Source organism: Carassius gibelio, chromosome A12 (assembly GCF_023724105.1).
Source record: "Carassius gibelio isolate Cgi1373 ecotype wild population from Czech Republic chromosome A12, carGib1.2-hapl.c, whole genome shotgun sequence".
NCBI classification, from domain to species: Eukaryota; Metazoa; Chordata; class Actinopteri; order Cypriniformes; family Cyprinidae; genus Carassius; species Carassius gibelio.
In genome coordinates, this window is record NC_068382.1 from 1,023,547 (window position 1) to 1,095,635 (window position 72,089).

General features: G+C 36.4%; 2 long non-coding RNA genes and 1 other non-coding gene across 10 annotated transcripts; 2 read left to right on the plus strand and 1 right to left on the minus strand.

Annotated features, from left to right (window-relative positions):
- Positions 1-28,233: 28,233 nt before the first annotated feature.
- Positions 28,234-28,343, plus strand: LOC128025787 (U6 spliceosomal RNA). Its single transcript, XR_008186226.1, has one exon. It is a non-coding gene; the product is annotated as a U6 spliceosomal RNA (small nuclear RNA).
- Positions 28,344-29,683: 1,340 nt separating this feature from the next.
- LOC128024894 (uncharacterized) lies at positions 29,684-33,718 on the plus strand. 5 transcript variants are annotated; one of them, XR_008186054.1, is made up of 8 exons: positions 29,684-29,876; positions 31,175-31,376; positions 31,502-31,585; positions 32,251-32,355; positions 32,442-32,538; positions 32,672-32,736; positions 32,839-33,051; positions 33,149-33,718. It is a non-coding gene; the product is annotated as an uncharacterized LOC128024894 (long non-coding RNA). The 5 variants fall into 5 exon arrangements; XR_008186055.1 differs by having other exon boundaries at positions 32,255-32,355; XR_008186053.1 differs by lacking the exon at positions 32,251-32,355 and having other exon boundaries at positions 29,695-29,886.
- Positions 33,719-35,896: 2,178 nt separating this feature from the next.
- Positions 35,897-39,056, minus strand: LOC128024892 (uncharacterized). Of its 4 annotated transcripts, none has more exons than XR_008186046.1 (4): positions 38,872-39,056; positions 37,449-37,648; positions 37,240-37,323; positions 35,897-36,595 (listed from the first exon to the last, which is right to left on the minus strand). It is a non-coding gene; the product is annotated as an uncharacterized LOC128024892 (long non-coding RNA). The 4 variants fall into 4 exon arrangements; XR_008186047.1 differs by having other exon boundaries at positions 38,862-39,056; XR_008186048.1 differs by having other exon boundaries at positions 37,449-37,545; positions 38,872-38,918.
- Positions 39,057-72,089: the final 33,033 nt, after the last annotated feature.

Consider the following 72,089-nt stretch of genomic DNA (forward strand, 5'->3'; position numbering starts at 1 on the left):
AATCACATTCACAGAACAATATATATAACTTTAGAAACACATTTTTCAATCTGAGTTAAACCTTTTTTTGGGCTTATTTTATCAGTAAAGGAAAAAATGCCTAATAATTCTTCACACCTGAATATAAGGAGTTTTGTTTTTCTCTTCCAGGCTTCATGGTCAACTACATATGTATCACACTCGTTGCTTTCTATAGTGCAGCTCAACCAATTCTCATCCCATTCGTCCATATTTGTGAAATCACAAATCCCGGACAATATTTGTTGTAGTCCAAACAATTTGTTCATTATAATTTTTAAAAAGTGTTTTTTGTTAAATAAAATATCTCCTTTTGAATTGGACTTTCAGCTTAGTAACTTTGCAGAACTTTTTTTTATGCTGAAACAACAACATTACAGTATAACTAAATTTGAAAAATAATAATAGCACTCCTTTAATAGGCATTATTAAACAGTTCATAAATACAGCTATAAATGTTTTGTTCTTAAGCTATAAAGTTCAATCATTGTATTTTCATACTTTAAGTATTATAACATTATTCTAGTTGTCAGCAGGGGCGCTGCACAAGATCCCGGGCCCTATGCATAGGGTGTCCTAATGGTGACAGTCCTTTGTGAGCTCATCTAAAGCAAAGACTATTTATACATTTAAATCATTCACAAATGAGATTTAAAGGAACATTCATCTACCAAACTAAAAAGTCAAACACAACACAGAGGGATACAGAACACAGAAACATTTTTTCAAGATGGATAAAAAGAAACTGTACAGCTGTACACTTGATAAATATATATATATATATATATATATATATATATATATATATATATATATATATATATATATATATATATATATATTTTATCAAGTATATATATATATATATATATATATATATATATATATATATATATATTTTTTTTTTTTTTTTTTTAATCAAGTATATATATATATATATATATATATATATATACATGTGTCTGTGTGTGTGTATTGGCTTTCCAATGCCGTTGATAATAGGGGTTAGCAAGTTTAAAACACGTACAGAGTCCATGCAGACGGATGTAGATGCATAACAAATGTCTTTCTTTATTACTTGAACTCCATTAAAAATGATCTCAAACGTCTTGTGTCCTCTCCTTGTTCACATGTACACACAAAGCCATACCTTATGGACTGCATGCAACCAGAATCCACCTGGAGAGCAAGTCTACAGTGCACTAAAAAACTGTGCTTCCCACATACCAACACACACATATATATATATATATATATATATATATATATATATATATATATATATATATATATATATATATATATATATAATTCAAGTGTACAGTTTCCTTTTATTGCATATTGAAATAAATATTTCTGTATCAATCTGTGTTGTGTTTGTTTATTTTTCTTTTTCTTAGGAAGATAACTGACCTTTTACTCTCCTTTTTAAAATATGTCCTTATAAACCAAGAAAAAGTTATTTATAGATGTATTTATAAGCTGCTTACTAATGACTATTAATGTTGGGACAAGACTTTATAAAGCACGAACTGACTATTTACTAATGAGTGCAGTTATTATAAAGTGTTACCAATGCATTTACTAATGTTAGCAAATAAGACATTATTTTACAGTGTTATCAAATCCTTAAATGATTTATAAGTGTTCTGCTTGCATTACAGCTTAGTCTTCATCTGTGAGCTGAACAGATTTACTGTTACATCCATGACATTATGTAAATTCAAATAAATAGCATGTCAGAGGATGTCATAGGTCAGTATCAAATGAGTTTGAAATTATTATTTGCAGCACAAATAAGGTTTTTTAGGATTTTTTAAAATCCCTAAAACTGTCAGAAAAGGATAAGGCCTAAGATATTTCTATGTGAGTGGCTAAATTTATTTTTGTTTTTATAATTGTAATACATAAACTATGAAATTATACAAAATGTATAAAAAAGTAAATAAATAAATACGCTACATTAAAAAAGCAGCCAAGACAAATGAGTCTCCTTTTTTATATATATAGATTAAAATTGAAGACAGAAGCAGCTGGTATATGCGGTCACTTAATATTCAAATCCAGTAGATCCACTTCAGATTTATTTCTCAACAGTTCATGTTCACGTGGCTGTTTTCGTTTATATTCGCCAAGCTATTATGTATTTTGAAATAATCTTGTCCGTTATGTGTTCGTTCGTATGACGAAAGGCAGAATCCTGCAGCTCGAGAGATATATGTTATTGTGCCAGTCGCGCTTTCAAATAGTCTTGCACACTTAAACGGGTCACAAACACCTGTATTTAGCTCTTGTTGTGTTATAATGTGTGTATTGTGTGCATTTATGGCAATATTTTATTTTAAAAAGCTCTTAAACAAGAATAAATTTGTTAGTTTTGAACTTGTGGCACTGTGCGCGCTGATCGGAGCGGTGATTTCAGATAGGCAGCCACAAATATTTAATTTCCACACAAACAGTTCAAAAACATCTTAATTTAGCTCTTGGTGTGTTCTAATTTGTGAATTGTGTGATATCGCTGCAATACTTTATTCTTAATAGCTATGAAACAAGAATAAACTCGTTTTTTCTGAGCTCGTCATTCCACACGCTCCTGCTCAGAGCGGTGATTAATCTCTCCTGTTTCTCACGTATCACTGACCACACATCAATTATTAATGAGCCCTGACCCGGTAATAATCATATATGTTGGTTTAGCTTGTCAGTGTGAATTAAATCTAAGTATTTATTTGTATTTTAACCGATTTAAAAGAGAAACTAAAACTCCGGTAATTGCACCTGTAGGGGCGCAATTTCTCTCAGACAATGGAAGTCTAATCACATACACTCAAACAGAGGGACAGAAGTGAGATGAGATGTCTGACAGTTTTTTAATTTTCTGTTACCCATACAGTGTTGTAAAGTCGTGAAACTATCCATATTTACTCAGAATGACTTTTTGTCTGTATGAAAAAAGGTTTTGAAGTGTTTGGAATTAAAAAATGCAGGAAAATTAATAATTCTATTTTTAATGTCATTTAAAAAAAATCACAGAGACAAAACCATTCAAGCTATCCAAAATCTATTGGCAATTTAAGTTGTTTAAAATGTTTTGGCATCATGTAGACAAAATTTGGTGTGTATAGTGTTACTCTCCTCTGAGCAGTATGCATTAATTCACAGCTAAATGTAAAAAAAAAAATCCACATTCAAATCAAAATAGCTGACTTCCTGTTGATCGTAGCTGATGACTGTGAATTAGAAAGTTGTCCGTCTTGATGAGAACAATTTTTGTACCGAGTTTGGTGTCTGTAGCTAAAACTAACCCCCCCACTTTTGACAAAAGGTGGCGCTATAGAGTGCCTCTTCCACGCCCTCTTATGAACTTTTGCCAGTGTCTAGTTATCATAAATACTGATATGTGTTCTGAGTTTGATGAAATTCTAAGCATGTTATATGCCTCAAAATCACCTGAGAAGTATTCCAGTTTAACATGTTGCCACGGCAACAATATTTTTAGATATCAATATCCCCCCAGCAGATTTATATAGGCTGTGTTTTAACATTATTCTGATGAAGTTTGAAGCAAATTGAGTAATAATAAGATGCTGAATTCAAAGCATTTTGAAAATGACACACTTCCTGCTGCCAGTTGGTGGCGCTATAACTTTGACTCCTAATAGTCACATATATGCGATCGACATCATACAAAGAATAATCTAATGAAGTTTGATTAAAATCAGGAAATGTATGTGGATGGTATTAGACACTTCCTGTTTCTCATTTCTCGCCATAATTTCAACACCTCGCCACGAGCAAACCGTTAGAGATATCAAAAATCCCCTGGCAATTTTTCATCCCCAATGTCTTGAGATCATGTTGACCGAATTTGGTGGCAATCTGCAAAAAAACCTATGACAAGTATTTCAAATTCCAGAGCATGCGCTTTTTACATAACTCTAAATAGCTGACTTCCTGTTGGGCGGAGCCTATGACATGCAATACGAAAGTTGTTCGGCACGATGAGATCTATATGTGTACTGAGTTTCATATGCATATGTGTGAGCTATACATCAACATTTCTGACTGTGATCCAGGGGGCGCCGTAGAGCCCTTGTGCCACGCCCGGGTCCCAGCCTCTGCAGGCTCCTAAAGGCCATAGATTCCAAAGTGTGCGCAAATTTTCAAGAGTTTTTGAGTATGTTAAGGACCCCAAAAGCCCCCACAACTTTGACGAAAAATATGAATACTAAACCCTAAATAACCAACTTCCTGTTGGGCGGAGCCTTTGACATGCAGTACGAAAGTTGTTTGGTTTGATGAGGTCTACATGTGTACCGAGTTTCATGTGTCTACATGCAAGTATGTATGATATATGGCCCTCAGTATTCCAGGGGGCGCTGTAGAGCCCCTGTGCCACGCCCGTATATCTGTCTCTGCCCAGCCCTAATGGCCGCAGGTTCCAAGGTGTGTGCCAAATTTCAAGAGTTTTCGAGCATGTTAAGGACCCCAAAAGCCCCCGTAACGTTGGAAAAAAAAAAAATAATAATAAAAAATAATCCTAAGGAAAACAATAGGGCTCTCGCCCTCCAGGCTTGAGCCCTAATAATAATAAAAAATAATCCTAAGGAAAACAATAGGCCTCTCGCCCTTTGGGCTTGAGCCCTAATTAAAGCTGCAAGCAGCGATGAACGGGCCCTCGCACCCGGGCTCACCGCCATCGTGTGGCTTTAGTAAAAAGGTGAACGTTGAGAAATATGCATTTAAACTCATAAACATAAGTGCAATATATCAAAGTTTATTCCATAAGTGTGCCAATCTTCCTGTTGCCAGCAGGTGGCGCTATCGTTATAATGGAATATTGGCCTTCAGATGTGTTATAACATCTTTTATTCCCATGGCGAGACATCGAACTTCGTCATGGCGCCATGGACACACCTTTTAACAAAAACTCAAGATCTTCACAACTAAACATCACACAGGTCTTTAGATTAGACTGACCACAAAAAAGACATTAATGTCATAAAATTTCTAGGAGTAGTTTGTCACAGTGTAAAATATGTCACTTCCTGTTGCCAATAGGTGGCGCTATGACTATAACTGAATATTGGCATGTAGATCTGTTCAGGTCAAGAGTCTTATCAAACATGTGAAGTTTGGGGCAGATTGGACATTGTATGTCTGAGTTATGGCACCATCATTTTTCATGGCAAATCATCGAAATTTGTCAGGCCGCCATGGACACGCCCTTTAACGAAACCTCAATTCCTTCGCAATTTAACATCGCAAAGGGCTTTAGATTACACTGACCAAGTTTGGTGTTGATCTGAATAAATCTCTAGGAGGAGTTCGTTAAAATACAACCCCTGAAAATGACAAAAACAACACCAATTTTGCAGGGAAAATTAAAAATAACCGACTTCCTGTTGGGATTCGGATTTCGTACCAAGAGACTTTTTTGTAGCTATTGGTGTGTTACATATGTTTACCGATTTTCGTACATGTACATGACATGTAGCTCGAGGCGCACTCCATTGAAAAGGTATAGGTGGCGCTATCGAGCCATTTTGCCACACCCAATGGAATATTAGCCTCCAGATGTGTGCAGGTCAGTACTCTTATCACACATGTGAAGTTTGGGCAAGATCTGATATTTTATGCCTGAGTTACAACAACTTCTACTCCCATGGCGAGACATCGAACTTTGACATGACGCCATGGACACGCCCTTTAACGAAAACTCAAGATCTTCACAATTTAACATCGTACAGGCCTTTAGATTAGACTGAACACAAAAAAGACATTGATGTCATAAAATTTCTAGGAGTAGTTCTTCGCAGCGTAAAATATGACACTTCCTGTTGCCAATAGGTGGCGCTATGAATATAACTAAATATGGGCATGTCAATCTATTCAGTTTCAGAGTCTTATCAACCATGTGAAGTTTGGGGCAGTTTGGACATTGTATGTCTGAGTTATAGCAACTTCATTTTTCATGGCGAATCATCGAAATTCGCCAGGCCGCCACTGACACGCCCTTCGACGAAAACTCAAAATCTTCGCAATTTAACATCGCAAAGGCCTTTAGATTAGGCATACCAAACTTGGTGTTGATCTGAATAAGTCTGTAGGAGGAGTTCGTTAAAATACAACGCATGGAAATGGCAAAAATGACACAAAATTTGCTCATAATATTAAAAATAACCAACTTCCTGTTGGGTTTAGAATTTTGTTCTAAGAGACTTTTTTGTAGGTGCTGGAGAGTTACACATGTGTACCGATTTTCATACATGTACGTGAAACATAGCTCGAGGCGCACACCGTTGAACGTGTATAGGTGGCGCTGTCGAGCCATTTTGCCACACCCACTTCTGAAACCCATATCAGATGTAAATTTTCGCCAGTTCTGAGGTGTGTGCAAAGTTTCATGACTTTTTGAGTATGTTTAGGCCCTCAAAAATGCGATTCATTTTGGAGAAGTATAATAATAATAATAATTAAAGCTGCAAGCAGCGATGAACGGGCCCTCGCACCCGGGCTCACCGGCAGCGAGTGGCTTTAGTTAATAGGTGAACGGTGAGAAATATGCGTTTAAACTCATAAATATAAGTAGAATATATCAATGTTTATTCCATATATGTGCCAATCTTCCTGTTGCCAGCAGGTGGCGCTATCATTATAATGGAATATTGGCCTTCAGATGTGTTCAGGGCAGGACTTTTATCGAACATGTGAGGTTTGGGGAGGATTGGACACTTTATGCCTGAGTTACAACAACATCCTATTTCATGGCGAAACAATGAAATTTGTCAGGCCGCCATGGACACGCCCTTTAACGAAACCTCAAGATCTTCGCAATTTAAGATCGCAAAAGGCTTTAGATTACACTGACCAAGTTTGGTGTTGATCTGAATAAATATCTAGGAGGAGTTCGTTAAAGTACAACCCCTGAAAATGGCCAAAACAACACTAATTTTGCAGAGAAAATTCCAAATAACTGACTTCCTGTTGGGATTCGGACTTCGTACCAAGAGACTTTTTCGTAGATATTGGTGTGTTACATGTGTGTACCGATTCTTGTACATGTACGTGAAACATAGCTCAAGGCGCACTCCGTTTAAAGTGTATACGCACTCCGTTGAAAGTGTATAGGTGGCGCTATTGAGCCATTTTGCCACACTCGATGGAATATTGGCCTTCAGATCTGTTCAGGCCAGGACCCTTATCACACAAGTGAAGTTTGGGCAAGATCGGACATTTTATGCCTGAGTTATAACATCTTTTATTCCCATGGCGAGACATCGAACTTCATCACGGTGCCATGGACACACCTTTTAACAAAAACTCAAGATATTCACAACTAAACATCACACAGGTCTTTAGATTAGACTGACCACAAAAAAGACATTGATGTCATAAAATTTCTAGGAGTAGTTTGTCGCAGTGTAAAATATGTAACTTCCTGTTGCCAATAGGTGGCGCTATGACTATAACTGAATATTGGCATGTAGATCTGTTCAGGTCAAGAGTCTTATCCAACATGTGAAGTTTGGGGCAGATTGGACATTGTATGTCTGAATTACAGCAACTTCCTTTTTCATGGCGAAACATCGAAATTTTTCAGGCCGCCATGGACCCGCCCTTTAACGAAACCTCAAGTCCTTCGCAATTTATTATCGCAAAGGGCTTTAGATTACACTGACCAAGTTTGATGTTGATCTGAATAAATCTCTAGGAGGAGTTCGTTAAAGTACAACCCCTGAAAATGGCAAAAACAACAGCAATTTTGAAGGGAAAATTCAAAATAACCGACTTCCTGTTGGGATCCGGATTTCGTACCAAGAGACTTTTTTGTAGGTATTGGAGTGTTACATGTGTGTACCAATTTTTGTACATGTACGTGAAACATAGCTCGAGGCGCACTCCGTTGAAAGTGTATAGGTGGCGCTATAGAGCCATTCTGCCACACCCGGTGGAATATTGGCCTGCAGATCTGTTCAGGCCAGGACTCTTATCACACATGTGAAGTTTGGGGAAGATCGGACATTTTATGCCTGAGTTATAACATCTTTTATTCGCATGGCGAGACATCGAACTTCGTCGCGGCGCCATGAACAAGCCTTTTAACGAAAACTCAAGATCTTCACAACTGAACATCGCACAGGCCTTTAGATTAGACTGACCACAAAAAAGACATTGATGTCATAAAATTTCTAGGAGTAGTTTGTCGCAGCATAAAATATGTCACTTCCTGTTGCCAATAGGTGGCGCTATGACTATAACTGAATATGGGCATGTCAATCTGTTCAGGTTCGGAGTCTCATCAAACATGTGAAGTTTGGGGCAGATTGGTCATTGTATGTGTGAGTTATAGCAACTTCATTTTTCATGGCGAATCATCGAAATTCGCCAGGCCGCCACGGACACGCCCTTCAACGAAAAGTCAGGATCTTCGCAATTTAACATCGCAAAGGCCTTTAGATTAGGCATACCAAATTTGGTGTTGATTTGAAGAACTCTCTAGGAGGAGTTCGTTAAAATACAACACATGGAAATGACCAAAATTACACAAAATATGCTCATAATATTAAAAATAACCGACTTCCTGTTGGGTTTAGAATTTCGCTCCAAGAGTCTTTTTTGTAGGTATTGGTGTGTTACATATGTGTGCCAATTTTCGTGCATGTACGTGAAACATAGCTGGAAGGCTGTTGATTTTCTTGGTATAGGTGGCGCTGTCGAGCCATTTTGCCACACCCTCTTCTGAATCCTATATCAGACGAAAATTTTCACCAGGTTTGACGAGTGTGCAAAGTTTCATGACTTTTTGAGCATGTTAAAGCCCTCAAAAATGCGATTCATTCGGGAGAAGAAGAAGAAGAAGAAGAAGAATAATAATAATTAAAGCTGCAAGCAGCGATGAACGGGCCCTCGCACCCGGGCTCCCCGCCAGCGAGTGGCATTAGTAAAAAGGTTAACGGTGAGAAATATGCATTTAAAGTCATAAATATGATTGGAATATATCAAAGTATATTCTGTATATGTTCCAATCTTCCTGTTGCCAGCAGGTGGCGCTATCATTATTACGGAAAATTGGCCTTCAGATGTGTTCAGACCAGGACTCGAACATGTGAAGTCTGGGGAAGATCGAACAATTTATGCCTGAGTTATAACAACTTCTCTTGCTGTGGCGAGACATCAAACTTGTCATGGCACCATGGACACGCCCTTTAACAAAAACTCAAGATCTTCAAAAGTTAACATTGCACAGGCCTTTAGATTAGACTGACCACAAAATATATATTAATCTAAAAAAAAATTCTAGGAGTAGTTTGTCGCAGTGTAAAATATGTAACTTCCTGTTGCCAATAGGTGGCGCTATGACTATAACTGAATATTGGCATGTAGATCTGTTCAGATCAAGAGTCTTATCCAACATGTGAAGTTTGGGGCAGATTGGACATTGTATGTCTGAGTTACAGCAACTTCCTTTTTCATGGCGAAACATCGAAATTTGTCAGGCCGCCATGGACCCGCCCTTTAACGAAACCTCAAGTCCTTCGCAATTTAACATCGCAAATGGCTTTAGATTACACTGACCAAGTTTGGTGTTGATCTGAATAAATCTCTAGGAGGAGTTCGTTAAAATACAACCCCTGAAAATGACAAAAACAACACCAATTTTGCAGGGAAAATTAAAAATAACCGACTTCCTGTTGGGATTCGGATTTCGTACCAAGAGACTTTTTTGTAGCTATTGGTGTGTTACATATGTTTACCGATTTTCGTACATGTATATGACATGTAGCTCGAGGTGCACTCCATTGAAAATGTATAGGTGGCGCTATCGAGCCATTTTTCCACACCCAATGGAATATTAGCCTCCAGATGTGTTCAGGTCAGTACTCTTATCAAACATTTGAAGTTTGGGCAAGATCTGATATTTTATGACTGAGTTACAGCAACTTCTACTCCCATGGCGAGACATCGAACTTTGACATGGCGCCATGGACACGCCCTTTAACGAAAACTCAAGATCTTCTCAATTTAACATCGTACAGGCCTTTAGATTAGACTGACGACAAAAAAGACATTGATGTCAAAAATTTCTAGGAGTAGTTTGTCGCAGCGTAAAATATGTCACTTCCTGTTGCCAATAGGTGGCGCTATGACTATAACTGAATATGGTCGTGTCAAACTGTTCAGGACATGAGTCTCATCCAACATGTGAAGTTTGGGGCAGATTGGTCATTGTATGTCTGAGTTATAGCAACTTCCTGTTTCATGGCGAATCATCGAAATTCGCCAGGCCGCCACACACAGGCCCTTCAACGAAAACTCAAAAGCTTCGCAATTTAACATCGCAAAGGCCTTTAGATTAGGCATACCAAATTTGGTGTTGATCTGAATTAATCTCTAGGAGGAGTTCGTTAAAATACAACGCATGGAAATGACAAAAAAGACACAAAATTTGCTCATAATATTAGAAATAACCGACTTCCTGTTGGGTTTCGGATTTTGCTCCAAGAGACTTTTTTGTAGGTATTGGAGAGTTACATGTGTATACCGATTTTCATACATGTACATGAAACGTAGCTCGAGGCGCACACCGTTGAACGTGTATAGGTGGCGCTGTTGAGCCATTTTGGCACACCCATTTCTGAAACCCATATCAGACGTAAATTTTCGCCAGTTCTGAGGTGTGTGCAAAGTTTCATGACTTTTCGAGCATGTTTAGGCCCTCAAAAATGCGATTCATCTTAGAGAAGAAGAATAATAATAATAATAATAATAATAAACGGAGCAATTCCAAGAGGGTCCTCACACCATCGGTGCTCGGGCCCTAATAAAAAACAAAGCAGATACAAGAGGGTCCTCGCACCTCGGTGCTCGGGCCCTAATTAAAGCTGCAAGCAGCGATGAACGGGCCCTCGCACCCGGGCTCACCGCCATCGTGTTGCTTTAGTAAAAAGGTGAACGTTGAGAAATATGCATTTAATGTCCTTAATATAAGTGGAATATATCAAAGTATATCCCACATATGTGCCAATCTTACCGTTGCCAGCAGGTGGCGCTATCATTATAATGGAATATTGGCCTTCAGATGTGTTCAGGCCAGGACTCTTATCAAACATTTGAAGTTTGGGGAAGATTGAACATTTTATGCTTGAGTTACAACAACTTCTCTTGCTGTGGCAAGACATCAAATTTTGTCATGGCGCCATGGAAACGCCCTTTAACAAAAACTCAAGATCTCCAAAAGTTAACATTGCACAGGCCTTTAGATTAGATTGACCACAAAATATATGTTAATCTCAAAAAAATTATAGGAGTAGTTTTTCGCAGCGTAAAACATGTCACTTCCTGTTGCCAATAGGTGGCGCTATGACTATAACTGAATGTGGGCATGTAGATCTGTCAAGGGCAGACGTTTTATCTAACATGTGAAGTTTGGGGCAGATTGGACATTGTATGTCTGAGTTAAAGCAACTTCCTTTTTCATGGCGAAACATCGAAATTTGTCAGGCCACCATGGACACGCCCTTTAACGAAATCTAAAGATCTTCGCAATTTAACATCGCAAAGGGCTTAAGATTACACTGACCAGGTTTGGTGTTGATCTGAATAAATCTCTAGGAGGAGTTCGTTAAAGTACAACCCCTGAAAATGGCAAAAACAACGCCAAAAATTTTTGCAGAGAAAATTCTAAATAACCGACTTCCTGTTGGGATTCGGATTTCGTACCAAGAGACTTTTTTGTAGGTATTGGTGTGTTACATGTGTATACCGATTTTTGTACATGTACGTGAAACATAGCTCGAGGCGCACTCTGTTGAAAGTGTATAGGTGGCGCTATCGAGCCATTTTGCCACTACTGATGGAATTTTGGCCTTCAGATGTGTTCAGGCCAGGACTCTTATCACACATGTGAAGTTTGGGGAAGATCAGACATTTTATGCCTGAGTTATAACATCTTTTATTCCCAAGGCGAGACATCGAACTTCGTGACGGCGCCATGGACACGCCTTTTAATGAAAACTCAAGATCTTCACAATTTAACATCGCACAGGCCTTTAGATTAGACTGACCACAAAAAAAATTTGATTTCATAAAATTTTTAGGAGTAGTTCATCGCAGTGTAAAATATGTCACTTCCTGTTGCCAATAGGTGGCGCTATGACTATAACTGAATATGGGCATGTCAATCTGTTCATGTTAGGAGACTCATCAAACATGTGAAGTTTGGGGCAGATTGGTCATTGTATGTCTGAGTTATAGCAACTTCCTGTTTCATGGCGAATCATCGAAATTCGCCAGGCCGCCACGGACACACCCATTAACGAAAACTCAAAAGCTTCGCAATTTAACATCGCAAAGGCCTTCAGATTAGGCATACCAAATTTGGTGTTGATCTGAATGAATCTCTAGGAGGAGTTCGTTAAAATACAACGCATGGAAATGACAAAAATGACACAAAATTTGCTCATAATATTAGTAATAACCGACTTCCTGTTGGGTTTCGGATTTTGCTCCAAGAGACTTTTTTGTAGGTATTGGAGAGTTACATGTGTATACCGATTTTCATACATGTACATGAAACGTAGCTCGAGGCGCACACCGTTGAACGTGTATAGGTGGCGCTGTTGAGCCATTTTGCCACACCCACTTCTGAAACCCATATCAGACGTAAATTTTCGCCAGTTCTGAGGTGTGTGCAAAGTTTCATGACTTTTCGAGCATGTTTAGGCCCTCAAAAATGCGATTCATTTTGGAGAAGAAGAATAATAATAATAATAATAATAATAATAATAATAATAATAATAATAATAAACGGAGCAATTCCAAGAGGGTCCTCACACCATCGGTGCTCGGGCCCTAATAATAATAAACGAAGCAATTCCAAGAGGGTCCTCACACCATCGGTGCTCGGGCCCTAATAATAATTAAAGCTGCAAGCAGCGATGAACGGGCCCTCGCACCCGGGCTCCCCGCCAGCGAGTGGCATTAGTAAAAAGGTGAACGGCAAGAAATATGCATTTAAAGTCATAAATATAATTGGAATATATCAAATTATATTCCATATATGTTCCAATCTTCCTGTTGCCAGCAGGTGGTGCTATCATTTTAATGGAATATTGGCCTTCAGATGTGTTTAGGGAAGGACTCTTATCGAACATGTGAAGTATGGGGAAGATCGAACATTTTATGCCTGAGTTACAACAACTTCTCTTGCTGTGGCGAGACATCAAATTTTGCCAAGGCGTTATGGACACGCCCTTTAACAAAAACTCAAGATCTCCATAATTTAACATTGCACAGGCCTTTAGATTAGACTGACCACAAAAAAATTACATTTCTGTCAAAAGATTTCTAGGAGTAGCTTGTGGCAGCATAAAACATGTCACTTCCTGTTGCCAGCAGGTGGCGCTATGACTATAACTGAATATGGGCGTGTAGATCTGTTAAGGGCAGAAGTCTTATCTAACATGTGAAGTTTGGGGCAGATTGGACATTGCATGTCTGAGTTACAGCAACTTCCTTTTTCATGGTGAAACATCGTAATTTGTCAGGCCGCCATGGACACGCCCTTTATCGAAACCTCAAGATCTTCGCAATTTAACATTGCAAAGGTCTTTAGATTTAACTGACCAAGTTTGGTGTTGATCGGAATAAATCTCTAGGAGGAGTTCGTTAAAGTACAACCCCTGAAAATGGCAAAAAAAAACGCCAATTTTGCAGAGAAAATTCTAAATAACCGACTTCCTGTTGGGATTCGGATTTCGTACCAAGAGACTTTTTTGTAGGTATTGGTGTGTTACATGTGTGTACTGATTTTTGTAAATGCACGTGAAACATAGCTCGAGGTGCACTCCGTTGAAAATGTATAGGTGGCGCTATGGAGCCATTTCGCCACACCCAATGGAATATTGGCCTTCAGTTGTGTTCAGGCCAGGACTCTTATCAAACATGTGAAGTTTGGGGAAGATCAGACATTTTATGCCTGAGTTACAAATTTTATTCCCATGGCGAGACATCAAACTTTGTCACGTCGCCAAGGACACACCCTTTATCGAAAACTCAAGATAATCACAATTCACTATCGCAAAGGCCTTTAGATTAAACTGACCATAACACAATTTAGATTTTATTAGATTTCTAGGAGTAGTTCATTGCAGCATAAGGCATTCACTTCCTGTTGCCAGCAGGTGGCACTATGACTATAACTAAATTTGGGAATGTTGATCTGTTCAGGTCAGGAGTCTTATCAAACATGTGAAGTTTGGTGCAGATTGGACATTTTATGTCTAAGTTATAGCAACTTCATTTTTCATGGCGAAACATCGAAATTCACCAAGCCGCCACAGACACGCCCTCAAACGAAAACTCTAGATCTTCGCAATTTAACATCGCAAAGGCCTTTAGATTACACTGACAAACTTTGGTGTTGATCTGAATAAATCTCTAGGAGGAGTTCGTTAAAGTACAACCTCCGGAAATGGCAAAAATGACAAAATTTTGGATGAGAAAAAAAATAATAACTGACTTCCTGTTGGAATTTGGATTTCGTACCAAGAGACTTTTTTGTAGATATTGGTGTGTTACATGTGTGTACCGATTTTCATACAAGTACGTGAAACGTAGCTCAAGATGCACTTCGTTGAAAATTTATAGGTGGCGCTGTCGAGCCATTTTGCCACACCCACCTTAGCAAACCATTGCATACCTAATATTTTTCCAGCTCTGACGTGTGTGCCAAGTTTCATGACTTTTCGAGAAAGTTTCAGAAAAATAATAATAATAATAATAATAATAAACAACACAGAAACAAGAGGGTCCTCACACCATCGGTGCTCGGGCCCTAACACAGAAACAAGAGGGTCCTCACACCATCGGTGCTCGGGCCCTAATAATAAACGGAGCAATTCCAAGAGGGTCCTCGCACCATCGGTGCTCGGGCCCTAATTAAAGCTGCAAGCAGCGATGAACGGGCCCTCGCACCCGGGCTCACCGGCAGCGAGTGGCTTTAGTTAATAGGTGAACGGTGAGAAATATGCGTTTAAACTCATAAATGTCACGGTTTTACGCTGCCTGAAGGAATACGGAGTAGAGGATAAACAGAATAAGGCTTTTAATATATCCAACACAGGGGATATCCAACATGGAGCACAGAGGTAGACACACGTAAGTAGCAAGTTAGTCACAAGTGAGAAGACCCGACAAAACAGAACTGAAGGGACAAGGCTTATGAACAACAGATAATTGGGGAAACACAGGTGGATGGAATCATTAAATTAACAGGGACATGGAACACATGAGGAAGATAATGGACACACCTGGGAACTAATCAAACACGGAAAGACAGAAACTGGGTCACGGGCAAAAACACATTAAATGAGTCCAGGTGTGTGACAGTACTCCCCCCTCCCGGTAGGTGCGTCCTCGCACCGTAGAAACAACAGGGGGAGGCGTAGGTGGGAACTTGGGAGGAGGTTCCGGTGGAGGACGGACTTCCAGGAGGGGGCCAGCAGACAGGGACCACAGAAGGAGGAGCCAGGGAGGAGACGGAGGAAGGAGCCAGGGAGGAGACAGGAGCAGGAAGAGCCAGATGGTCCACCAGAGACCAGCCAGGACGGAGATCCAAGGTGGAGTCGACGGCGGGAGGAGCCACGGTGAAGGAAGGGTCGACGACACCAGGGGGCCGACAGGCGGAGACTGCACCGATGGGTGAGGAGCCCAAGATGAAGCAGCCCAGCCGCAGAGCCAGGGGGACGTCGAGGTTCCGGAGGGCCTAGGTGGAGCAGAAGGCTCAGGCGACCAAGGCGGAGGCAGGGTCCTGGCAGACCGCTGTGGAGCCGGAGCGACCGAGGATGGAGGTGGAACAGGAGGGAAGGAGGAGCCTGACAGAGCCGGAGGGATGGAGTGACGAGGTGGAACCAGAGGAGTGGAGTCCCGAGGCGGCGGATGGTCGACGACTGACCAAGGTGGAGCCGGAGGGACGAGGGAGCCCGGTGGAGCAGGTGGGATGACAGGCCACGGTGGAGACGAGGGAGCTAAGAGCCAAGGCAGAGCCGCTGGGTCGAAGGACCGAGGAGGAGTCCAGGGCTCGGAGGCTGGAGGCGGAGACAGGGCCTTAACACGCCAAGGCGGAGCTGGAGACTGGCAGTCCAGCGGCGAACCACCGCGCCTAGATGGCGCGGACTGAGGGTGAGCTGCGGGACTGACTGGCACCAGCAGGGATGACGAGGAACTGGCTGGTCTAGGAGGAGGAGAGAGGAGAAGGATGGGAGGAAGGACAGGAGGATCAGGACTGGACGGAACCAGCGAAAGAGTAGAGGGACCAGCAGGTTTGGGAGGAGGCGGGAGAGGGAGGCTGGGAGGGAATACAGGAGACACAGAAGATTCAGGGCTGGGCGGAACCAGCGGAGACACAGAAGACTCAGAGCTGGGCGGAACCAGCGGAGACACAGAAGATTCAGAGCTGGGCGGAACCAGCGGAGACACAGAAGATTCAGAGCTGGGCGGAACCAGCGGAGACACAGAAGATTCAGAGCTGGGCGGAACCAGCGGAGACACAGAAGATTCAGAGCTGGGCGGAACCAGCGGAGACACAGAAGATTCAGAGCTGGGCGGAACCAGCGGAGACACAGAAGATTCAGAGCTGGGCGGAACCAGCGGAGACACAGAAGATTCAGAGCTGGGCGGAACCAGCGGAGACACAGAAGATTCAAGGCTGGGCGTAACCAGCGGAGAAACAGGAAATTCAGGGCTGGGCGTAACCAGCGGAGAAACAGAAAACTCAGGGCTGGGCGTAACCAGCGGAGAAACAGAAAACTCAGGGCTGGGCGGAACCAGCGGAGAAACAGAAAACTCAGGGCTGGGCGTAACCAGCGGAGAAACAGAAAACTCAGGGCTGGGCGTAACCAGCGGAGAAACAGAAAACTTAGGGCTGGGCGTAACCAGCGGAGAAACAGAAGATCCAGGGCTGGGCGGAACCAGCAGAGAGACAGAAGATTCAGGGCTGGACGGAACCAGCGGGGAAACAGGAAAATTAGGGATTACCTCCATAGACCAGTCCATCAGATCCAGAGCTTGCTCCATATGACTTTCAGAGACTGCATATAGCTCACCCTCAGTCGCAGGAGTGTGGGCAGGGCTTTCCTCCACGCCCTCGATCTCCACGAGGACTCCCACGATGCACAGTGTTGCCGGCTCACACACCTGGTCAGTCGCGCTCTCGAGATCCGGCTCCCTGTCAGTGGATGGCTCGGACTCTGCGGCTGCGGTGGGCTCTGGCTCCGTGCGGCGTGATGGTGGCTGGCTGGTCTCTGGGTCGGGAGTGGGGCTGGCGAGGTCCTCTATGGGGCAGACGGTGAGAGGTGACCCATTTCTCGCCAGAGTCCACTCCACAAATGCGGCGAAATCCTCTCGAGGACCATCTTCGGACGACAACGCTCTGCATTTGGAGTTCAGGCTGGTGTTGTAGAAGGTGCAGAGCGCGCCGTCCGGGTAGCTGGTGGCATTAGCTAATAGGAAAAACTGTCTGGTATGGTCCTCGAGAGAACGTCCTTCCTGCTTCAGCAGGAGGATGAGGAATTCGGGACGATAGAGGGGATCCATAGACACTAAGAAAAGAAAAGACTGTGAAAAAACAAAAGCAAAACGGAGGGAAGAACACGCAGTTTTCTATTTTCTCTTTTGAGGTCGGGTCTTCTGTCACGGTTTTACGCTGCCTGAAGGAATACGGAGTCGAGGATAAACAGAATAAGGCTTTTAATATATCCAACACAGGGGATATCCAACATGGAGCACAGAGGTAGACACACGTAAGTAGCAAGTTAGTCACAAGTGAGAAGACCCGACAAAACAGAACTGAAGGGACAAGGCTTATGAACAACAGATAATTGGGGAAACACAGGTGGATGGAATCATTAAATTAACAGGGACATGGAACACATGAGGAAGATAATGGACACACCTGGGAACTAATCAAACACGGAAAGACAGAAACTGGGTCACGGGCAAAAACACATTAAATGAGTCCAGGTGTGTGACAATAAATATAAGTAGAATATATCAATGTTTATTCCATATATGTGCCAATCTTCCTGTTGCCAGCAGGTGGCACTGTCATTATAATGGAATATTGGCGTTCAGATGTGTTCAGGGCAGGACTTTTATCGAACATGTGAGGTTTGGGGAGGATTGGACATTTTATGCCTGATTTACAACAACATCCTATCTCATGGCGAAACATTGAAATTTGTCAGGCCGCCATGGACACGCCCTTTAACGAAACCTCAAGGTCTTCGCAATTTAAGATCGCAAAAGGCTTTAGATTACACTGACCAAGTGTGGTGTTGATCTGAATAAATCTCTAGGAGGAGTTCGTTAAAGTACAACCCCTGAAAATGGCCAAAACAACACTAATTTTGCAGAGAAAATTCTAAATAACTGACTTCCTGTTGGGATTTGGATTTTGTACCAAGAGACTTTTTCGTAGATATTGGTGTGTTACATGTGTGTACCGATTTTTGTACATGTACATGAAACATAGCTCGAGGCGCACTCCGTTTAAAGTGTATACGCACTCCGTTGAAAGTGTATAGGTGGCGCTATCGAGCCATTTTGCCACACTCGATGGAATATTGGCCTTCAGATCTGTTTAGGCCAGGACCCTTATCACACAAGTGAAGTTTGGGCAAGATCGGACATTTTATGCCTGAGTTATAACATCTTTTATTCCCATGGCGAGACATCGAACTTCATCACGGGGCCATAGACACACCTTTTAACAAAAACTCAAGATCTTCACAACTAAACATCACACAGGTCTTTAGATTACACTGACCACAAAATAGACATTGATGTCATAAAATTTCTAGGAGTAGTTTGTCGCAGTGTAAAATATGTAACTTCCTGTTGCCAATAGGTGGCGCTATGACTATAACTGAATATGGGCATGTAGATCTGTTCAGGTCAAGAGTCTTATCCAACATGTGAAGTTTGGGGCAGATTGGACATTGTATGTCTGAGTTACAGCAACTTCCTTTTTCATGGCGAAACATCGAAATTTGTCAGGCCGCCATGGACCCGCCCTTTAACGAAACCTCAAGTCCTTCGCAATGTATTATCGCAAAGGGCTTTAGATTATACTGACCAAGTTTGGTGTTAATCTGAATAAATCTCTAGGAGGAGTTCGTTAAAGTACAACCCCTGAAAATGACAAAACAACACCAATTTTGAAGGGAAAATTCAAAATAACCGACTTCCTGTTGGGATCCGGATTTCGTACCAAGAGACTTTTTTGTAGGTATTGAAGTGTTATATGTGTGTACCAATTTTTGTACATGTACGTGAAACATAGCTCGAGGCGCACTCCGTTGAAAGTGTATAGGTGGCGCTATAGAGCCATCCTGCCACACCCGGTGGAATATTGGCCTGCAGATCTGTTCAGGCTAGGACTCTTATCACACATGTGGAGTTTGGGGAAGATCGGACATTTTATGCCTGAGTTATAACATCTTTTATTCCCATGGCGAGACATCGAAATTCGTCGCGGCGCCATGAACAAGCCTTTTAACGAAAACTCAAGATCTTCACAACTGAACATCGCACAGGCCTTTAGATTAGACTGACCACAAAAAAGACATTGATGTCATAAAATTTCTAGGAGTAGTTCGTCGCAGCGTAAAATATGTCACTTCCTGTTGCCAATAGGTGGCTCTATGACTATAACTGAATATGGTCATGTCAAACTGTTCAGGTCAGGAGTCTCATCAAACATGTGAAGTTTGGGGCAGATTGGTGGGCAGATCGAGGCGCACACCGTTGAACGTGTATAGGTGGCGCTGTTGAGCCATTTTGCCACACCCACTTCTGAAACCCATATCAGACGTAAATTTTCGCCAGTTCTGAGGTGTGTGCAAAGTTTCATGACTTTTCGAGCATGTTTAGGCCCTCAAAAATGCGATTCATTTTGGAGAATAATAATAATAATAATAATAATAATAATAATAATAATAATAATAATAATAATAATAATAATAATAAACGGAGCAATTCCAAGAGGGTACTCGCACCATCGGTGCTCGGGCCCTAATAATAATAATAATAAACGGAGCAATTCCAAGAGGTTCCTCACACCATCGGTGCTCGGGCCCTAATTAAAGCTGCAAGCAGCAATGAACGGGCCATCGCACCCGGGCTCACCACCACCCGGTGCCCATAGGAGGAACCGTGAACATTGGGCCATATGCTTATAAAATAGTAAATATTTTTGCCACATTTCCTGCTGCCAACAGGTGGCGTTATGATTATATCGCCATGTAAATGTCTTTAGGCTAGGACTCTTACCAAACATGCTAAGTTTCAGGCAGATCAGACATCTCATGTTTAAGTTAGTATGAAATAAGTCATTCCTGTTGCCAGCAGGCGGCGCTACACTTATAATTGAATATTGGCCTTTAGTTGTGTTCAGGCCAGGAGTCTTATAAAACATGTAAAGTCTGGGTCAGATTGGGAATTGTATGCATGAGTTACAACAACTTCCTGTTTAATAGTATTAATAACATCCTTTAGCACATAGTAAGTGTTGTTAAAATGTTTGAAATAATTTCTAGCATGATTAGCACACAATGGCAAATTTTATTGTGTTGCAAATAGTGCATAAAATTTTTAAACATGACACTTCCTGTTGCCAGCAGGTGGCGCTATGACTATAACCGAATCTGGGGATGTTGATGTATTCAGGACAGGACCCTTGTCAAACGTGTGAAGTTTGGGGCAGATCGGACGTTGCTAGCCTGAGTTAAAGCAACTTCCTTATTCAGTGCCGGCAGGTAGTGCTATGACTATTACTGAATTTGTTCATGGGTGTTTGTCCGGAACAGGACACATATAGCATGTGTGAAGTTTGGGCAAGATTGGACATTGCTTGCCTGAGTTACAGCAACTTTCTTTATCACTACATTATTAGCAGGCTTTAGCACTAAGCTAAGTGTTGCTAGCATGTATTAGTATGTATCTAGTATGTTGCCAGCCTATTTAACACTTGCTTACACTTTTTAATATGTTCATAGGAGTCTGTAACAGTGTTAACCATGTCACTTCCTGTTACCAGTAGGTGGCGCTATGACTATAACTGAATTTGGTCATGGTTGTTTGTTCAGTACAGAACACCTATCACACGTATGAAGTTTGGGGAAGATCGGACATTGCTTTCCTTAGTTACAGCAAATTCCTTTTTCACTGCCTTAGTAGAATGCTTCAACACTTAGCTAAGTGTTGCTAGCATGATTTATTATGTTTCTAGCATGTTGCCAGCCTATTTAACACTTTTTGACACTTTTTAATTTATTCCTAGGAGTCCATAACATTGTTAACCTTGTCACTTCCTGTTACCAGCAGGTGGCGCTATCACTATTACTGAATTTGGTCATGGGGGTTTGTTCAGAGCACAACACCTCTCACACGTGTGCAGTTTGGGGAAGATCAGACATTGCTTGCCATAGTTACAGCAACTTTCTTTTTCACTACATTATTAGCTAATGCTTTAACACTTAGCTAATGATGCTAGCATGTATTAGTATGTATCTAGTATGTTGCCAGCCTATTTAACACTTGTTTACACGTTTTAATATGTTCCTAGGAGTCTGTAATAGTGTTAACCATGTCACTTCCTGTTACCGGCAGGTGGCGCTATAACTATAACTGAATTTGGTCATGGTTGTTTGTTCAGGACAGAACACCTATCACACGTGTAAAGTTTGGGGAAGATCGGACATTGCTTGCCTTTTTAACAGCAACTTCCTTTTTTCACTGCCTTAGTAGAATGCTTTAACACTTAGCTAAGTGTTGCTAGCATCTTTCGTTATGTTTCTAGCATGTTGCCAGCCTATTTAACACTTTTTGACACTTTTTAATTTGTTCTTAGAAGTCCATAACAGTGTTAACCTTGTCACTTCCTGTTACCAGCAGGTGGCGCTATGACTATAACTGAATTTGGTCATGATCGTGTTTGTTCAGAACAAAACACCTATCACACGTGTGAAGTTTGGGGAATATCAGACATTGCTTGCCTGAGTTACAGCAACTTCCTTTTTCACTACATTAGTAGCATACTTTAGCACTAAGCTAAGTGTTGCTAGCATGTATTAGTATGTATCTAGTATGTTGCCAGCCTATTTAACACTTGTTTACACTTTTTAATATGTTCTTAAGAGTCTGTAACAGTGTTAACCATGTCACTTCCTGTTACCAGCAGGTGGCGCTATGACTATGACTGAATTTGCTCATGGTTGTTTGTTCAGGACAGAACACCTATCACACGTGTGAAGTTTAGGGAAGATCGGACATTGCTTGCCTTTTTTACAGCAACTTCCTTTTTCACTGCCTTAGTAGAATGCTTTAACACTTAGCTAAGTGTTGCTAGCAACTTTTGTTATGTTTCTAGCATGTTGCCAGCCTATTTAACACTTGGAGGTTCCGGTGGAATGGCGAGGGAAGTGGTCGCGTTCCACTGAAGCTGCTCACCGTCCCGGATTTGTTATCATGTAAGATTGATATCTCCATTTTCTAATACCGAAACTGTAGTATACTCACCTGCGAACAAGATGAAAAATGCCAAAAACCCTCCTGCGGTCAAATCCCTCATTTCTAAACGTTCGGAAAGAGTGGCGGAGCATGACTATGCTATGCAAACGGAGCTTGCTAACTCCTCTGCTAAGCGGGGAATAGAAGACTTGACTCCAACAAATACACCAGAAAAAAAACAACAGGAAAAAAAGCCTAAAGATACACCTGAAGAAAGTGCATGTGACGATTTGAAGAAAGACATTTTGGCGGCTATTAATCAACTTGGACAACGGCTAAATGACCGCATGGACGATATAAGTTCTCAAATACGACAACATAGCGCCATGCTAGCCTCTGTTGCTAAAGCAACACAGCTTAACTCGGAAGACATAGAGGTGTGCAAAACAAAAATCAAATCTTTGGAGCAACAGGTTGGCTCTCTCCTCAAAGAGAAGGGGGACCTGAAAGAACGGCTGGTGGAACAAGAAAGGTACAAAAGAAGATGGTGTCTTCGGATTAAAGGGAAAAAAGAAGATGTAAATGAAGACATCAGAGCCGAAATCGTCAACCTGCTGTGCAAAGTGGCCCCAGACCTGGCTGATAAGATGGAGGACGCGGTGGACATCGTCCACAGGGTAGGAAGAAAGATAGAGAACAGGCACTGACAGGTAATCGTTCTCTTCTCAAAAAGAAATATACGATATGACATCTGGAAAAGAACGAAAGTATCAGCGGCGTGCAGGGAGGCGGGGCTCTGGTTTGCAGAGGATCTAACTAAGGATGACCTTCTGGCAAGGCAAGAGATGTGGCCCAAGTTTGAACAAGCGAGAAAAGAAGGGAAAACTGCAGGTTTCCGAGGTCCATATGGATACATCAATGGCAAGCGCATCGAGGTGACACCTAAAGGAGTGGGCTGAGTATGAAAAAAAAAAAAAAAGGGGACATAATGGGGAAAGACTTTTCTAAAATTGGGACGTTCACAGTTATTGCTTTTACCTCCTTAACTGATTTTTTTCTGTTCTTTTTAAGTGTTCAATGTTGCCACACCAAAGTGTCATTTCTTGTTCATCGTTTAATGCAAGGGGTTTAAAAGACTCTGTTAAAAGAAAAGCAATCTTTCTTTTTTGTAAGGGACTAAGGTCAAATATTTTCCTTTTTCAAGAAACTCATTCTGATAAGTCGGATGTCAAATTTTGGTCCCAGCAATGGGGAGACAAGATGATATTTAGTCATGGTTCTAATCGTTCAGCAGTAGTTGCTATTTGTTTTTATAAGTTTTATGGTGAAGTTGTTGCACAAAGGACAGATAGTGAGGGTCACTGGGCAGCTTGCGTTTTGAAAATAGAAAAAGTCGTTTTCATTTTGATTAATATTTATGGTCACAATAACGAATTTAGAAACAAAACTTTGCTTTACAAAATTACAAATGTTATAGAGGAGCTAAAAATGGGGATTTTAATATGGTTGTAGATGAATGGATAGACCGGTGGCCCTCAAAATATACTCGGTGTCATCCAAACCCCATTATTGGTAATTTTATGAACGAAAATTATCTTGTGGATATGTGGAAAACAAATAATCCTAACATAAGACAATTTACATGGTTAAAACCTAATGGTAACAACAAATCAAGAATTGATTACTGGTTAGTTTCTGCTCCCATAATGCATTTCAAAGTATCTACTAATATTTCTGTAAACCCACTTAGCGATCATTGTGTAATAAGCTTGACCATCTCTAATCAGACTTTTTCAAGGAGTAGGAAGGATTATTGGAAGTTTAATTCATTCCTCCTAAAGAATGAGGTTTACTGTCGGGAAATTAAAGAATTCATTTTAGACATTAACAAAGATACCATTTTATCCCGGTCACAAAAATGGGAATTTTTAAAATTTTCCATAAGAAAACGCTCTATTGCTTTTAGTAAAAGACTAGAATTAGAAAAAAGAGAGAAGGAAAACCATTTGGTGAAAAAATTGTTCGATTACTACTCTAAATTGGATTGGTCAGAAGAGGATAAAAGAGAAATTTATAACTTTTATAGTAACATTTACTCTCCTTGTTACAATGAACAGGAGTCAAAAAATTTTTTTCTAACAATAGAGGATAAGATCCCAAAAATTGATAATGACTTTAAAACGTTATGTGAAGAAGGTTTAAAATTAGGGGAATTAGATGAAGTTATTAAAAAAATAGCATCTGATCGTTCGCCTGGTCCAGATGGATTAACCGCAAATTTCTATAAATATTTTTGGGAAGACATAAAAGGATTACTATTTGATGCAATTATAGAGAGTATTGATAAAAAAAAATTGATGACAACAATGAAACAGGGATTAATTAAACTAATACCCAAACCAGAGAAAGACAAACGAATATTAAATAATTTAAGGCCTATCACTCTCCTCAATACAGACTATAAACTCCTTACCATGGCATTGGCATTTAGATTAAAAGTAGGTCTCTCGCAATCAGGATTCATGAAAGGGAGATTAATTCATAATAATATCAGATTGGTTTTAGATCTAATAGATTACAATTATTTGGTGGAAGATGATGCTTATATTTTATTTCTTGACTTTCAAAAAGCTTTTGATTCGGTTGAACATTCTTTTATTTATCACGCATTAGAATGCTTTGGATTTGGAAAATATTTTTTGGATATAATTAAAATGTTACATACAGATATTAGTAGCTGTGTTTCCCTCCCTGAGGGTACAACCACAAGATTCAACATTGGTAGAGGGATAAGACAAGGGTGCAGTTTATCTCCACTGTTGTTTATTATAGTTGCTGAGTTATTGTCCATCTGGTTAAAAAACTCTGAAATTGAAGGCATTAATATAGATGGAAAACAAATACTTATCAGTCAATTAGCGGATTACACAACACTATTTTTAAAAAATAAGGATCAAATACCTATCGTTCTTCAGAGGATGAGATTATTCTCCCAGGCTTCAGGCCTAACACTTAATCTTAATAAATGCGAACTTTTAAAGGGGGGGGTGAAATGCTATTTCATGCATACTGAGTTTTTTACTTTGTTAAAGAGTTGGTTTCCCATGCTAAACATGGACAAAGTTTCAAAAATTAAGTTGTACATTTGAAGGAGTATTTTTGTTCCAAAAAAAACTCTTCCGGTTTGTCACAGGTTTCGGAAAGTTTTTTTCGAGTATGGCTCTGTGTGACGTTAGATGGAGCGGAATTTCCTTATATGGGTCCTAAGGCACTTCTGTCGGAAGAGTGCGCGCTCCCTTATAGCAGAGCACTGATAGGCTGAGCACAGGCATTCACATTCGCAGCATTCGCGAGAGCGTCGCGAAAAGTCACAAAAGAAGTGTGTTTTTGGTTGCCAGGGCAAGACAACCCTGCACAGATTACCAAAAGAGAAACAGCATTAAGGGACCAGTGGATGGAGTTTATTTTTACAGAGCATCAGCGGAGTTGTGCAAGTGTTTTTGTTTGTTCCCTGCATTTCGAAGATGCTTGTTTTACAAACAAGGCCCAGTTTGACGCCGGATTTGCACATCGTTTATTTCTTAAGGATAATGCAGTCCCAACGAAAAAGGGTCACGATTGTGTGTTGGAACCACATGCGGTGAGTAAAACTGCTTCAAATATCTCTGTGTTGTTAACTTAGCTATCAGCGTGTAAGCACATCAAGTAAACAACATGCGATGTTGTCATCAGACTGCACTTTCCACATGTACAGCTTAAAAAAAAAAAAAGACGACATAAAGTGGAACTTAGTCATTTTCCAAAACCGCTAAGCAAATATATACAGTTTCAGTACATAACACATAGAGACGCCTTTGCTGATGCTGCTCTTGTTAAATTTCAGCCTCTGGATGTGTGTCACAGCTTCCAAACGCTCTCAACGCAAAAGCCTACTGGCGCTTGTGATTCTTTAGCTCCGCCCACACGTCACACCTCTAGGCGCTCGTGTTTGTCCGGGAAAAATCGGTACAGACTATCTTTCTCTTATAAATATAATAAAAATAAAGACTTTTTGGAGTTATGAAGGATGCAGTACTACTCTATAGGTACTCAAGATTAACAGGATATTGGGTGAAAATGAGCATTTCACCCCCCCTTAAGTATTCATGACAGTTCAGAAACTATGTTGTATAACATCCCAGTGAAAAAGGAGGTTCGTTATTTGGGTATATGGGTTTCCAAAGACTCTAGAACAAGTAACAACAAGAACATCCAGAAGCCTATTGAAAAATCCAGAAAAATATTAAATAATTGGTTGCAGAGAGACGTAACATTATTTGGAAGATCATTATTGTCAAAAACTGAACTTATCTCTAGACTAATATACCCAGCATACTCATTACCGCTTTCCATTAAAAACCTAAAAGAAATAAACACTCTCATCTTTAACTTTATTTGGAAAAATAAACACCATTATATTAGAAAAGCAGATATGATAAAAAAATATGAGGAAGGAGGAATAAATGCAATTGATTTTAAGACCATGGATGGTGTACTTAAACTAAAATGGCTCCAGTCATTTTTGAATTGTAGTGAAGACTTGTGGTTCTCTTTACCTAAGTTTGTGTTTAAAAAATTAGGCGGTATAGATTTTCTATTGACATGTGATTTTGAGGTTTCAAAGTTACCCGTGAAATTCTCTGCCTTCCACCAACAAGTGCTGCTCTATTGGAAAATGGCTTACAAGCATAACTTTAGTCCACATAACGTCCCGATTTGTAATAACGTGATTTTAAGAAGGAAGAAATCAATATTCTTGGAAGGATGGATGGAAAAACAAATTTGGTCCATTGTTCATATGATGAATGAAGAAGGTAATCTGTTAAAATGGGAGGAATTTAGTAATAAATATGAAATAATTTGTACGCTGGAGGACTACAGAAATGTAATTGATCACATTCCAATGGCTATGATTAATATAATAAGGAATAATTTGGATCAGTCCCTAAACCCGAAATTACACAAAGCACAGATCAATGGTATAAATTTTGATGACAAAAAATGCAATAACCGGTTGCTGAGAAAATTTCTAATTGATGAGATCTATCCTGGGTCCTCTAAAAGAACATATTATTTAAAAAACGTAAACAAGAAATAATATCAATTAGAACTAAGTTTTTGAAATTTCCTATTCCTCGTAAATTTAAAGAAATCCATTTTAAAATGGTAAACGAAATTTATCCTTCACAAGAATTTATTCAAAAATTATTCAAATTTGAAACGGAGAATTGTTATTTTTGTAAATCATTGTCAGAATCAACAGAACATCTTTTTTTTGAGTGTGTGATTGTACATAATTTGTGGAAGAAAATGCATAACAGGCTGATTTCTAAGTCTATTCAAATAGATTTTTTTTCCTGGAATGGGATCAAATATGGACTATTAATGAAGAATAAAAAAAGTTGAATATTTGATAAATAATATAATACTATTTGTTAAATTCTATATCCACAAATTTCGTTTCACAAAATCTCTTCCAAATGTGAATGCATTAAAAAATGACTTTTATTTATTTTGTAAATCCTTAAAGAAAATTGATACAGTCCCTGCTATTAACCTCTTCTCACTTATATCAGAATATCAGTTGATATAAACCCCTATGTTAGGACTTCAATGATCAAGATTGTCAGTTTACAGCTTTCTGAGTCCAGTAATGTTGAAATAGTGCTTCTGTTCACGGCGGCACATATACTAAAATTGGATCGATACAGAGAAGATTAGCATGGCCCCTGCGAAAGGATGACACGCAAATCCGTGAAGCGCTCCATCTTTACGGGAAGTCGTGGCCTAATGGTTAGAGGGTTGGACTCCCAATCGAAGGGTTGTGAGTTCTAGTCTCGGGCCGGACGGAATTGTGGGTGGGGGGAGTGCATGTACAGTTCTCTCTCCACCTTCAATACCATGACTTAGGTGCCCTTGAGCAAGGCATCGAACCCCCAACTGCTCCCCGGGCGCCGCAGCATAAATGGCTGCCCACTGCTCCGGGTGTGTGCTCACAGTGTGTGTGTGTGTGTGTTCACTGCTCTGTGTGTGTGCATTTCGGATGGGTTAAATGCAGAGCACAAATTCTGAGTATGGGTCACCATACTTGGCTGAATGTCACTTCACTTCACTTTTTTTTTTTATGAAGTGAAATCAAGCCCAAATCTGCTCAAAAGCTTTTCTCTCTATTAGATAAAGCTGTTTCATTCAGTATTCAGTGCAAAACTTGCCAAACTGATAGATGCTTATGCCTTATGAAGTACAATGTTTTCTGCAATGCTGTAAGACAGTTTTTAATGTGTTAGAAGTTATATGCACAAAAACTTATTTTAGGACTTCAATGATCAAGATTGTCAGTTTACAGCTTTCTGAGTCCAGTAATGTTGAAATAGTGCTTCTGTTCAAATGAAGTGAAATCTAGCCCAAATCTGCTCAAAAGCTTGTCTCTCTATTAGAGAAAGCTGTTTTCATTCAATATTCAGTGCAAATCTTGCCAAACTGAAACATGCTTATGTCTTATGAAATAAAATGTTTTCTGCAATGCTGTAAGACAGTTTTTAATGTGTTAGAAGTTATATACACAAAAACTAATGTTAGGACTTCAATGATCAAGATTGTCAGTTTACAGCTTTCTGAGTCCAGTAATGTTGAAATAGTGCTTCTGTTCAAATGAAGTGAAATCAAGCCCAAATCTGCTCAAAAGCTTGTCTCTCTATTAGATAAAGCTGTTTCATTCAGTATTCAGTGCAAATCTTGCCAAACGGATAGATGCTTATGCCTTATGAAATACAATGTTTTCTGCAAAGCTGTAAGACAGTTTTTAATGTGTTAGAAGTTATATACACAAAAACTAATGTTAGGACTTCAATGATCAAGATTGTCAGTTTACAGCTTTCTGAGTCCAGTAATGTTGAAATAGTGCTTCTGTTCAAATTAAGTGAAATCTAGCCCAAATCTGCTCAAAAGCTTGTCTCTCTATTAGAGAAAGCTGTTTTCATTCAATATTCAGTGCAAATCTTGCCAAACTGAAACATGCTTATGTCTTATGAAATAAAATGTTTTCTGCAATGCTGTAAGACAGTTTTTAATGTGTTAGAAGCAACCCGTTCTCATCAGTCTGCGTATAAATAACACGACTTTACACTTTCTATTTGCGTGGAATGCATACGCCAAATGCCATTTTTGCTTGCATATGATACGCCAATCCTTCCCATTAATTTCGGTGGAGAGCAGATGCGTCCAAATAACACGCATCATCTTCAGCGGCAGTGACGTCACTAGCGAGGCTCGTTCAGTTCACCTGATGCGCGTACACCTTCAAACAGGTAAGCAAGGGTAAATATATTTTTTTATTCTTCTTTTTGTAATGATATCACGTGGTTAAGCGTATTGTTTTAATTATTTCAGTATTTCTGCATCACGTTAGACAGGGCCGTGTTTTTAAAGGGCAGTTTATGCTCCAATTATGGGTCAGTGGGCTGCTCAGCTAGCCTACCATTGTCATTAGCCTAAGCTAACCTGTACTGTTTATAGACCTGTTGCAGTTTTAAATAAATTTATGATGTGACATATGGGTCTTCAGCTTTTAGACATGACTAATACAAGCACAACAAAGCACCCAACCCAATATCGCGTGATAATCGTGATCGTGTAAAAAGTCCACACATTTAGCATATTTTTACAATACTAGCCTAACTTTTGCTTGACCACGTCATGTGTAGCCAATTCACACACAGTAACTACAGCATATTTACCATGCTTCTCCTACTGTAACCGTAGTTTTACTCTGGACTTTGTAACGCACATAACCACGACATTTACTATGGGTTTACCATAGTAACCATAGTTTTACTCTGGTATTTGTATTTACTAACACACAATAACCACAACATTTACTATGGGTTTACCATAGTAACCATAGTTTTACTCTGGTATTTGTAGTTACTAACACACAATAACCATGACATTTACTATGGGTTTACCATAGTAACCATAGTTTTACTCTGGTATTTGTATTTACTAACACACAATAACCACGACATTTACTATGGGTTTACCATAGTAACCATAGTTTTACTCTGGTATTTGTATTTACTAACACACAATGACCACGACATTTACTATCGGTTTACCATAGTAACCATAGTTTTACTCTGGTATTTGTAGTTACTAACACACAATAACCACGAAATTTACTATGGGTTTACCATAATAACCATAGTTTTACTCTGGTATTTGTATTTACTAACACACAATAACCACAACATTTACTATGGGTTTACCATAGTAACCATAGTTTTACTCTGGTATTTGTAGTTACTAACACACAATAACCACGACATTTACTATGGGTTTACCATAGTAACCATAGTTTTACTCTGGTATTTGTAGTTACTAACACACAATAACCATGACATTTACTATGGGTTTACCATAGTAACCATAGTTTTACTCTGGTATTTGTAGTTACTAACACACAATAACCACGACACTTACCAGGATTTTACCACAGTAACTGTTTTTACTCTACACTATTTGTAAAGCACAGTAACCACTAAGTTTGCCATGCCTTTAATATCTTTTTGTGATGTAATTGTAATTCAGTGTTCTTTCTGTCTTGCAGTTACGTCGGATTACATACTCCACAACAACCTGTAATCCAGCAGATCTTTAAAGAAGCCATCTCTTGTAAAATCTCTCTCTCTCTCTCTCTCTCTCGCTCTGCTAGAATTAACAGGGAACTTCAACTCCACGCTCCCAATGCTGATATTGAAGAAGCTGTCAAGGGGGCTGAACAAGTCCTTCAAAGGATCAACCCTTCACAGGTAATGTTGAAGACTCTTAGTTATAACTGATTTGCTTTAATGAACGCATCCTTATATTATGTGTTAATCAAATATTTTGGTCACAGATCATTTTAACACACTGTCTCAACATGTTTATATTTCAGGAAGGCCTGTCATGAGATTTGAATTTGACCATCTTGTGCATTTATGAAGAAGACCAAAAGCTGCAAAGGCAAACACTTCCAATGGTACGTCAGATACATTTTTCTCAGCATTTGATGTTTCTTAAATTTTGGTTCACTTAGCCCATCAGGAAGAACACTCAACAAAGAGCATGTTGTAGTAGTAATAATTCATCCAATAATCATATTATATTGCACAAGCGTACTTGTACAAAATTCTACAACTTTTACTCCTACTGCTGTTAATGGCCATTACCACACTTCCCATCAGATTGTGCCCATTGTAAGAGTGTTTATATCATGAAGTTTAAATGAAGTCCATTGTATTCTTTATTAATCTTTACAAATTGGTGCCGCCTCTTCCTGTTTCAACAGTACATGATATCTGTCCACACCTTATAGTCTGCCTTTCTTTCTATGGTGATGTTACTGAACACATCTGTCTTAGAAGCAAGAGAATGGAAATCCTAGTTTAACTTTTCAAGTGCTACAAATCAGATCAATGAATTTGGGCAATCAGATCACTTAAAGTTGTTCACACAAAGACCAATAACTATAATGAGAAGTATTTTAGCATCCACACCAACAGACAATACTGTTCTCTTAAATCTCTTAAATGTTCCCCTCATTCTGTTAAATTTATACACAAAATTCTGCCTTTCTCTGCCTTTTTCACTTCATCTTCATGCTGTACTCCCTCACTCACACATTCTTTTATGCTCTGTTGTAAGGCAGAAACTGAGAGTTTGCATGATGGCATTTTCTCAGACGCTGAATCTGATGTGTACAGATGAACTCAGGAGCCTACTAGAGTTGGCAAGGAACTTGTGCTTGAAGTATATAATGATATCTGCTTTATTTATATTTTTAAACAACAATAATGATTAAACATGGGGTCAATAAATATTTTCTTGTTTTACAGCTGAAGACCAGAAACGCAAAGAAAATCAGTCAAACCAGTCCTAAAGAAATGAGGAATGAACATGGACTTCTTGTGCCCCAAAAGAAAAGACAGAAAGGTGAAAAGTTTCACATTTCAATTTGTATGTCTGAATTCAATGCAGTTATGTGTGGTACAACATTGATGTTGATCTCTCAAAAGACTTTTCAAGTCCGCAGTTATAGTTTTTCACATATACATCTTTTTTATAGCTCCTAAAATGAGCAAATAAGCTGTGCATCATCTCTGTGATTTGGGAAGGAAATGACTGAATATGGTGAGTACTGACACCTGCAACTGTATTCACCAACACTATTACTCTAGAATGGTTATTGCTGTTATTGTTGACTTATTGTTTTGTCTGTTTGTTTGAATTAAGATGAAGCCAATTGATGAAGATATCAATTGAATGGCCACCGAGTGCATCACTGCTACCTGAACCCATCAGTTATCTGCTGTGAAGACTGCATTCACAATCCGCTCTACTGCGACAGCTCAGATGTTACGGCCTGTAAAAGTAAACATCACAGCTAAACAACGAGAGCTAGTTGTGGTGGGATTCTATTGGCCAATATCCCCAACAAGAATCAATGTTAAGTCCAGTGCAACAATTGACTTAATATAGTATAAAAATACTATATATTGTTTATTGATTTACCATAACCTAAATACATGTTTTGGCCCTCCAGGACATCTAGACCAGGTGGAGTGTGAGGAGGACCGTCAGAGACTCCAGCCAGCCGAGCCATGGATTGCTCTCACTGTTACCATCAGGCATGCGTTATCACAGAACCTACACCAGCAGACAGTGAGACAAGTTCCTTTCACAGGCAATCAGACTGAACTGAACTCATACCAGTAAAACCATACACACCCCACCAACCTCATATGCCCTGCACTCTTATCAGTTATGCTGACTGGACTCAATATTATTATGCACCCTGACATTCTGTTTGCACTAATTCATACCGTGCTTTACTGCAGAGATGTATGTGTACTGTGATTATTATTGTTTTCAATTCATGCTCTTTGTATAGCATAATTTTTAACATATATTGTTCTCTACCTGAATTGAGTCCCTTATATATGTGTGTTGCATATATATATATATATATATTCAGAATTTGTATTTCATATATATTCATGAATTAATTCATTTGTCATCCATACTGTCACGCTGCAGTCTGCACCCAAGACTTTCATCACCTGTATACTTGTGTTCATTGTATTGTGACAATAAAGATATTTGATTTAAATTAGTTACATGTCTTTTGTTCATCAGTTGTGCTGTAGGGTGCTGCATAACAACTGCAAAAAAAAATGTATGACATGGAAGATTATGATATGTCCAGGACATGGACAAGCAAGAAGAGGAAGAAAAGCAGGAGAGCTCTAAAAACTTGATGTGATTCTTTGGGGCTCAAGACATTTCACCATGCATGCATTTGCATAGTTTCATCTGATTAGAAAAACATGGTTTTAACATAACCCATTTTTAATATTGTTAAAAATTGTATATCATTTGTCTTAATACACTACTTTAGTTGTTTTTATGTTGTATCCTCCAGTAAAGTACTGCACATGGTGTTGGATAATAAAGTAGGGTGAATATTCTATATTAAGAATGGTGTTTGGTAAATACACCATTTAATTTTGTAAACAATAGATAAATGTGTTTTAATTAAGAAATGAACATTTGGTTACGTTAATGACATTCAGTTAGATGAAGGGCAGGCTGAAAGCTGCATTAGAAGATACTGCATGGACTATAATGCTGCAGGAATTTCATGTACAACTGAAGGTGATGGACAAGGGAAAGATCAACATGAATCCAGTACTGTATAATAAGCAAGATGAGCATGCACATTACTGATGTTTAGTACCCGAGGAGGACAAATATGAGGAGTATTTTACACAGAGACACAAATTAGCTCTTAATATTATGATTCTTTGCATTGCATGAATTGTATGGCTTTGCACTATAAACTACACACTCTCTGTACCTTGTCTTACTGAATGACACATTGACACTGTGAAAGTACAATGAAGTGTCACAGTATGTATTGGTTGTTTAAATTGGTGTCTTTGTTTACTTTCAATACTGTATCCTTGCACCTGATATAATTCAATATTTGGAGCCTATTCCAAATAGGCACTGATGTATATTTTTATGGTTCTATTCTTATTCTGAGATAAACATGACTTACAACTTACATATTGGCAATTTGTTGAAAAGAAAAACTTAAAAATTATGACCCAGCACAGTCTGTTGTCCATGATGAGAAAAGGTATGTGTATGTTTTACTGCCCTTCCATCTTCAAGGGCCCAGTAGAGTCCCCTAGAAGAGCAAAAAAATGTAAATTTCAAATGGCTGTAAATCAAAGTCTGATTATAGTGTCAAAGAAAAAATTGGCAGGACAACTACTTATGCTATGCTAATTAAATAATGTTGGACAGAGTTTTCAAACATATATGGAAAGGTGGTATAAAGGTGTTTAAAAAAGTGCACTTAGTAAAATATCGAATTTCAGCCTGCCTCTTAAATATGTCATTAATGTTTACACAATGAACATGTTTAGATTACCCTTTGTTAAAAAAGATTGCATTTTCCCATTTTTTTAATTATTAAACATTTTAAACTACATTACCCATAAGCCTCTGCCATTCTATCGTTTGAACGCGAGTAATATTAGCGCTGGTATTTGGAGTTTATTGGAGTTGTGCTTGGGGTTAGGGTTACGATTTCGGTAAAGAGGTAATTTCTCACGACATAGCAACACTGCATTGTTAACTGAAGGTGTTACTGACGTAATAATTACAGTCAAACGGACTTTGCAACATTAAGCGGTTTATAATTTGGGTTAAAAGATAGTCCAATCACAGCGAGTTCTGCGAGAGCCAAGGGAACGTCAAAGCCAATGGCAACCCAGTTGAGCAGAGGCGTCACACTAACTTGTACATATATGGTCATTTATGCCGGGAGCTTCCGGGTTCCTGCAGTGAATGGACAGAAGCTGCAGTTACACTGATGCAGCAAGAAATACGTTGATTAAAGGTGTTTTTTTGTTTTGTGTTTTAACGAAGGTATAATGATTCCCATTGTATTGAATAGGCTACATTGTTTACACTAATATTAGTGTACAGTACTTAAATTTAAAAGTTTGCATATACTGTGTGAAAAATAAATGTCAAAATGTTTCATTTGCTTAAAAAAAACACCTCTGAAGATTATTTAAACACAATATTTTTCTACTACTCAATTTTCCTTCTGTAATATTTACAATGTATTTATAGTGTATTAAAGGTAAACAATTTATTACATCTACGTTTCATGGAAATGGACCCTAAAAACTTGCCATTCTTAGATCCACCAGTTGAACTATAGGAAAAGAAAACAAACAAACAAACATCATGACATCAATCACTCATTGTCTAGTCATTTTACAGTGTTTATTGATATGTCAAACTTTTCGCAGATAAACATAGTGCCCAGAACAGTCTCTCTCCAGTTTATTCCACTATGAAAAAAAAAGAAAAGTTGATAAAAAAAAAATGCATAGAGGTAACTAAGTGAAAACAAACAAACAAAATAGCAACAGAAACTCCCTTCAAAAAACATAAGTTTAATATTCAAAAATAAAAAGGCAATTTGTTTACAGAAATCCTGACAAAAGATGCCAAAGAATAATCAAGGCTACAGTTGAAAATATATTGTTTTCTTCCCTTTATCAACCAAATAGGCAAAAATGATTAAGAACAATGCTCCAATATTTTACAATTATCACCTTTAAAAACATATATCCTGTAGTCATTGTTTGCTTCTATTGTGAATAAATGCAAAACAAATAAATGGTTAATAATAATAATTATTATTATGTGTATATATATATATATATATATATATATATATATATATATATATATATATATATATATATACAGGAGTGCTTATAGTAGAGATTGGAGTGATGAATGTAGAGGAAAAATGAATACAAGCAGAAATGCTAAGACTGGAGGTTGGCAGTAAAGGACTGAGAGCAGATGTGTCACACAAGAGAGGAAGATCTGGAAGCTTTTGAATGGGCTGATATTGTGAAGAGCTGATGAAGAATGATTAAGTAATCTGTGAGAAATCCTGCAAGAAGAAACAAAGATAATTTATCACATTATGAACAACAAAAACACTGAGAACAACAAATGGCAGAATACAACATACTGTAACTGCAGTGTGCATAGCAGTAATTGTACAGTATTGTCTGTTGGTGTGGATGCTAAAATACTTCTCATTATAGTTATTGGTCTTTGTGTGAACAACTTTAAGTGATCTGATTGCCCAAATTCATTGATCTGATTTGTAGCACTTGAAAAGTTAAACTAGGTTTTCCATTCTCTTGCTTCTAAGACAGATGTGTTCAGTAACATCACCATAGAAAGAAAGGCAGACTATGAGGTGTGGACAGATATCATGTACTGTTGAAACAGGAAGAGGCGGCACCAATTTGTAAAGATTAATAAAGAATACAATGGACTTCATTTAAACTTCATGATATAAACACTCTTACAATGGGCACAATCTGATGGGAGCTGTGGTAATGGCCAATAACAGCAGTAGGAGTAAAAGTTGAAGAATTTTGTACAAGTACGCTTGTGCAATATAATATGATTATTGGATGAATTATTACTACTACAACATGCTCTTTGTTGAGTGTTCTTCCTGATGGGCTAAGTGAACCAAAATTTAAGAAACATCAAATGCTGAGAAAAATGTATCTGACGTACCATTGGAAGTGTTTGCCTTTGCAGCTTTTGGTCTTCTTCATAAATGCACAAGATGGTCAAATTCAAATCTCATGACAGGCCTTCCTGAAATATAAACATGTTGAGACAGTGTGTTAAAATGATCTGTGACCAAAATATTTGATTAATACATAATATAAGGATGCGTTCATTAAAGCAAATCAGTTATAACTAAGAGTCTTCAACATTACCTGTGAAGGGTTGATCCTTTGAAGGACTTGTTCAGCCCCCTTGACAGCTTCTTCAATATCAGCATTGGGAGCGTGGAGTTGAAGTTCCCTGTTAATTCTAGCAGAGCGAGAGAGAGAGAGAGAGAGAGATTTTACAAGAGATGGCTTCTTTAAAGATCTGCTGGATTACAGGTTGTTGTGGAGTATGTAATCCGACGTAACTGCAAGACAGAAAGAACACTGAATTACAATTACATCACAAAAAGATATTAAAGGCATGGCAAACTTAGTGGTTACTGTGCTTTACAAATAGTGTAGAGTAAAAACAGTTACTGTGGTAAAATCCTGGTAAGTGTTGTGGTTATTGTGTGTTAGTAACTACAAATACCAGAGTAAAACTATGGTTACTATGGTAAACCCATAGTAAATGTCATGGTTATTGTGTGTTAGTAACTACAAATACCAGAGTAAAACTATGGTTACTATGGTAAACCCATAGTAAATGTCGTGGTTATTGTGTGTTAGTAACTACAAATACCAGAGTAAAACTATGGTTACTATGGTAAACCCATAGTAAATGTCGTGGTTATTGTGTGTTAGTAACTACAAATACCAGAGTAAAACTATGGTTACTATGGTAAACCCATAGTAAATGTCGTGGTTATTGTGTGTTAGTAACTACAAATACCAGAGTAAAACTATGGTTACTATGGTAAACCCATAGTAAATGTCGTGGTTATTGTGTGTTAGTAACTACAAATACCAGAGTAAAACTATGGTTACTATGGTAAACCCATAGTAAATGTCATGGTTATTGTGTGTTAGTAAATACAAATACCAGAGTAAAACTATGGTTACTATGGTAAACCCATAGTAAATGTCGTGGTTATTGTGTGTTAGTAAATACAAATACCAGAGTAAAACTATGGTTACTACGGTAAACCCATAGTAAATGTCGTGGTTATGTGCGTTACAAAGTCCAGAGTAAAACTACGGTTACAGTAGGAGAAGCATGGTAAATATGCTGTAGTTACTGTGTGTGAATTGGCTACACATGACGTGGTCAAGCAAAAGTTAGGCTAGTATTGTAAAAATATGCTAAATGTGTGGACTTTTTACACGATCACGATTATCACGCGATATTGGGTTGGGTGCTTTGTTGTGCTTGTATTAGTCATGTTTAAAAGCTGAAGACCCATATGTCACATCATAAATTTATTTAAAACTGCAACAGGTCTATAAACAGTACAGGTTAGCTTAGGCTAATGACAATGGTAGGCTAGCTGAGCAGCCCACTGACCCATAATTGGAGCATAAACTGCCCTTTAAAAACACGGCCCTGTCTAACGTGATGCAGAAATACTGAAATAATTAAAACAATACGCTTAACCACGTGATATCATTACAAAAAGAAGAATAAAAAAATATATTTACCCTTGCTTACCTGTTTGAAGGTGTACGCGCATCAGGTGAACTGAACGAGCCTCGGTAGTGACGTCACTGCCGCTGAAGATGATGCGTGTTATTTGGACGCATCTGCTCTCCACCGAAATTAATGGGAAGGATTGGCGTATCATATGCACGCAAAAATGGCATTTGGCGTATGCATTACACGCAAATAGAAAGTGTAAAGTCGTGTTATTTATACGCAGACTGATGAGAACGGGTTGGTTAGAAGTTATATACACAAAAACTAATGTTAGGACTTCAATGATCAAGATTGTCAGTTTACAGCTTTCTGAGTCCAGTAATGTTGAAATAGTGCTTCTGTTCAAATGAAGTGAAATCAAGCCCAAATCTGCTCAAAAGCTTGTCTCTCTATTAGATAAAGCTGTTTCATTCAGTATTCAGTGCAAATCTTGCCAAACGGATAGATGCTTATGCCTTATGAAATAAAATGTTTTCTGCAATGCTGTAAGACAGTTTTTAATGTGTTAGAAGTTATATGCACAAAAACTAATGTTAGGACTTCAATGATCAAGATTGTCAGTTTACAGCTTTCTGAGTCCAGTAATGTTGAAATAGTGCTTCTGTTCAAATGAAGTGAAATCAAGCCCAAATCTGCTCAAAAGCTTGTCTCTCTAATAGAGAAAGCTGTTTCATTCAGTATTCAGTGCAAATCTTGCCAAACTGATAGATGCTTATGCCATATGAAATACAATGTTTTCTGCAATGCTGTAAGACAGTTTTTAATGTGTTAGAAGTTATATGCACAAAAACTTATTTTAGGACTTCAATGATCAAGATTGTCAGTTTACAGCTTTCTGAGTCCAGTAATGTTGAAATAGTGCTTCTGTTCAAATGAAGTGAAATCTAGCCCAAATCTGCTCAAAAGCTTGTCTCTCTATTAGAGAAAGCTGTTTTCATTCAATATTCAGTGCAAATCTTGCCAAACTGAAACATGCTTATGTCTTATGAAATAAAATGTTTTCTGCAATGCTGTAAGACAGTTTTTAATGTGTTAGAAGTTATATACACAAAAACTAATGTTAGGACTTCAATGATCAAGATTGTCAGTTTACAGCTTTCTGAGTCCAGTAATGTTGAAATAGTGCTTCTGTTCAAATGAAGTGAAATCAAGCCCAAATCTGCTCAAAAGCTTGTCTCTCTATTAGATAAAGCTGTTTCATTCAGTATTCAGTGCAAATCTTGCCAAACGGATAGATGCTTATGCCTTATGAAATACAATGTTTTCTGCAAAGCTGTAAGACAGTTTTTAATGTGTTAGAAGTTATATACACAAAAACTAATGTTAGGACTTCAATGATCAAGATTGTCAGTTTACAGCTTTCTGAGTCCAGTAATGTTGAAATAGTGCTTATGTTCAAATGAAGTGAAATCAAGCCCAAATCTGCTCAAAAGCTTGTCTCTCTATTAGAGAAAGCTGTTTCATTCAATATTCAGTGCAAATCTTGCCAAACTGAAACATGCTTATGTCTTATGAAAAAAAATGTTTTCTGCAATGCTGTAAGACAGTTTTTAATGTGTTAGAAGTTATATACACAAAAACTAATGTTAGGACTTCAATGATCAAGATTGTCAGTTTACAGCTTTCTGAGTCCAGTAATGTTGAAATAGTGCTTCTGTTCAAATGAAGTGAAATCAAGCCCAAATCTGCTCAAAAGCTTGTCTCTCTATTAGATAAAGCTGTTTCATTCAGTATTCAGTGCAAATCTTGCCAAACGGATAGATGCTTATGCCTTATGAAATACAATGTTTTCTGCAAAGCTGTAAGACAGTTTTTAATGTGTTAGAAGTTATATACACAAAAACTAATGTTAGGACTTCAATGATCAAGATTGTCAGTTTACAGCTTTCTGAGTCCAGTAATGTTGAAATAGTGCTTATGTTCAAATGAAGTGAAATCAAGCCCAAATCTGCTCAAAAGCTTGTCTCTCTATTAGAGAAAGCTGTTTCATTCAATATTCAGTGCAAATCTTGCCAAACTGAAACATGCTTATGTCTTATGAAATAAAACGTTTTCTGCAATGCTGTAAGACAGTTTTTAATGTGTTAGAAGTTATATGCACAAAAACTAATGTTAGGACTTCAATGATCAAGATTGTCAGTTTACAGCTTTCTGAGTCCAGTAATGTTGAAATAGTGCTTCTGTTCAAATGAAGTGAAATCAAGCCCAAATCTGCTCAAAAGCTTTTCTCTCTATTAGATAAAGCTGTTTCATTCAGTATTCAGTGCAAATCTTGCCAAACTGATAGATGCTTATGCCTTATGAAGTACAATGTTTTCTGCAATGCTGTAAGACAGTTTTTAATGTGTTAGAAGTTATATGCACAAAAACTTATTTTAGGACTTCAATGATCAAGATTGTCAGTTTACAGCTTTCTGAGTCCAGTAATGTTGAAATAGTGCTTCTGTTCAAATGAAGTGAAATCTAGCCCAAATCTGCTCAAAAGCTTGTCTCTCTATTAGAGAAAGCTGTTTTCATTCAATATTCAGTGCAAATCTTGCCAAACTGAAACATGCTTATGTCTTATGAAATAAAATGTTTTCTGCAATGCTGTAAGACAGTTTTTAATGTGTTAGAAGTTATATACACAAAAACTAATGTTAGGACTTCAATGATCAAGATTGTCAGTTTACAGCTTTCTGAGTCCAGTAATGTTGAAATAGTGCTTCTGTTCAAATGAAGTGAAATCAAGCCCAAATCTGCTCAAAAGCTTGTCTCTCTATTAGATAAAGCTGTTTCATTCAGTATTCAGTGCAAATCTTGCCAAACGGATAGATGCTTATGCCTTATGAAATAAAATGTTTTCTGCAATGCTGTAAGACAGTTTTTAATGTGTTAGAAGTTATATGCACAAAAACTAATGTTAGGACTTCAATGATCAAGATTGTCAGTTTACAGCTTTCTGAGTCCAGTAATGTTGAAATAGTGCTTCTGTTCAAATGAAGTGAAATCAAGCCCAAATCTGCTCAAAAGCTTGTCTCTCTAATAGAGAAAGCTGTTTCATTCAGTATTCAGTGCAAATCTTGCCAAACTGATAGATGCTTATGCCATATGAAATACAATGTTTTCTGCAATGCTGTAAGACAGTTTTTAATGTGTTAGAAGTTATATGCACAAAAACTTATTTTAGGACTTCAATGATCAAGATTGTCAGTTTACAGCTTTCTGAGTCCAGTAATGTTGAAATAGTGCTTCTGTTCAAATGAAGTGAAATCTAGCCCAAATCTGCTCAAAAGCTTGTCTCTCTATTAGAGAAAGCTGTTTTCATTCAATATTCAGTGCAAATCTTGCCAAACTGAAACATGCTTATGTCTTATGAAATAAAATGTTTTCTGCAATGCTGTAAGACAGTTTTTAATGTGTTAGAAGTTATATACACAAAAACTAATGTTAGGACTTCAATGATCAAGATTGTCAGTTTACAGCTTTCTGAGTCCAGTAATGTTGAAATAGTGCTTCTGTTCAAATGAAGTGAAATCAAGCCCAAATCTGCTCAAAAGCTTGTCTCTCTATTAGATAAAGCTGTTTCATTCAGTATTCAGTGCAAATCTTGCCAAACGGATAGATGCTTATGCCTTATGAAATACAATGTTTTCTGCAAAGCTGTAAGACAGTTTTTAATGTGTTAGAAGTTATATACACAAAAACTAATGTTAGGACTTCAATGATCAAGATTGTCAGTTTACAGCTTTCTGAGTCCAGTAATGTTGAAATAGTGCTTATGTTCAAATGAAGTGAAATCAAGCCCAAATCTGCTCAAAAGCTTGTCTCTCTATTAGAGAAAGCTGTTTCATTCAATATTCAGTGCAAATCTTGCCAAACTGAAACATGCTTATGTCTTATGAAATAAAATGTTTTCTGCAATGCTGTAAGACAGTTTTTAATGTGTTAGAAGTTATATGCACAAAAACTAATGTTAGGACTTCAATGATCAAGATTGTCAGTTTACAGCTTTCTGAGTCCAGTAATGTTGAAATAGTGCTTCTGTTCAAATGAAGTGAAATCAAGCCCAAATCTGCTCAAAAGCTTTTCTCTCTATTAGATAAAGCTGTTTCATTCAGTATTCAGTGCAAATCTTGCCAAACTGATAGATGCTTATGCCTTATGAAGTACAATGTTTTCTGCAATGCTGTAAGACAGTTTTTAATGTGTTAGAAGTTATATGCACAAAAACTTATTTTAGGACTTCAATGATCAAGATTTTCAGTTTACAGCTTTCTGAGTCCAGTAATGTTGAAATAGTGCTTCTGTTCAAATGAAGTGAAATCTAGCCCAAATCTGCTCAAAAGCTTGTCTCTCTATTAGAGAAAGCTGTTTTCATTCAATATTCAGTGCAAATCTTGCCAAACTGAAACATGCTTATGTCTTATGAAATAAAATGTTTTCTGCAATTGCTGTAAGACAGTTTTTAATGTGTTAGAAGTTATATACACAAAAACTAATGTTAGGACTTCAATGATCAAGATTGTCAGTTTACAGCTTTCTGAGTCCAGTAATGTTGAAATAGTGCTTCTGTTCAAATGAAGTGAAATCTAGCCCAAATCTGCTCAAAAGCTTGTCTCTCTATTAGAGAAAGCTGTTTTCATTCAATATTCAGTGCAAATCTTGCCAAACTGAAACATGCTTATGTCTTATGAAATAAAATGTTTTCTGCAATGCTGTAAGACAGTTTTTAATGTGTTAGAAGTTATATGCACAAAAACTAATGTTAGGACTTCAATGATCAAGATTGTCAGTTTACAGCTTTCTGAGTCCAGTAATGTTGAAATAGTGCTTCTGTTCAAATGAAGTGAAATCAAGCCCAAATCTGCTCAAAAGCTTGTCTCTCTATTAGATAAAGCTGTTTCATTCAGTATTCAGTGCAAATCTTGCCAAACGGATAGATGCTTATGCCTTATGAAATAAAATGTTTTCTGCAATGCTGTAAGACAGTTTTTAATGTGTTAGAAGTTATATGCACAAAAACTAATGTTAGGACTTCAATGATCAAGATTGTCAGTTTACAGCTTTCTGAGTCCAGTAATGTTGAAATAGTGCTTCTGTTCAAATGAAGTGAAATCAAGCCCAAATCTGCTCAAAAGCTTGTCTCTCTAATAGAGAAAGCTGTTTCATTCAGTATTCAGTGCAAATCTTGCCAAACTGATAGATGCTTATGCCATATGAAATACAATGTTTTCTGCAATGCTGTAAGACAGTTTTTAATGTGTTAGAAGTTATATGCACAAAAACTTATTTTAGGACTTCAATGATCAAGATTGTCAGTTTACAGCTTTCTGAGTCCAGTAATGTTGAAATAGTGCTTCTGTTCAAATGAAGTGAAATCTAGCCCAAATCTGCTCAAAAGCTTGTCTCTCTATTAGAGAAAGCTGTTTTCATTCAATATTCAGTGCAAATCTTGCCAAACTGAAACATGCTTATGTCTTATGAAATAAAATGTTTTCTGCAATGCTGTAAGACAGTTTTTAATGTGTTAGAAGTTATATACACAAAAACTAATGTTAGGACTTCAATGATCAAGATTGTCAGTTTACAGCTTTCTGAGTCCAGTAATGTTGAAATAGTGCTTCTGTTCAAATGAAGTGAAATCAAGCCCAAATCTGCTCAAAAGCTTGTCTCTCTATTAGATAAAGCTGTTTCATTCAGTATTCAGTGCAAATCTTGCCAAACGGATAGATGCTTATGCCTTATGAAATACAATGTTTTCTGCAAAGCTGTAAGACAGTTTTTAATGTGTTAGAAGTTATATACACAAAAACTAATGTTAGGACTTCAATGATCAAGATTGTCAGTTTACAGCTTTCTGAGTCCAGTAATGTTGAAATAGTGCTTATGTTCAAATGAAGTGAAATCAAGCCCAAATCTGCTCAAAAGCTTGTCTCTCTATTAGAGAAAGCTGTTTCATTCAATATTCAGTGCAAATCTTGCCAAACTGAAACATGCTTATGTCTTATGAAATAAAATGTTTTCTGCAATGCTGTAAGACAGTTTTTAATGTGTTAGAAGTTATATGCACAAAAACTAATGTTAGGACTTCAATGATCAAGATTGTCAGTTTACAGCTTTCTGAGTCCAGTAATGTTGAAATAGTGCTTCTGTTCAAATGAAGTGAAATCAAGCCCAAATCTGCTCAAAAGCTTTTCTCTCTATTAGATAAAGCTGTTTCATTCAGTATTCAGTGCAAATCTTGCCAAACTGATAGATGCTTATGTCTTATGAAATAAAATGTTTTCTGCAATGCTGTAAGACAGTTTTTAATGTGTTAGAAGTTATATACACAAAAACTAATGTTAGGACTTCAATGATCAAGATTGTCAGTTTACAGCTTTCTGAGTCCAGTAATGTTGAAATAGTGCTTCTGTTCAAATGAAGTGAAATCAAGCCCAAATCTGCTCAAAAGCTTGTCTCTCTATTAGATAAAGCTGTTTCATTCAGTATTCAGTGCAAATCTTGCCAAACGGATAGATGCTTATGCCTTATGAAATACAATGTTTTCTGCAAAGCTGTAAGACAGTTTTTAATGTGTTAGAAGTTATATGCACAAAAACTAATGTTAGGACTTCAATGATCAAGATTGTCAGTTTACAGCTTTCTGAGTCCAGTAATGTTGAAATAGTGCTTCTGTTCAAATGAAGTGAAATCAAGCCCAAATCTGCTCAAAAGCTTGTCTCTCTAATAGAGAAAGCTGTTTCATTCAGTATTCAGTGCAAATCTTGCCAAACTGATAGATGCTTATGCCATATGAAATACAATGTTTTCTGCAATGCTGTAAGACAGTTTTTAATGTGTTAGAAGTTATATGCACAAAAACTTATGTTAGGACTTCAATGATCAAGATTGTCAGTTTACAGCTTTCTGAGTCCAGTAATGCTGAAATAGTGCTTCTGTTCAAATGAAGTGAAATCTAGCCCAAATCTGCTCAAAAGCTTGTCTCTCTATTAGAGAAAGCTGTTTCATTCAATATTCAGTGCAAATCTTGCCAAACTGAAACATGCTTATGTCTTATGAAATAAAATGTTTTCTGCAATGCTGTAAGACAGTTTTTAATGTGTTAGAAGTTATATACACAAAAACTAATGTTAGGACTTCAATGATCAAGATTGTCAGTTTACAGCTTTCTGAGTCCAGTAATGTTGAAATAGTGCTTCTGTTCAAATGAAGTGAAATCAAGCCCAAATCTGCTCAAAAGCTTTTCTCTCTATTAGATAAAGCTGTTTCATTCAGTATTCAGTGCAAATCTTGCCAAACGGATAGATGCTTATGCCTTATGAAATACAATGTTTTCTGCAAAGCTGTAAGACAGTTTTTAATGTGTTAGAAGTTATATGCACAAAAACTTATATTAGTACTTCAATGATCAAGATTGTCAGTTTACAGCTTTCTGAGTCCAGTAATGTTGAAATAAGTGCTTTTGTTCAAATGAAGTGAAATCAAGCCCAAATCTGCTCAAAAGCTTGTCTCTCTATTAGAGAAAGCTGTTTCATTCAATATTCAGTGCAAATCTTGCCAAACTGAAACATGCTTATGTCTTATGAAATAAAAATGTTTTCTGCAATGCTGTAAGACAGTTTTTAATGTTTTAGAAGTTATATGCTCAAAAACTAATGTTAGGACTTCAATGATCAAGATTGTCAGTTTACAGCTTTCTGAGTCCAGTAATGTTGAAATAGTGCTTCTGTTCAAATGAAGTGAAATCAAGCCCAAATCTGCTCAAAAGCTTTTCTCTCTATTAGAGAAAGCTGTTTCATTCAATATTCAGTGCAAATCTTGCCAAACTGAAAGATGTTTATGTCTTATGAAATACAATGTTTTCTGCAATGCTGTAAGACAGTTTTTAATGTGTTAGAAGTTATATGCACAAAAACTAATGTTAGGACTTCAATGATCAAGATTGTCAGTTTACAGCTTTCTGAGTCCAGTAATGTTGAAATAGTGCTTCTGTTCAAATGAAGTGAAATCTTGCCCAAATCTGCTCAAAAGCTTGTCTCTCTATTAGAGAAAGCTGTTTCATTCAGTATTCAGTGCAAATCTTGCCAAACTGATAGATGCTTATGCCATATGAAATACAATGTTTTCTGCAATGCTGTAAGACAGTTTTTAATGTGTTAGAAGTTATATGCACAAAAACTTATGTTAGGACTTCAATGATCAAGATTGTCAGTTTACAGCTTTCTGAGTCCAGTAATGCTGAAATAGTGCTTCTGTTCAAATGAAGTGAAATCTAGCCCAAATCTGCTCAAAAGCTTGTCTCTCTATTAGAGAAAGCTGTTTCATTCAATATTCAGTGCAAATCTTGCCAAACTGAAACATGCTTATGTCTTATGAAATAAAATGTTTTCTGCAATGCTGTAAGACAGTTTTTAATGTGTTAGAAGTTATATACACAAAAACTAATGTTAGGACTTCAATGATCAAGATTGTCAGTTTACAGCTTTCTGAGTCCAGTAATGTTGAAATAGTGCTTCTGTTCAAATGAAGTGAAATCAAGCCCAAATCTGCTCAAAAGCTTTTCTCTCTATTAGATAAAGCTGTTTCATTCAGTATTCAGTGCAAATCTTGCCAAACGGATAGATGCTTATGCCTTATGAAATACAATGTTTTCTGCAAAGCTGTAAGACAGTTTTTAATGTGTTAGAAGTTATATGCACAAAAACTTATATTAGTACTTCAATGATCAAGATTGTCAGTTTACAGCTTTCTGAGTCCAGTAATGTTGAAATAAGTGCTTTTGTTCAAATGAAGTGAAATCAAGCCCAAATCTGCTCAAAAGCTTGTCTCTCTATTAGAGAAAGCTGTTTCATTCAATATATTTAGTGCAAATCTTGCCAAACTGAAACATGCTTATGTCTTATGAAATAAAAATGTTTTCTGCAATGCTGTAAGACAGTTTTTAATGTGTTAGAAGTTATATGCTCAAAAACTAATGTTAGGACTTCAATGATCAAGATTGTCAGTTTACAGCTTTCTGAGTCCAGTAATGTTGAAATAGTGCTTCTGTTCAAATGAAGTGAAATCAAGCCCAAATCTGCTCAAAAGCTTTTCTCTCTATTAGAGAAAGCTGTTTCATTCAGTATTCAGTGCAAATCTTGCCAAACTGAAAGATGTTTATGCCTTATGAAATACAATGTTTTCTGCAATGCTGTAAGACAGTTTTTAATGTGTTAGAAGTTATATGCACAAAAACTTATGTTAGGACTTCAATGTTCAAGATTGTCAGTTTACAGCTTTCTGAGTCCAGTAATGTTGAAATAGTGCTTCTGTTCAAATGAAGTGAAATCTTGCCCAAATCTGCTCAAAAGCTTGTCTCTCTATTAGAGAAAGCTGTTTCATTCAATATTCAGTGCAAATCTTGCCAAACTGAAACATGCTTATGTCTTATGAAATAAAATGTTTTCTGCAATGCTGTAAGACAGTTTTTAATGTGTTAGAAGTTATATACACAAAAACTAATGTTAGGACTTCAATGATCAAGATTGTCAGTTTACAGCTTTCTGAGTCCAGTAATGTTGAAATAGTGCTTCTGTTCAAATGAAGTAAAATCAAGCCCAAATCTGCTCAAAAGCTTTTCTCTCTATTAGATAAAGCTGTTTCATTCAGTATTCAGTGCAAATCTTGCCAAACGGATAGATGCTTATGCCTTATGAAATACAATGTTTTCTGCAAAGCTGTAAGACAGTTTTTAATGTGTTAGAAGTTATATACACAAAAACTAATGTTAGGACTTCAATGATCAAGATTGTCAGTTTACAGCTTTCTGAGTCCAGTAATGTTGAAATAGTGCTTATGTTCAAATGAAGTGAAATCAAGCCCAAATCTGCTCAAAAGCTTGTCTCTCTATTAGAGAAAGCTGTTTCATTCAATATTCAGTGCAAATCTTGCCAAACTGAAACATGCTTATGTCTTATGAAATAAAATGTTTTCTGCAATGCTGTAAGACAGTTTTTAATGTGTTAGAAGTTATATGCACAAAAACTAATGTTAGGACTTCAATGATCAAGATTGTCAGTTTACAGCTTTCTGAGTCCAGTAATGTTGAAATAGTGCTTCTGTTCAAATGAAGTGAAATCAAGCCCAAATCTGCTCAAAAGCTTGTCTCTCTAATAGAGAAAGCTGTTTCATTCAGTATTCAGTGCAAATCTTGCCAAACTGATAGATGCTTATGCCATATGAAATACAATGTTTTCTGCAATGCTGTAAGACAGTTTTTAATGTGTTAGAAGTTATATGCACAAAAACTTATGTTAGGACTTCAATGATCAAGATTGTCAGTTTACAGCTTTCTGAGTCCAGTAATGCTGAAATAGTGCTTCTGTTCAAATGAAGTGAAATCTAGCCCAAATCTGCTCAAAAGCTTGTCTCTCTATTAGAGAAAGCTGTTTCATTCAATATTCAGTGCAAATCTTGCCAAACTGAAACATGCTTATGTCTTATGAAATAAAATGTTTTCTGCAATGCTGTAAGACAGTTTTTAATGTGTTAGAAGTTATATACACAAAAACTAATGTTAGGACTTCAATGATCAAGATTGTCAGTTTACAGCTTTCTGAGTCCAGTAATGTTGAAATAGTGCTTCTGTTCAAATGAAGTGAAATCAAGCCCAAATCTGCTCAAAAGCTTTTCTCTCTATTAGATAAAGCTGTTTCATTCAGTATTCAGTGCAAATCTTGCCAAACGGATAGATGCTTATGCCTTATGAAATACAATGTTTTCTGCAAAGCTGTAAGACAGTTTTTAATGTGTTAGAAGTTATATGCACAAAAACTTATATTAGTACTTCAATGATCAAGATTGTCAGTTTACAGCTTTCTGAGTCCAGTAATGTTGAAATAAGTGCTTTTGTTCAAATGAAGTGAAATCAAGCCCAAATCTGCTCAAAAGCTTGTCTCTCTATTAGAGAAAGCTGTTTCATTCAATATTCAGTGCAAATCTTGCCAAACTGAAACATGCTTATGTCTTATGAAATAAAAATGTTTTCTGCAATGCTGTAAGACAGTTTTTAATGTGTTAGAAGTTATATGCTCAAAAACTAATGTTAGGACTTCAATGATCAAGATTGTCAGTTTACAGCTTTCTGAGTCCAGTAATGTTGAAATAGTGCTTCTGTTCAAATGAAGTGAAATCAAGCCCAAATCTGCTCAAAAGCTTTTCTCTCTATTAGAGAAAGCTGTTTCATTCAGTATTCAGTGCAAATCTTGCCAAACTGAAAGATGTTTATGCCTTATGAAATACAATGTTTTCTGCAATGCTGTAAGACAGTTTTTAATGTGTTAGAAGTTATATGCACAAAAACTTATGTTAGGACTTCAATGATCAAGATTGTCAGTTTACAGCTTTCTGAGTCCAGTAATGTTGAAATAGTGCTTCTGTTCAAATGAAGTGAAATCAAGCCCAAATCTGCTCAAAAGCTTTTCTCTCTATTAGAGAAAGCTGTTTCATTCAGTATTCAGTGCAAATCTTGCCAAACTGAAAGATGTTTATGCCTTATGAAATACAATGTTTTCTGCAATGCTGTAAGACAGTTTTTAATGTGTTAGAATTTATATGCACAAAAACTTATGTTAGGACTTCAATGATCAAGATTGTCAGTTTACAGCTTTCTGAGTCCAGTAATGTTGAAATAGTGCTTCTGTTCAAATGAAGTGAAATCTAGCCCAAATCTGCTCAAAAGCTTGTCTCTCTATTGGAGAAAGCTGTTTCATTCAGTATTCAGTGCAAATCTTGCCAAACTGATAGATGCTTATCCCTTATGAAATGCAATGTTTTCTGCAATGCTGTAAGACAGTTTTTAATGTGTTAAAAGTTAAATGCACAAAAACTTATGTTAGGACTTCAATGTTCAAGATTGTCAGTTTACAGCTTTCTGAGTCCAGTAATGTTGAAATAGTGCTTCTGTTCAAATGAAGTGAAATCTTGCCCAAATCTGCTCAAAAGCTTGTCTCTCTATTAGAGAAAGCTGTTTCATTCAATATTCAGTGCAAATCTTGCCAAACTGAAACATGCTTATGTCTTATGAAATAAAATGTTTTCTGCAATGCTGTAAGACAGTTTTTAATGTGTTAGAAGTTATATACACAAAAACTAATGTTAGGACTTCAATGATCAAGATTGTCAGTTTACAGCTTTCTGAGTCCAGTAATGTTGAAATAAGTGCTTCTGTTCAAATGAAGTGAAATCAAGCACAAATCTGCTCAAAAGCTTTTCTCTCTATTAGAGAAAGCTGTTTCATTCAGTATTCAGTGCAAATCTTGCCAAACTGAAAGATGTTTATGCCTTATGAAATACAATGTTTTCTGCAATGCTGTAAGACAGTTTTTAATGTGTTAGAAGTTATATGCACAAAAACTTATGTTAGGACTTCAATGATCAAGATTGTCAGTTTACAGCTTTCTGAGTCCAGTAATGTTGAAATAGTGCTTCTGTTCAAATGAAGTGAAATCTAGCCCAAATCTGCTCAAAAGCTTGTCTCTCTATTGGAGAAAGCTGTTTCATTCAGTATTCAGTGCAAATCTTGCCAAACTGATAGATGCTTATCCCTTATGAAATGCAATGTTTTCTGCAATGCTGTAAGACAGTTTTTAATGTGTTAAAAGTTAAATGCACAAAAACTTATGTTAGGACTTCAATGTTCAAGATTGTCAGTTTACAGCTTTCTGAGTCCAGTAATGTTGAAATAGTGCTTCTGTTCAAATGAAGTGAAATCTTGCCCAAATCTGCTCAAAAGCTTGTCTCTCTATTAGAGAAAGCTGTTTCATTCAATATTCAGTGCAAATCTTGCCAAACTGAAACATGCTTATGTCTTATGAAATAAAATGTTTTCTGCAATGCTGTAAGACAGTTTTTAATGTGTTAGAAGTTATATACACAAAAACTAATGTTAGGACTTCAATGATCAAGATTGTCAGTTTACAGCTTTCTGAGTCCAGTAATGTTGAAATAGTGCTTCTGTTCAAATGAAGTAAAATCAAGCCCAAATCTGCTCAAAAGCTTTTCTCTCTATTAGATCAAGCTCTTTCATTCAGTATTCAGTGCAAATCTTGCCAAACGGATAGATGCTTATGCCTTATAAAATACAATGTTTTCTGCAAAGCTGTAAGACAGTTTTTAATGTGTTAGAAGTTATATGCACAAAAACTTATATTAGTACTTCAATGATCAAGATTGTCAGTTTACAGCTTTCTGAGTCCAGTAATGTTGAAATAAGTGCTTCTGTTCAAATGAAGTAAAATCAAGCCCAAATCTGCTCAAAAGCTTGTCTCTCTATTAGAGAAAGCTGTTTCATTCAATATTCAGTGCAAATCTTGCCAAACTGAAACATGCTTATGTCTTATGAAATAAAAATGTTTTCTGCAATGCTGTAAGACAGTTTTTAATGTGTTAGAAGTTATATGCTCAAAAACTAATGTTAGGACTTCAATGATCAAGATTGTCAGTTTACAGCTTTCTGAGTCCAGTAATGTTGAAATAGTGCTTCTGTTCAAATGAAGTAAAATCAAGCCCAAATCTGCTCAAAAGCTTTTCTCTCTATTAGAGAAAGCTGTTTCATTCAGTATTCAGTGCAAATCTTGCCAAACTGAAAGATGTTTATGCCTTATGAAATACAATGTTTTCTGCAATGCTGTAAGACAGTTTTTAATGTGTTAGAAGTTATATGCACAAAAACTTATGTTAGGACTTCAATGATCAAGATTGTCAGTTTACAGCTTTCTGAGTCCAGTAATGTTGAAATAGTGCTTCTATTCAAATGAAGTGAAATCTAGCCCAAATCTGCTCAAAAGCTTGTCTCTCTATTAGAGAAAGCTGTTTCATTCAGTATTCAGTGCAAATCTTGCCAAACTGATAGATGCTTATGCCTTATGAAATGCAATGTTTTCTGCAATGCTGTAAGACAGTTTTTAATGTGTTAAAAGTTAAATGCACAAAAACTTATGTTAGGACTTCAATGTTCAAGATTGTCAGTTTACAGCTTTCTGAGTCCAGTAATGTTGAAATAGTGCTTCTGTTCAAATGAAGTGAAATCTTGCCCAAATCTGCTCAAAAGCTTGTCTCTCTATTAGAGAAAGCTGTTTCATTCAATATTCAGTGCAAATATTGCCAAACTGAAACATGATTATGTCTTATGAAATAAAATGTTTTCTGCAATGCTGTAAGACAGTTTTTAATGTGTTAGAAGTTATATACACAAAAACTAATGTTAGGACTTCAATGATCAAGATTGTCAGTTTACAGCTTTCTGAGTCCAGTAATGTTGAAATAGTGCTTCTGTTCAAATGAAGTGAAATCAAGCCCAAATCTGCTCAAAAGCTTTTCTCTCTATTAGATAAAGCTGTTTCATTCAGTATTCAGTGCAAATCTTGCCAAACTGAAAGATGCTTATGCCTTATGAAATACAATGTTTTCTGCAAAGCTGTAAGACAGTTTTTAATGTGTTAGAAGTTATATACACAAAAACTAATGTTAGGACTTCAATGATCAAGATTGTCAGTTTACAGCTTTCTGAGTCCAGTAATGTTGAAATAGTGCTTATGTTCAAATGAAGTGAAATCAAGCCCAAATCTGCTCAAAAGCTTGTCTCTCTATTAGAGAAAGCTGTTTCATTCAATATTCAGTGCAAATCTTGCCAAACTGAAACATGCTTATGTCTTATGAAATAAAATGTTTTCTGCAATGCTGTAAGACAGTTTTTAATGTGTTAGAAGTTATATGCACAAAAACTAATGTTAGGACTTCAATGATCAAGATTGTCAGTTTACAGCTTTCTGAGTCCAGTAATGTTGAAATAGTGCTTCTGTTCAAATGAAGTGAAATCAAGCCCAAATCTGCTCAAAAGCTTGTCTCTCTAATAGAGAAAGCTGTTTCATTCAGTATTCAGTGCAAATCTTGCCAAACTGATAGATGCTTATGCCATATGAAATACAATGTTTTCTGCAATGCTGTAAGACAGTTTTTAATGTGTTAGAAGTTATATGCACAAAAACTTATGTTAGGACTTCAATGATCAAGATTGTCAGTTTACAGCTTTCTGAGTCCAGTAATGCTGAAATAGTGCTTCTGTTCAAATGAAGTGAAATCTAGCCCAAATCTGCTCAAAAGCTTGTCTCTCTATTAGAGAAAGCTGTTTCATTCAATATTCAGTGCAAATCTTGCCAAACTGAAACATGCTTATGTCTTATGAAATAAAATGTTTTCTGCAATGCTGTAAGACAGTTTTTAATGTGTTAGAAGTTATATACACAAAAACTAATGTTAGGACTTCAATGATCAAGATTGTCAGTTTACAGCTTTCTGAGTCCAGTAATGTTGAAATAGTGCTTCTGTTCAAATGAAGTGAAATCAAGCCCAAATCTGCTCAAAAGCTTTTCTCTCTATTAGATAAAGCTGTTTCATTCAGTATTCAGTGCAAATCTTGCCAAACGGATAGATGCTTATGCCTTATGAAATACAATGTTTTCTGCAAAGCTGTAAGACAGTTTTTAATGTGTTAGAAGTTATATGCACAAAAACTTATATTAGTACTTCAATGATCAAGATTGTCAGTTTACAGCTTTCTGAGTCCAGTAATGTTGAAATAAGTGCTTTTGTTCAAATGAAGTGAAATCAAGCCCAAATCTGCTCAAAAGCTTGTCTCTCTATTAGAGAAAGCTGTTTCATTCAATATTCAGTGCAAATCTTGCCAAACTGAAACATGCTTATGTCTTATGAAATAAAAATGTTTTCTGCAATGCTGTAAGACAGTTTTTAATGTGTTAGAAGTTATATGCTCAAAAACTAATGTTAGGACTTCAATGATCAAGATTGTCAGTTTACAGCTTTCTGAGTCCAGTAATGTTGAAATAGTGCTTCTGTTCAAATGAAGTGAAATCAAGCCCAAATCTGCTCAAAAGCTTTTCTCTCTATTAGAGAAAGCTGTTTCATTCAGTATTCAGTGCAAATCTTGCCAAACTGAAAGATGTTTATGCCTTATGAAATACAATGTTTTCTGCAATGCTGTAAGACAGTTTTTAATGTGTTAGAAGTTATATGCACAAAAACTTATGTTAGGACTTCAATGATCAAGATTGTCAGTTTACAGCTTTCTGAGTCCAGTAATGTTGAAATAGTGCTTCTGTTCAAATGAAGTGAAATCAAGCCCAAATCTGCTCAAAAGCTTTTCTCTCTATTAGAGAAAGCTGTTTCATTCAGTATTCAGTGCAAATCTTGCCAAACTGAAAGATGTTTATGCCTTATGAAATACAATGTTTTCTGCAATGCTGTAAGACAGTTTTTAATGTGTTAGAAGTTATATGCACAAAAACTTATGTTAGGACTTCAATGATCAAGATTGTCAGTTTACAGCTTTCTGAGTCCAGTAATGTTGAAATAGTGCTTCTGTTCAAATGAAGTGAAATCTAGCCCAAATCTGCTCAAAAGCTTGTCTCTCTATTGGAGAAAGCTGTTTCATTCAGTATTCAGTGCAAATCTTGCCAAACTGATAGATGCTTATCCCTTATGAAATGCAATGTTTTCTGCAATGCTGTAAGACAGTTTTTAATGTGTTAAAAGTTAAATGCACAAAAACTTATGTTAGGACTTCAATGTTCAAGATTGTCAGTTTACAGCTTTCTGAGTCCAGTAATGTTGAAATAGTGCTTCTGTTCAAATGAAGTGAAATCTTGCCCAAATCTGCTCAAAAGCTTGTCTCTCTATTAGAGAAAGCTGTTTCATTCAATATTCAGTGCAAATCTTGCCAAACTGAAACATGCTTATGTCTTATGAAATAAAATGTTTTCTGCAATGCTGTAAGACAGTTTTTAATGTGTTAGAAGTTATTTGCACAAAAACTTATGTTAGGACTTCAATGATCAAGATTGTCAGTTTACAGCTTTCTGAGTCCAGTAATGTTGAAATAAGTGCTTCTGTTCAAATGAAGTGAAATCAAGCACAAATCTGCTCAAAAGCTTTTCTCTCTATTAGAGAAAGCTGTTTCATTCAGTATTCAGTGCAAATCTTGCCAAACTGAAAGATGTTTATGCCTTATGAAATACAATGTTTTCTGCAATGCTGTAAGACAGTTTTTAATGTGTTAGAAGTTATATGCACAAAAACTTATGTTAGGACTTCAATGATCAAGATTGTCAGTTTACAGCTTTCTGAGTCCAGTAATGTTGAAATAGTGCTTCTGTTCAAATGAAGTGAAATCTAGCCCAAATCTGCTCAAAAGCTTGTCTCTCTATTGGAGAAAGCTGTTTCATTCAGTATTCAGTGCAAATCTTGCCAAACTGATAGATGCTTATCCCTTATGAAATGCAATGTTTTCTGCAATGCTGTAAGACAGTTTTTAATGTGTTAAAAGTTAAATGCACAAAAACTTATGTTAGGACTTCAATGTTCAAGATTGTCAGTTTACAGCTTTCTGAGTCCAGTAATGTTGAAATAGTGCTTCTGTTCAAATGAAGTGAAATCTTGCCCAAATCTGCTCAAAAGCTTGTCTCTCTATTAGAGAAAGCTGTTTCATTCAATATTCAGTGCAAATCTTGCCAAACTGAAACATGCTTATGTCTTATGAAATAAAATGTTTTCTGCAATGCTGTAAGACAGTTTTTAATGTGTTAGAAGTTATATACACAAAAACTAATGTTAGGACTTCAATGATCAAGATTGTCAGTTTACAGCTTTCTGAGTCCAGTAATGTTGAAATAGTGCTTCTGTTCAAATGAAGTAAAATCAAGCCCAAATCTGCTCAAAAGCTTTTCTCTCTATTAGATCAAGCTCTTTCATTCAGTATTCAGTGCAAATCTTGCCAAACGGATAGATGCTTATGCCTTATAAAATACAATGTTTTCTGCAAAGCTGTAAGACAGTTTTTAATGTGTTAGAAGTTATATGCACAAAAACTTATATTAGTACTTCAATGATCAAGATTGTCAGTTTACAGCTTTCTGAGTCCAGTAATGTTGAAATAAGTGCTTCTGTTCAAATGAAGTAAAATCAAGCCCAAATCTGCTCAAAAGCTTGTCTCTCTATTAGAGAAAGCTGTTTCATTCAATATTCAGTGCAAATCTTGCCAAACTGAAACATGCTTATGTCTTATGAAATAAAAATGTTTTCTGCAATGCTGTAAGACAGTTTTTAATGTGTTAGAAGTTATATGCTCAAAAACTAATGTTAGGACTTCAATGATCAAGATTGTCAGTTTACAGCTTTCTGAGTCCAGTAATGTTGAAATAGTGCTTCTGTTCAAATGAAGTAAAATCAAGCCCAAATCTGCTCAAAAGCTTTTCTCTCTATTAGAGAAAGCTGTTTCATTCAGTATTCAGTGCAAATCTTGCCAAACTGAAAGATGTTTATGCCTTATGAAATACAATGTTTTCTGCAATGCTGTAAGACAGTTTTTAATGTGTTAGAAGTTATATGCACAAAAACTTATGTTAGGACTTCAATGATCAAGATTGTCAGTTTACAGCTTTCTGAGTCCAGTAATGTTGAAATAGTGCTTCTATTCAAATGAAGTGAAATCTAGCCCAAATCTGCTCAAAAGCTTGTCTCTCTATTAGAGAAAGCTGTTTCATTCAGTATTCAGTGCAAATCTTGCCAAACTGATAGATGCTTATGCCTTATGAAATGCAATGTTTTCTGCAATGCTGTAAGACAGTTTTTAATGTGTTAAAAGTTAAATGCACAAAAACTTATGTTAGGACTTCAATGTTCAAGATTGTCAGTTTACAGCTTTCTGAGTCCAGTAATGTTGAAATAGTGCTTCTGTTCAAATGAAGTGAAATCTTGCCCAAATCTGCTCAAAAGCTTGTCTCTCTATTAGAGAAAGCTGTTTCATTCAATATTCAGTGCAAATCTTGCCAAACTGAAACATGATTATGTCTTATGAAATAAAATGTTTTCTGCAATGCTGTAAGACAGTTTTTAATGTGTTAGAAGTTATATACACAAAAACTAATGTTAGGACTTCAATGATCAAGATTGTCAGTTTACAGCTTTCTGAGTCCAGTAATGTTGAAATAGTGCTTCTGTTCAAATGAAGTGAAATCAAGCCCAAATCTGCTCAAAAGCTTTTCTCTCTATTAGATAAAGCTGTTTCATTCAGTATTCAGTGCAAATCTTGCCAAACTGAAAGATGCTTATGCCTTATGAAATACAATGTTTTCTGCAAAGCTGTAAGACAGTTTTTAATGTGTTAGAAGTTATATACACAAAAACTAATGTTAGGACTTCAATGATCAAGATTGTCAGTTTACAGCTTTCTGAGTCCAGTAATGTTGAAATAGTGCTTATGTTCAAATGAAGTGAAATCAAGCCCAAATCTGCTCAAAAGCTTGTCTCTCTATTAGAGAAAGCTGTTTCATTCAATATTCAGTGCAAATCTTGCCAAACTGAAACATGCTTATGTCTTATGAAATAAAATGTTTTCTGCAATGCTGTAAGACAGTTTTTAATGTGTTAGAAGTTATATGCACAAAAACTAATGTTAGGACTTCAATGATCAAGATTGTCAGTTTACAGCTTTCTGAGTCCAGTAATGTTGAAATAGTGCTTCTGTTCAAATGAAGTGAAATCAAGCCCAAATCTGCTCAAAAGCTTGTCTCTCTAATAGAGAAAGCTGTTTCATTCAGTATTCAGTGCAAATCTTGCCAAACTGATAGATGCTTATGCCATATGAAATACAATGTTTTCTGCAATGCTGTAAGACAGTTTTTAATGTGTTAGAAGTTATATGCACAAAAACTTATGTTAGGACTTCAATGATCAAGATTGTCAGTTTACAGCTTTCTGAGTCCAGTAATGCTGAAATAGTGCTTCTGTTCAAATGAAGTGAAATCTAGCCCAAATCTGCTCAAAAGCTTGTCTCTCTATTAGAGAAAGCTGTTTCATTCAATATTCAGTGCAAATCTTGCCAAACTGAAACATGCTTATGTCTTATGAAATAAAATGTTTTCTGCAATGCTGTAAGACAGTTTTTAATGTGTTAGAAGTTATATACACAAAAACTAATGTTAGGACTTCAATGATCAAGATTGTCAGTTTACAGCTTTCTGAGTCCAGTAATGTTGAAATAGTGCTTCTGTTCAAATGAAGTGAAATCAAGCCCAAATCTGCTCAAAAGCTTTTCTCTCTATTAGATAAAGCTGTTTCATTCAGTATTCAGTGCAAATCTTGCCAAACGGATAGATGCTTATGCCTTATGAAATACAATGTTTTCTGCAAAGCTGTAAGACAGTTTTTAATGTGTTAGAAGTTATATGCACAAAAACTTATATTAGTACTTCAATTATCAAGATTGTCAGTTTACAGCTTTCTGAGTCCAGTAATGTTGAAATAAGTGCTTTTGTTCAAATGAAGTGAAATCAAGCCCAAATCTGCTCAAAAGCTTGTCTCTCTATTAGAGAAAGCTGTTTCATTCAATATTCAGTGCAAATCTTGCCAAACTGAAACATGCTTATGTCTTATGAAATAAAAATGTTTTCTGCAATGCTGTAAGACAGTTTTTAATGTGTTAGAAGTTATATGCTCAAAAACTAATGTTAGGACTTCAATGATCAAGATTGTCAGTTTACAGCTTTCTGAGTCCAGTAATGTTGAAATAGTGCTTCTGTTCAAATGAAGTGAAATCAAGCCCAAATCTGCTCAAAAGCTTTTCTCTCTATTAGAGAAAGCTGTTTCATTCAGTATTCAGTGCAAATCTTGCCAAACTGAAAGATGTTTATGCCTTATGAAATACAATGTTTTCTGCAATGCTGTAAGACAGTTTTTAATGTGTTAGAAGTTATATGCACAAAAACTTATGTTAGGACTTCAATGATCAAGATTGTCAGTTTACAGCTTTCTGAGTCCAGTAATGTTGAAATAGTGCTTCTGTTCAAATGAAGTGAAATCAAGCCCAAATCTGCTCAAAAGCTTTTCTCTCTATTAGAGAAAGCTGTTTCATTCAGTATTCAGTGCAAATCTTGCCAAACTGAAAGATGTTTATGCCTTATGAAATACAATGTTTTCTGCAATGCTGTAAGACAGTTTTTAATGTGTTAGAAGTTATATGCACAAAAACTTATGTTAGGACTTCAATGATCAAGATTGTCAGTTTACAGCTTTCTGAGTCCAGTAATGTTGAAATAGTGCTTCTGTTCAAATGAAGTGAAATCTAGCCCAAATCTGCTCAAAAGCTTGTCTCTCTATTGGAGAAAGCTGTTTCATTCAGTATTCAGTGCAAATCTTGCCAAACTGATAGATGCTTATCCCTTATGAAATGCAATGTTTTCTGCAATGCTGTAAGACAGTTTTTAATGTGTTAAAAGTTAAATGCACAAAAACTTATGTTAGGACTTCAATGTTCAAGATTGTCAGTTTACAGCTTTCTGAGTCCAGTAATGTTGAAATAGTGCTTCTGTTCAAATGAAGTGAAATCTTGCCCAAATCTGCTCAAAAGCTTGTCTCTCTATTAGAGAAAGCTGTTTCATTCAATATTCAGTGCAAATCTTGCCAAACTGAAACATGCTTATGTCTTATGAAATAAAATGTTTTCTGTAATGCTGTAAGACAGTTTTTAATGTGTTAGAAGTTATATACACAAAAACTAATGTTAGGACTTCAATGATCAAGATTGTCAGTTTACAGCTTTCTGAGTCCAGTAATGTTGAAATAAGTGCTTCTGTTCAAATGAAGTGAAATCAAGCACAAATCTGCTCAAAAGCTTTTCTCTCTATTAGAGAAAGCTGTTTCATTCAGTATTCAGTGCAAATCTTGCCAAACTGAAAGATGTTTATGCCTTATGAAATACAATGTTTTCTGCAATGCTGTAAGACAGTTTTTAATGTGTTAGAAGTTATATGCACAAAAACTTATGTTAGGACTTCAATGATCAAGATTGTCAGTTTACAGCTTTCTGAGTCCAGTAATGTTGAAATAGTGCTTCTGTTCAAATGAAGTGAAATCTAGCCCAAATCTGCTCAAAAGCTTGTCTCTCTATTGGAGAAAGCTGTTTCATTCAGTATTCAGTGCAAATCTTGCCAAACTGATAGATGCTTATCCCTTATGAAATGCAATGTTTTCTGCAATGCTGTAAGACAGTTTTTAATGTGTTAAAAGTTAAATGCACAAAAACTTATGTTAGGACTTCAATGTTCAAGATTGTCAGTTTACAGCTTTCTGAGTCCAGTAATGTTGAAATAGTGCTTCTGTTCAAATGAAGTGAAATCTTGCCCAAATCTGCTCAAAAGCTTGTCTCTCTATTAGAGAAAGCTGTTTCATTCAATATTCAGTGCAAATCTTGCCAAACTGAAACATGCTTATGTCTTATGAAATAAAATGTTTTCTGCAATGCTGTAAGACAGTTTTTAATGTGTTAGAAGTTATATACACAAAAACTAATGTTAGGACTTCAATGATCAAGATTGTCAGTTTACAGCTTTCTGAGTCCAGTAATGTTGAAATAGTGCTTCTGTTCAAATGAAGTAAAATCAAGCCCAAATCTGCTCAAAAGCTTTTCTCTCTATTAGATCAAGCTCTTTCATTCAGTATTCAGTGCAAATCTTGCCAAACGGATAGATGCTTATGCCTTATAAAATACAATGTTTTCTGCAAAGCTGTAAGACAGTTTTTAATGTGTTAGAAGTTATATGCACAAAAACTTATATTAGTACTTCAATGATCAAGATTGTCAGTTTACAGCTTTCTGAGTCCAGTAATGTTGAAATAAGTGCTTCTGTTCAAATGAAGTAAAATCAAGCCCAAATCTGCTCAAAAGCTTGTCTCTCTATTAGAGAAAGCTGTTTCATTCAATATTCAGTGCAAATCTTGCCAAACTGAAACATGCTTATGTCTTATGAAATAAAAATGTTTTCTGCAATGCTGTAAGACAGTTTTTAATGTGTTAGAAGTTATATGCTCAAAAACTAATGTTAGGACTTCAATGATCAAGATTGTCAGTTTACAGCTTTCTGAGTCCAGTAATGTTGAAATAGTGCTTCTGTTCAAATGAAGTAAAATCAAGCCCAAATCTGCTCAAAAGCTTTTCTCTCTATTAGAGAAAGCTGTTTCATTCAGTATTCAGTGCAAATCTTGCCAAACTGAAAGATGTTTATGCCTTATGAAATACAATGTTTTCTGCAATGCTGTAAGACAGTTTTTAATGTGTTAGAAGTTATATGCACAAAAACTTATGTTAGGACTTCAATGATCAAGATTGTCAGTTTACAGCTTTCTGAGTCCAGTAATGTTGAAATAGTGCTTCTATTCAAATGAAGTGAAATCTAGCCCAAATCTGCTCAAAAGCTTGTCTCTCTATTAGAGAAAGCTGTTTCATTCAGTATTCAGTGCAAATCTTGCCAAACTGATAGATGCTTATGCCTTATGAAATGCAATGTTTTCTGCAATGCTGTAAGACAGTTTTTAATGTGTTAAAAGTTAAATGCACAAAAACTTATGTTAGGACTTCAATGTTCAAGATTGTCAGTTTACAGCTTTCTGAGTCCAGTAATGTTGAAATAGTGCTTCTGTTCAAATGAAGTGAAATCTTGCCCAAATCTGCTCAAAAGCTTGTCTCTCTATTAGAGAAAGCTGTTTCATTCAATATTCAGTGCAAATCTTGCCAAACTGAAACATGATTATGTCTTATGAAATAAAATGTTTTCTGCAATGCTGTAAGACAGTTTTTAATGTGTTAGAAGTTATATACACAAAAACTAATGTTAGGACTTCAATGATCAAGATTGTCAGTTTACAGCTTTCTGAGTCCAGTAATGTTGAAATAGTGCTTCTGTTCAAATGAAGTGAAATCAAGCCCAAATCTGCTCAAAAGCTTTTCTCTCTATTAGATAAAGCTGTTTCATTCAGTATTCAGTGCAAATCTTGCCAAACGGATAGATGCTTATGCCTTATGAAATACAATGTTTTCTGCAAAGCTGTAAGACAGTTTTTAATGTGTTAGAAGTTATATGCACAAAAACTTATGTTAGGACTTCAATGATCAATATTGTCAGTTTACAGCTTTCTGAGTCCAGTAATGTTGAAATAGTGCTTCTGTTCAAATGAAGTGAAATCAAGCCCAAATCTGCTCAAAAAGCTTGTCTCTCTATTAGAGAAAGCTGTTTCATTCAATATTCAGTGCAAATCTTGCCAAACTGAAACATGCTTATGTCTTATGAAATAAAATGTTTTCTGCAATGCTGTAAGACAGTTTTTAATGTGTTAGAAGTTATATACACAAAAACTAATGTTAGGACTTCAATGATCAAGATTGTCAGTTTACAGCTTTCTGAGTCCAGTAATGCTGAAATAGTGCTTCTGTTCAAATGAAGTGAAATCTAGCCCAAATCTGCTCAAAAGCTTGTCTCTCTATTAGAGAAAGCTGTTTCATTCAATATTCAGTGCAAATCTTGCCAAACTGAAACATGCTTATGTCTTATGAAATAAAATGTTTTCTGCAATGCTGTAAGACAGCTTTTAATGTGTTAGAAGTTATATGCACAAAAACTTATGTTAGGACTTCAATGATCAAGATTGTCAGTTTACAGCTTTCTGAGTCCAGTAATGTTGAAATAGTGCTTCTATTCAAATGAAGTGAAATCTAGCCCAAATCTGCTCAAAAGCTTGTCTCTCTATTAGAGAAAGCTGTTTCATTCAGTATTCAGTGCAAATCTTGCCAAACGGATAGATGCTTATGCCTTATGAAATACAATGTTTTCTGCAAAGCTGTAAGACAGTTTTTAATGTGTTAGAAGTTATATGCACAAAAACTTATATTAGTACTTCAATGATCAAGATTGTCAGTTTACAGCTTTCTGAGTCCAGTAATGTTGAAATAAGTGCTTCTGTTCAAATGAAGTGAAATCAAGCCCAAATCTGCTCAAAAGCTTGTCTCTCTATTAGAGAAAGCTGTTTCATTCAATATTCAGTGCAAATCTTGCCAATCTGAAACATGCTTATGTCTTATGAAATAAAAATGTTTTCTGCAATGCTGTAAGACAGTTTTTAATGTGTTAGAAGTTATATGCTCAAAAACTAATGTTAGGACTTCAATGATCAAGATTGTCAGTTTACAGCTTTCTGAGTCCAGTAATGTTGAAATAAGTGCTTCTGTTCAAATGAAGTGAAATCAAGCACAAATCTGCTCAAAAGCTTTTCTCTCTATTAGAGAAAGCTGTTTCATTCAGTATTCAGTGCAAATCTTGCCAAACTGAAAGATGTTTATGCCTTATGAAATACTATGTTTTCTGCAATGCTGTAAGACAGTTTTTAATGTGTTAGAAGTTATATACACAAAAACTAATGTTAGGACTTCAATGATCAAGATTGTCAGTTTACAGCTTTCTGAGTCCAGTAATGCTGAAATAGTGCTTCTGTTCAAATGAAGTGAAATCTAGCCCAAATCTGCTCAAAAGCTTGTCTCTCTATTAGAGAAAGCTGTTTCATTCAATATTCAGTGCAAATCTTGCCACACGGATAGATGCTTATGCCTTATGAAATACAATGTTTTCTGCAAAGCTGTAAGACAGTTTTTAATGTGTTAGAAGTTATATGCACAAAAACTTATGTTAGGACTTCAATGATCAAGATTGTCAGTTTACAGCTTTCTGAGTCCAGTAATGTTGAAATAGTGCTTCTGTTCAAATGAAGTGAAATCAAGCCCAAATCTGCTCAAAAGCTTTTCTCTTTATTAGAGAAAGCTGTTTCATTCAGTATTCAGTGCAAATCTTGCCAAACTGATAGATGCTTATGCCATATGAAATACAATGTTTTCTGCAATGCTGTAAGACAGTTTTTAATGTGTTAGAAGTTATATGCACAAAAACTTATGTTAGGACTTCAATGATCAAGATTGTCAGTTTACAGCTTTCTGAGTCCAGTAATGTTGAAATAGTGCCTCTGTTCAAATGAAGTGAAATCTAGCCCAAATCTGCTCAAAAGTTTGTCTCTCTAATAGAGAAAGCTGTTTCATTCAGTATTCAGTGCAAATCTTGCCAAACTGAAAGATGCTTATGCCATATGAAATACTATGTTTTCTGCAATGCTGTAAGACAGTTTTTAATGTGTTAGAAGTTATATGCACAAAAACTTATGTTAGGACTTCAATGATCAAGATTGTCAGTTTACAGCTTTCTGAGTCCAGTAATGTTGAAATAGTGCTTCTGTTAAAATGAAGTGAAATCTAGCCCAAATCTGTTCAAAAGCTTGTCTCTCTAATAGAGAAAGCTGTTTCATTCAGTATTCAGTGCAAATCTTGCCAAACTGAAAGATGCTTTTGCCATATGAAATACTATGTTTTCTGCAATGCTGTAAGACAGTTTTTAATGTGTTAGAAGTTATATGCACAAAAACTTATGATAGGACTTCAATGATCAAGATTGTCAGTTTACAGCATTCTGAGTCCAGTAATGTTGAAATAGTGCATCTGTTCAAATGAAGTGAAGTCAAGCCCAAATCTGCTCAAAAGCTTTTCTCTCTATTAGAGAAAGCTGTTTCATTCAGTATTCAGTGCAAATCTTGCCAAACTGAAACATGCTTATGTCTTATGAAATAAAAATGTTTTCTGCAATGCTGTAAGACAGTTTTTAATGTGTTAGAAGTTATATGCACAAAAACTTATATTAGTACTTCAATGATCAAGATTGTCAGTTTACAGCTTTCTGAGTCCAGTAATGTTGAAATAAGTGCTTCTGTTCAAATGAAGTGAAATCAAGCCCAAATCTGCTCAAAAGCTTGTCTCTCTTTTAGAGAAAGCTGTTTCATTCAATATTCAGTGCAAATCTTGCCAATCTGAAACATGCTTATGTCTTATGAAATAAAAATGTTTTCTGCAATGCTGTAAGACCGTTTTTAATGTGTTAGAAGTTATATGCTCAAAAACTAATGTTAGGACTTCAATGATCAAGATTGTCAGTTTACAGCTTTCTGAGTCCAGTAATGTTGAAATAGTGCTTCTGTTCAAATGAAGTGAAATCAAGCCCAAATCTGCTCAAAAGCTTTTCTCTCTATTAGAGAAAGCTGTTTCATTCAGTATTCAGTGCAAATCTTGCCAAACTGAAAGATGTTTATGCCTTATGAAATACAATGTTTTCTGCAATGCTGTAAGACAGTTTTTAATGTGTTAGAAGTTATATGCACAAAAACTTATGTTAGGACTTCAATGATCAAGATTGTCAGTTTACAGCTTTCTGAGTCCAGTAATGTTGAAATAGTGCCTCTGTTCAAATGAAGTGAAATCTAACCCAAATCTGCTCAAAAGCTTGTCTCTCTAATAGAGAAAGCTGTTTCATTCAGTATTCAGTGCAAATCTTGCCAAACTGAAAGATGCTTATGCCATATGAAATACTATGTTTTCTGCAATGCTGTAAGACAGTTTTTAATGTGTTAGAAGTTATATGCACAAAAACTTATGTTAGGACTTCAATGATCAAGATTGTCAGTTTACAGCTTTCTGAGTCCAGTAATGTTGAAATAGTGCCTCTGTTCAAATGAAGTGAAATATAGCCCAAATCTGCTCAAAAGCTTGTCTCTCTAATAGAGAAAGCTGTTTCATTCAGTATTCAGTGCAAATCTTGCCAAACTGAAAGATGCTTATGCCTTATGAAATACAATGTTTTCTGCAATGCTGTAAGACTTTTTTTAATGTGTTAGAAGTTATATGCACAAAAAGTTATGTTAGGACTTCAATGATCAAGATTGTCAGTTTACAGCTTTCTGAGTCCAGTAATGTTGAAATAGTGCATCTGTTCAAATGAAGTGAAATCAAGCCCAAATCTGCTCAAAAGCTTTTCTCTCTTTTAGAGAAAGCTGTTTCATTCAGTATTCAGTGCAAATCTTGCCAAACTGAAAGATGCTTATGCCTTATGAAATACAATGTTTTCTGCAATGCTGTAAGACAGTTTTTAATGTGTTAGAAGTTATATGCACAAAAACTTATGTTAGGACTTCAATGATCAAGATTGTCAGTTTACAGCTTTCTGAGTCCAGTAATGTTGAAATAGTGCCTCTGTTCAAATGAAGTGAAATCAAGCCCAAATCTGCTCAAAAGCTTTTCTCTCTATTAGAGAAAGCTGTTTCATTCAGTATTCAGTGCAAATCTTGACAAACTGAAAGATGCTTATGCCATATGAAATACTATGTTTTCTGCAATGCTGTAAGACAGTTTTTAATGTGTTAGAAGTTATATGCACAAAAACTTATGTTAGGACTTCAATGATCAAGATTGTCAGTTTACAGCTTTCTGAGTCCAGTAATGTTGAAATAGTGCATCTGTTCAAATGAAGTGAAATCAAGCCCAAATCTGCTCAAAAGCTTTTCTCTCTAGTAGAGAAAGCTGTTTCATTCAGTATTCAGTGCAAATCTTGCCAAACTGAAAGATGCTTATGCCTTATGAAATACAATGTTTTCTGCAATGCTGTAAGACAGTTTTTAATGAGTTAGAAGTTATATGCACAAAAACTTATGTTAGGACTTCAATGATCAAGATTGTCAGTTTACAGCTTTCTGAGTCCAGTAATTTTGAAATAGTGCCTCTGTTCAAATGAAGTGAAATCAAGCCCAAATCTGCTCAAAAGCTTTTCTCTCTATTAGAGAAAGCTGTTTCATTCAGTATTCAGTGCAAATCTTGCCAAACTGAAAGATGTTTATGCCTTATGAAATACAATGTTTTCTGCAATGCTGTAAGACAGTTTTTAATGTGTTAGAAGTTATATGCTCAAAAACTAATGTTTGGACTTCAATGATCAAGATTGTCAGTTTACAGCTTTCTGAGTCCAGTAATGTTGAAATAGTGCCTCTGTTCAAATGAAGTGAAATCAAGCCCAAATCTGCTCAAAAGCTTTTCTCTCTATTAGAGAAAGCTGTTTCATTCAGTATTCAGTACAAATCTTGACAAACTGAAAGATGCTTATGCCATATGAAATACAATGTTTTCTTCAATGCTGTAAGACAGTTTTTAATGTGTTAGAAGTTATATGCACAAAAACTTATGTTAGGACTTCAATGATCAAGATTGTCAGTTTACAGCTTTCTGAGTCCAGTAATGTTGAAATAGTGCATCTGTTCAAATGAAGTGAAATCAAGCCCAAATCTGCTCAAAAGCTTTTCTCTCTATTAGAGAAAGCTGTTTCATTCAGTATTCAGTGCAAATCTTGCCAAACTGAAAGATGCTTATGCCTTATGAAATACAATGTTTTCTGCAATGCTGTAAGACAGTTTTTAATGTGTTAGAAGTTATATGCACAAAAACTTATGTTAGGACTTCAATGACCAAGATTGTCAGTTTACAGCTTTCTGAGTCCAGTAATGTTGAAATAGTGCATCTGTTCAAATGAAGTGAAATCAAGCCCAAATCTGCTCAAAAGCTTTTCTCTCTATTAGAGAAAGCTGTTTCATTCAGTATTCAGTGCAAATCTTGCCAAACTGAAAGATGCTTATGCCTTATGAAATACAATGTTTTCTGCAATGCTGTAAGACAGTTTTTAATGTGTTAGAAGTTATATGCACAAAAACTTATGTTAGGACTTCAATGATCAAGATTGTCAGTTTACAGCTTTCTGAGTCCAGTAATGTTGAAATAGTGCCTCTGTTCAAATGAAGTGAAATCAAGCCCAAATCTGCTCAAAAGCTTTTCTCTCTATTAGAGAAAGCTGTTTCATTCAGTATTCAGTGCAAATCTTGACAAACTGAAAGATGCTTATGCCATATGAAATACTATGTTTTCTGCAATGCTGTAAGACAGTTTTTAATGTGTTAGAAGTTATATGCACAAAAACTTATGTTAGGACTTCAATGATCAAGATTGTCAGTTTACAGCTTTCTGAGTCCAGTAATGTAAATAGTGCCTCTGTTCAAATGAAGTGAAATCTAGCCCAAATCTGCTCAAAAGCTTGTCTCTCTAATAGAGAAAGCTGTTTCATTCAATATTCAGTGCAAATCTTGCCAAACTGAAAGATGCTTATGCCATATGAAATACTATGTTTTCTGCAATGCTGTAAGACAGTTTTTAATGTGTTAGAAGTTATATGCACAAAAACTTATGTTAGGACTTCAATGATCAAGATTGTCAGTTTACAGCTTTCTGAGTCCAGTAATGTTGAAATAGTGCATCTGTTCAAATGAAGTGAAATCAAGCCCAAATCTGCTCAAAAGCTTTTCTCTCTAGTAGAGAAAGCTGTTTCATTCAGTATTCAGTGCAAATCTTGCCAAACTGAAAGATGCTTATGCCTTATGAAATACAATGTTTTCTGCAATGCTGTAAGACAGTTTTTAATGAGTTAGAAGTTATATGCACAAAAACTTATGTTAGGACTTCAATGATCAAGATTGTCAGTTTACAGCTTTCTGAGTCCAGTAATTTTGAAATAGTGCCTCTGTTCAAATGAAGTGAAATCAAGCCCAAATCTGCTCAAAAGCTTTTCTCTCTATTAGAGAAAGCTGTTTCATTCAGTATTCAGTGCAAATCTTGCCAAACTGAAAGATGTTTATGCCTTATGAAATACAATGTTTTCTGCAATGCTGTAAGACAGTTTTTAATGTGTTAGAAGTTATATGCTCAAAAACTAATGTTTGGACTTCAATGATCAAGATTGTCAGTTTACAGCTTTCTGAGTCCAGTAATGTTGAAATAGTGCCTCTGTTCAAATGAAGTGAAATCAAGCCCAAATCTGCTCAAAAGCTTTTCTCTCTATTAGAGAAAGCTGTTTCATTCAGTATTCAGTACAAATCTTGACAAACTGAAAGATGCTTATGCCATATGAAATACAATGTTTTCTTCAATGCTGTAAGACAGTTTTTAATGTGTTAGAAGTTATATGCACAAAAACTTATGTTAGGACTTCAATGATCAAGATTGTCAGTTTACAGCTTTCTGAGTCCAGTAATGTTGAAATAGTGCATCTGTTCAAATGAAGTGAAATCAAGCCCAAATCTGCTCAAAAGCTTTTCTCTCTATTAGAGAAAGCTGTTTCATTCAGTATTCAGTGCAAATCTTGCCAAACTGAAAGATGCTTATGCCTTATGAAATACAATGTTTTCTGCAATGCTGTAAGACAGTTTTTAATGTGTTAGAAGTTATATGCACAAAAACTTATGTTAGGACTTCAATGACCAAGATTGTCAGTTTACAGCTTTCTGAGTCCAGTAATGTTGAAATAGTGCATCTGTTCAAATGAAGTGAAATCAAGCCCAAATCTGCTCAAAAGCTTTTCTCTCTATTAGAGAAAGCTGTTTCATTCAGTATTCAGTGCAAATCTTGCCAAACTGAAAGATGCTTATGCCTTATGAAATACAATGTTTTCTGCAATGCTGTAAGACAGTTTTTAATGTGTTAGAAGTTATATGCACAAAAACTTATGTTAGGACTTCAATGATCAAGATTGTCAGTTTACAGCTTTCTGAGTCCAGTAATGTTGAAATAGTGCCTCTGTTCAAATGAAGTGAAATCAAGCCCAAATCTGCTCAAAAGCTTTTCTCTCTATTAGAGAAAGCTGTTTCATTCAGTATTCAGTGCAAATCTTGACAAACTGAAAGATGCTTATGCCATATGAAATACTATGTTTTCTGCAATGCTGTAAGACAGTTTTTAATGTGTTAGAAGTTATATGCACAAAAACTTATGTTAGGACTTCAATGATCAAGATTGTCAGTTTACAGCTTTCTGAGTCCAGTAATGTTGAAATAGTGCATCTGTTCAAATGAAGTGAAATCAAGCCCAAATCTGCTCAAAAGCTTTTCTCTCTAGTAGAGAAAGCTGTTTCATTCAGTATTCAGTGCAAATCTTGCCAAACTGAAAGATGCTTATGCCTTATGAAATACAATGTTTTCTGCAATGCTGTAAGACAGTTTTTAATGTGTTAGAAGTTATATGCACAAAAACTTATGTTAGGACTTCAATGATCAAGATTGTCAGTTTACAGCTTTCTGAGTCCAGTAATTTTGAAATAGTGCCTCTGTTCAAATGAAGTGAAATCAAGCCCAAATCTGCTCAAAAGCTTTTCTCTCTATTAGAGAAAGCTGTTTCATTCAGTATTCAGTGCAAATCTTGCCAAACTGAAAGATGTTTATGCCTTATGAAATACAATGTTTTCTGCAATGCTGTAAGACAGTTTTTAATGTGTTAGAAGTTATATGCTCAAAAACTAATGTTTGGACTTCAATGATCAAGATTGTCAGTTTACAGCTTTCTGAGTCCAGTAATGTTGAAATAGTGCTTATGTTCAAATGAAGTGAAATCAAGCCCAAATCTGCTCAAAAGCTTGTCTCTCTATTAGAGAAAGCTGTTTCATTCAATATTCAGTGCAAATCTTGCCAAACTGAAACATGCTTATGTCTTATGAAATAAAATGTTTTCTGCAATGCTGTAAGACAGTTTTTAATGTGTTAGAAGTTATATGCACAAAAACTTATGTTAGGACTTCAATGATCAAGATTGTCAGTTTACAGCTTTCTGAGTCCAGTAATGTTGAAATAGTGCATCTGTTCAAATGAAGTGAAATCTAGCCCAAATCTGCTCAAAAGCTTGTCTCTCTAATAGAGAAAGCTGTTTCATTCAGTATTCAGTGCAAATCTTGCCAAACTGAAAGATGCTCATGCCATATGAAATACTATGTTTTCTGCAATGCTGTAAGACAGTTTTTAATGTGTTAGAAGTTATATGCACAAAAACTTATGTTAGGACTTCAATGACCAAGATTGTCAGTTTACAGCTTTCTGAGTCCAGTAATGTTGAAATAGTGCATCTGTTCAAATGAAGTGAAATCAAGCCCAAATCTGCTCAAAAGCTTTTCTCTCTATTAGAGAAAGCTGTTTCATTCAGTATTCAGTGCAAATCTTGCCAAACTGAAAGATGCTTATGCCTTATGAAATACAATGTTTTCTGCAATGCTGTAAGACTTTTTTTAATGTGTTAGAAGTTATATGCACAAAAAGTTATGTTAGGACTTCAATGATCAAGATTGTCAGTTTACAGCTTTCTGAGTCCAGTAATGTTGAAATAGTGCATCTGTTCAAATGAAGTGAAATCAAGCCCAAATCTGCTCAAAAGCTTTTCTCTCTTTTAGAGAAAGCTGTTTCATTCAGTATTCAGTGCAAATCTTGCCAAACTGAAAGATGCTTATGCCTTATGAAATACAATGTTTTCTGCAATGCTGTAAGACAGTTTTTAATGTGTTAGAAGTTATATGCACAAAAACTTATGTTAGGACTTCAATGATCAAGATTGTCAGTTTACAGCTTTCTGAGTCCAGTAATGT